This window comes from Lactuca serriola, chromosome 4, assembly GCF_051521515.1.
Source record: "Lactuca serriola cultivar US96UC23 chromosome 4, Lser_US96UC23_V15, whole genome shotgun sequence".
Lineage (NCBI taxonomy): Eukaryota > Viridiplantae > Streptophyta > Magnoliopsida > Asterales > Asteraceae > Lactuca > Lactuca serriola.
In genome coordinates this window covers 318,405,440-318,477,528 of record NC_136411.1, presented here as the reverse complement: position 1 = coordinate 318,477,528, position 72,089 = coordinate 318,405,440, and the positions used below count along the sequence as shown (strand labels likewise).

Sequence of the window (72,089 nt, the reverse complement as noted above, 5' to 3'; positions counted from 1 at the left end):
TGACGCTCCGGAGGTATTCCAGGAAGTTCCTCTGGGAACACATCAGCGTCATCTCGCACCACTGGAACCTTGCTCACCGTTGCCTTACCCGTCTCCCGTGTATCCATAACGTACGCGACATATCCCGCGCAATCCTGCTGAAGGTAGCGCCTAGCTCTCGCTGTTGCACATACTGTGGGTCCACGTTGTGGCCTCTCGCCGTGGATTACCAACTCTCCCTCACTTGGGGTCCTGATCCGCACCAGCTGCCGTGCGCAATCTATCACCGCCCCATTAGGGCTCAACCAATCCATGCCTATAATCACCTTGCTCCCACGCAATAGAATGGGAACCAAATCCACCAAATAGCGCTCCTCAAACAACCGCAACACGCAATTCCGAAACACCATCGACGCTCGCACCGATCGATCATCAGCAATCTCTACCTCCAAAGGGCAATCCAACATGCCCGAAGACTCATAAAACTTCTTGCTAAGCGCAAGGGAAACAAATGATCGAGTGGCACCCGAGTCGAACAACACCTGAACTGGGATACCGTTCACATGGAACGATCCTAATGCATACATATATACACAGAGCACATATCAATATCATAACATCATAAAATAAAGTAGAGGGAAAGAATCATACCCGTCACCACGTCGGGTGCGGCGCGTGCCTCCTCGGTAGTCAGCTGAAATGCCCGACTCCTCACCACTGGAGCCTCTGCCTTGCCCTACCGGACATCAGTGATCCGCAGGGTCGCTGGAGCCGGCGCCTTAACCGGCGCTGATGCTGTCAACTGGGGGTAATTGGCCTTCTTGTGACCCCTCTAGTTGCAGTGGAAACATAGCAACTCCGATGTCTGAATCACAGGTGCAGGGGCGGTACAATCCCTGCTGATATGCCCCGACTTGCCGCACTTATAGCAGCCTGACGATCCCAGCCTACATGCCCCCTCATGAGGCCTGCCGCATTTCCTGCAGCGGCTCGGTCCTGACTGGCCTTTCGGCCTACCATCCGATCCCTTGGCCTTCTTCCCCGAAGCCCCTCCTGTCTGTCCCTCCTATGACTTCCTCTTTCGTATGTGCTCCAAATCTATCTCCCTCTCCCTCGCCTTGGCAATCATAGAGTCCAGGTTAGGGCAAGCCGAAAAGCTGACATGCTCCCGAATATCAGCTCGTAGCATGTCGTGGTAGCGGGTCCTCCTCATGTCTTCATCACCCGCGTACTGGGGCACCAACAATGCCCTCTCCCGGAACTTGGCGGTGATCTCCGCCACAGTCTCCATCATCTGCCTCATGTCCAAGAACTCCTTGGCCAGCTGTTGAAGCTCAACAACTGGCACAAACTCTGCCCTGAACCTGGTCGCGAAGTCTGACCAGGTCATAGCCTCGATGGCCGAGGCTCCCAACAAGTCACCAACGGACTCCCACCAGTCCCTAGCCCGATCTCTCAAACATCCTGTTGCGAACCTCACCTTCGACCCCTCAGGGCAGAAGCTAGTCAACTGTACAGACTCAATGTCTGCAGTCCATCGTCTGGCAGCTATGGGGTCCTTCGCCCTGTGAAAATCCGGCGCACCACTGCCCCTGAAGTCCTTGAAGGACAGTGTGCGAGATCTCGACTGGCCAGATGCCATGTCGCTTCTGAATGCCCGGAGGCGATCTTCCATAAACTCAATTACCCCTTCCTTGATCGACCCGAAGATAATGGGGGTCGACTCCAGGATACCCCTGGTGATCTCTGACACGATGAACTCGCGTAGTCCCTCATCTACTGGCTCATAACCTGATCCTGAACCCGACCCCTCTCCTGAACCGCCATCTATCGGCCTCGATCGTAGTACCACCATTCTGCAATACATAAATAACAACCGTTAGTGATACTGATACTTCTTGAGGGATCACATGTATTACAAGTTCCATGGTCTTATCTTGGCCTCCCTTGGTTCGGGTACGGATCCTCTGCTTTCAGTAGTACGGGCCCTTACTACCTTCCACATCTATCCGTACCTTCTTCAAGGACTGCATCGACTCCACCAGATCCCTTTCACTACTGCTGATCACTGCTATACTCATCCTAGGCTTGCCCTAGGGAAATCTCAGACTCCACCCTACCCTGTCCTCAGCTGCTGAAGGCCCCCTTGCAATGCCAATTAGCCATTACCTGAATACCATCACATGTGATGAGGCTCGGATAATCCTTCGAGTAACAGACTCGTCCCTACAACGGTTAGACTCAGACAAGAGCTGCATAATAGGGCCAAATCCAACACTCTAAGATTATTCAACCCTGTCCACATGTGACGTGACATATTCACCTAATGGCCAGCTCCCATCACCCAGAGTCCCACAAAGCACAAAGCAAACAACATTCGAACTAAGGGAACAATCTCAAGCAACTCCGCTCCCATAGAGAGAACTGAACTAGCATATAATGCTAAACTCATACTATCAGGCATAACCCTAACAGGCTATCCTACTGCTGTCTACTCAATTCTAGCATGCAATTTTCATACGCTGAAACAAATAAAGCAGGCACATAAGGCATCACTCCTAGATCCTTAGTCCTATTCTAGCATGTTGTTTTACTGAAACTGGTAAACATAGCATAAACTTGTATGGGTACTTTGGGGAATACTTACTTGAGCTCGGCCGGTTGCGCACATCACACACTTCGTTCCTTCTTAAAACACTTTACTTAACCTTTTAGAAAACATTTTCTTTTTCAAAATCTTTTGACCCCTCGATTTGAGTTCAAACACCCCCGAAGGTGTGTCCGAATCCCTCAAACCAGGGCTCTGATACCAACTTGTAACGCCCCAAAAATACGAGGCAAAAATTTCATTTTTAAACATGCACTTGGCCAAACATTAGGAATAAAACGTTCAACGATAATATCATTTCACAAAAGATACTGCATGTATAAAGAACATTTTTTTATAAAACATTAAAGTGTCAGAGTACAATTTCCCAGGAGGATCTCGTGATGCGGAAAGCCCAGCATGTGTGTGATGCACCGCTACCGCGCCAGCTCCTTCCCCTTCGAAGAAAAGGTACCTGAAACCAAAACTGAAAACTGTAAGCACGAAGCTTAGTGAGTTTCCCCCAATATACCACATACCATACAATGAGATAGCATACATACTGTCGGTCAATTCTGGGGTGCCCGACCTACCCGTGTCAAGCTATTCTGGGGTGTTGACCTACCCGTGTCAAGCCATTCTGGGGTGCTGACCTACCCGTCGGTCCTAACAACCGACCCTCGGGGACTAGTCCCCTCCTACTACCTCTATCGCATATAACATAACAAGCCAGCATGCAAACATATCATCACATATTGTCAGACGTATCTGGGATGTCTGACTACCCTTCGGTCCTAACAACCAAACTCGACTACTATCACATACAACGTATCAGGCTAGCATATAACATATCAGGTAGTAGCAAACCTAGATGATATCACAAAGACAATCATCTACCATACGTCTCCTACTGGTGGGCCGGCATTGTGGCCTTAGACCCACCACTACTAGAAGGTAACTCACCTCGAAATAGCTGCTGATCGGTGTGGGAATTGACTGTCTGCTGCTGCTGCCGCTCCGGAAATCCTCTGGCTATAATTCCCACAAAATACTCAGTCGAACACCGCTAATTGTCCATTGGGTAAAATGACCATTTTACCCCTGATCAAGTCAAAAGTCAAAGTGAGAGTCAACTTCCAGTTGACCCGACTCGCCGAGTTGGCTCGCCAACTCATCGAGTCCTGTCCATTCGATTGTCCTTAATCCCGTCTTTACTCGTCGAGTTAGGCATTGACTCGACGAGTTCGCCTTCTAAATTGATGTCCAAGTCCTTCATCCTACTCGTCGAGTTGTATGAACAACTCGCCGAGTTCATCTTCATCCGATGAACACTTTATGCTGTGACTCGCCGAGTTGTATGAACAACTCGCCGAGTCTGTTCTTGATCTAAGAAGATTGCCTTGAACTCTCCGAGTCAGGGCATTGACTCGCCGAGTTCCTTCATGGATGAGTTCGGCTTCCAACTCACCGAGTCCACCCAGGACTCACTACTCTACTCGGTATAAACGAAAGGGGGAAAACTCGGGGACTCGCGACTCGACTCGCCGAGTCCGATGAGCGACTCGCCGAGTCTGCCACATGCAAATACTATACACTCGATCTTGTTCGAATCCAGTTAATGCCATTTACAAATCTGGGTTCTTAGGGCAGGATTTTCACGTAAAGTTTCCAACTTTACATGTAAAAATGCATAGAATGGGGATTAAAGGCGACATAAGGGCTAAGAAGGTAGATCTAGGACATTCAAGCAATTTACTCTCATAAAGGTTATAGATCTTAGCTTCTGGAGCTCAAACATGACTAGATTTAGTGGATAATCAACCTATTACGAATTCTACTTCATGCACAAGCTTGGAAAAGGTTCAAGAAGAGATCAAAAGGTGCTCTAATGGGGTTTTAAGCATACAAACAGAATGGAGCAGAGTTATACCTCAGTGAACTCTGAAATAACACCAAGATATCTGGTCTCCTTCTTCTCTTCTTGATCCACTCTCCTTCTTCTCCCAAAATCTTCAAGGAATCACTCTAATCACTTCAACCTCACAAGAAACGAGTTAGGGTTTGATGTAGGGTGCTCTGAGGGTGAAAGGGGGCGAGCTTGGGCCGCACAAGCAAGCTTAAATAGGGTGCAAACTCCTGAAGTTAGGGTTTCATCAGACAGTGGGGACTCGCCGAGTCTAGAATATGGACTCGCCGAGTCGCCAACTTAAACGCGTCCCAAGTCCCGTCTCTACTCGGTGATTCGGGCCTACAACTCGCCGAGTACAAAGCTAAAATTGCAAAACACTTAGATAAATTTACATACCAGGAACCAGGTGCTACAAAACCCTAAAATGTACCGCTCTAGAAAAAAGGTGTGTCACGCCTGTGCCTTATTCACACAGGGAAAAGACTTAATACATTAATTCAAAACCACAAACTTACAGGTCTGGTCCTTAACATTGGCTTGATGGATAAAGTTTTCAACATTACCCGTTAAGGAAATCCAACCAAGCAAGATCTAAAATTTAAGTCTCTTAAAGTCCAAGAATGCATATTTCTTAACTTAACCTAATAAGTCCAAGCCTTTTTACTTTTTAGATATTAATCAACATGATGTCTAAATGAATAAAGTTTCCAACTTTATCCATTATAAGGTCATAAAATTTTAAGATCTAAATCCCTAAGTTGAGAAATGACCAAAAATCAATCTTTCTTTGTGCATGGAGTAAAGAAGGCTCTTGCATACACTCTCTACTCCACCAAATGACCATATAACATCCCAAACATCATTCAATAGGTAAAGAGTTATTCCAACTCAATGAAATAGGCCACAAAGGGACCAAAACTTACTAAACTGGACCAAAAAACCAACACTTTCCAACCACAACACGAGCCATACAACTTAATAACACACAAACCATTCAACAGTACAAGCTGTTACCAACGCAACATCTGATGAAAACATGGTCGTACACAACAAGAAAGTAAGGTAGAAAGTTGAATGTTTGTTCCAACTTATACGTAATAAATCAAACAATAACCATGACATAAAGTCGGACTTATTCAGTTAACATTCACCCCTCACGACAATATTGTTGGATTTTGAGCATTCTAACACTTCCTAAGTGTACATGCAACCCTAAATACCTTGGATCTATGTTTTCTCTATTATACATGCAAATAAGAACATCCAAGGTATTATCCTAATCTAGCATACAAAAACTATGAATGTAACAAGATAGAATACATACCTCTTGATGTAGCTTGATGTCTTCAAGCTTTAAGAGCTTAGCCCTAATAGTGTGGAAGCCTCAAGTGGAATCACAAATCACCAAGACACCTTGGAATACTTTAGAGAATATGATTACTTGGTTCTCTCTAGTGAAATTGGCTAGCACTTTTTTTTTAGTGTATCCAAACTAGTGCCAATTTCACCAACCAAGGACATCTTTATATAGTATGGAGAATAGGGTTAAACCCATGACCTTTCATTTCATATGATCCATGGGTTAAACACTCCATGGACTATCCATGAAAGCTTAGCCCAACCTAAATGAACTTGGCCCATTCCATATATACAAGAGTCCATATTTAATTAGTTCATTTTGATCACTTAATTAATTCTAAATTAATTCTTGATCAATACTAATTAAATAATATGATTCCATATTAATATATTAGAACTTATAATATATTAATATTAATCATAAACATACTATTCTCAAAAGATTATCCATATAAATTGTGTCGGTGAAGTGCAACCCAAATGGACCATGCCGGGTCGGGTCAAGTACATACCAAATATAGTTATGGACTTAGACATTAATCCAACAGTCTCCCACTTGGATAAGTCTAAAACTATTATTGCGTATGACTTCAAACCTAACTGGCAATCGTAGCTCTTAAAGCCGCTGTCAAACTCTGACCTTGTAGATGAACTCTGACCTTTGTCAATGACTTGTCCATTAGATAAGGGATCATACATTCCTCCATTCTAGATATCATATGGACTGAGACATGGATTATAATCATTCTCTCTGTCCATTTGTTGTTTCCCGATTTGCGATTTATGACGACTGAATAATTGAACAAATCAAATTAGTCCTGGCCCGGCCGAGCACTTCCATTTGTCATCATCAAATCATCGAGGGGCCCACAAATATCGCTTTTATCCCGAAGGTAAAAGGAACGGATAAACTTCGACTCATATGGCTTGTTCTACTACTTGTTGAATCATACACAAAGGCACGTTTTATAACACCGAGTTACCGTATGCGTTTTCGTGCAATCAATGTACTATCAACTCATAATAACAACTCATATCTCTAGGTTTGAAGAATATAAGATATTATCGTCTCATGATCACTCGTGATAAAATCCATGAAGTGATTTCAATGAGCGCGGGTTGAATCCAATACTCAGAACTTATGAGCACTCATGAGTGTTGTAGCCCTTTGTCCAACACCTTAGACCTCTACAAGCCAACCCATGACAGTCTTAATTCATATCTACTTCCAACATATGACCGACTGTGGATGGTTTGAATAACTTAGTCATTCCAGAAGAATAACCCAGTTTATTCGGGAAGTCAAAACATGCAAAATGAAACACAATAATAATTGAATCCAATATGGTATCAACCCTTTGAACATAAAGAAAACACCTTTTATTTATCACCATATGATTACACATTATTCATTGTATACTGTTTCAGCTATCAACTTTATTCTTGAATTTAAAACAACAGTTGTCCCATGCTCCAAGCATGTACACTATGTTTTCTTAAACACTAGTCATGCCATACACCAAGTATGCATACTATGTTTGTCTATGATCTTTACTTTGTGAACTAGATCAATTGAACATAACTTCAATGATTCTCTTTTCACACTCCCAAATCCTTATTGCAAATGCAAGAATTCCAAATTCATGCCATTTACTGAAATCTGTTAGATTCTAAACTTATATGCATTGGTCCTCTTGTAATGATTATGTACAAAGTCATAAAGACTTGACAACAACCATTACAGAGTATTCCAAAGGAGATCAGCTCCTTGGAAACATCCTTCTTGCATTAAGTTTCCTAATCTTAAACAGATTGAAAATTCTAACTTTGAAACATTTCCATATTCCATTTTGACTATCACTTCTGAACAAGAGTTGCCTCCTTACAGATTATGTCAATATGGTCCTTCCAGAATTATCACTATACTTCCAACTGTCCTTGAGCAACCAATCTTTGGTAAACCCTAGATTGTCCTCGACAATTGTTTAATCCTTTTAGTCATATCCAGTTCTAAACCTTTTCCCTTCTTAATGCCCCAGGCATCTGGAAAATTTTAGAATGGATGAATATAGCACATGTAATCGATCCTATATCCGAAGCATATGGGACACGATTCATGATGTCTCACATAAAAACTAAACCAGTCTTGTGCTATAACATTTCCATTTCTATTTGTCAAGTTCTCATAATTCAGATTATGAAAAGGGATGCCGTAATCATAATCGAATTTTAGAACGCAAATAATGGACCCATATACAGAATTTCCTTATGTTGAGCCATTCCAACATGAAATTCATATATATATCCTTGACTAAATTATTAAAACCTCACGATTAAAACCTCACGATCTAGACCCATATACAGAATTTCCTTATGTTGAGCCATTCCAACATGAAATTCATATATATATCCTTGACTAAATGATTAAAACCTCACGATTAAAACCTCACGATCTAAGCTTATAGATTTGAGATTAAGTATAATTTCCTCTCCCTTAATTATAGCAAAACAACTTTTTCCCAATTGAAACTTTTGTTTTCTATAATTAACATTGCTAACTTGCAATACTTATCATAATTATCATACTCCCACTAACATGATGATTATTAGCATAACTCTTAGGCTCCCACTAGCTTTGACATGTACTCAGAAATCAGCTGGACTTCTAGAAATCAATACTTCATTGACTTTCTTACCAAAGTTCAGATTTCTGATACTAGATTGTTTTGATAAGACTTTATCAAAATCATACACCTTCCCTTAGATAGCACACTTGTGTATCTAAACAATTATGAAGAGGGATGCCGTAATCATAATGTTTAGACCTTTTTTGCCACTTCTCACAAGTCCAGGTTAGTGTGCCGGTAAACCACACACGCTCCACTAACGACTTTGAGAATGCAAATATCACAATTGCTATCTAGATAAAATCTACTTAGTGAAAGTGTTTCCTCACCATCATTTTCATGAATCGGAGAGAAACCTTATGACACTTAGATTTATATGGTGTATGAGTTCCTACCCATATGAATTTGTCAAAACCATAATCACAAGACAAAGATAATGACAAATCCAAAAACATATGGATTGAACTCAATCTTAATATCTTGCCACCTGGCAGATCAAGGGCCTACCATTGCTTCCTAGTTGTTGTGCAACCAATTGAGAACTCTAAGAACTCATATGCACTGGAATGGGCACAAAATAAGTCAACACGATAGGTTATAAACCTCAAGTCGTGTGCTAGTGAAGAACTTCAGGTTTTATTCTTGATTAGTTCTTGAGACTTTCAAGACCTTTAAGACTCCCACTGTCCTCTTGACCTATAAGACTCCCTTGTCAAATATCCAAGAGATAGTGTGGATTCTAATCAAGACAAACCCTTCACACAATTGGCCTAAGTTGGTCTTTGTTTTATCCAAAACATCACAACTTACCAATTTCAAATGTACAAGAGTAGAAAACTTTTACTCTTACATTTAACAAGTGTTTTAAACCTTCTTTAAGACATGTCACTCAAGTTACAATCTTGGAGTATGACTCTAAGACTTGTATTGGAACGAAGTATGACTCATCTTCTTGATTTAACCATTTCAACAATTCAAGTTCCTCTTCTTAGTCATAAGCATGCACTAAGATTCCCTTAGAGAAATAATTGTGATATGGTTTCTTAATCATTAAGATGATCACAAAACTGATACTAAAGTACTCTCCCATCTTTTCAGATTTGAGAAACTTTTATCCTTCTGCCTAATTTGATTCTTCTTATTCGCTCTGCCATACATTGGAACCTTATCCAATGTCTCAGAGTTACACTTAAGCTTGTAAGTATAATCATATTTACTGAACTTAAGTAAATCATGACGAATAGTCTTATCAGTTTTTTGTGGTGGACTTAATTAGTGCACAAGAATGTGTACTCGATCCCTTAGTCCTTTACTTGACTCACACATCCATGTGAACAAGTAATTAGTCTTAATTTTCCAAAACTTGAAAGTTGTCATCCATCATGCTTTACAACTTGCATGATTCCAAGTTCCGGTCCAATTGAAACTTAGGTGATGAGAATCTTTCCTTATTTGGTAAATCTAGACATTACCACAAATGAAAGAATCAATTTCATATTTCCACTCTTGCTCTTAATGGAATCATATAAGCAACAATTTTTCCTCAAATGCCATTGTAAGGATATTTTAAAATAAATAAAATAAAAATTTTCCCTTTTATTTTAAAACTTTGCGGAAAAACTTATCCTTACAACCCATATGAAAACTTGTTGTTATCTATTCCTAAGCAATATCTCATAACTCCTAAGAAGTAGCTCAGGAATCCGATCTTCAAACTACGCGATAGAAATCCATCTACGCGATCAGATTCAGCATATTCTTTCTTTAAGTTTCTTCACTTTTCTTTGATTCTTAAAACATCACCATGTGACCCAGTCACATCATGTATCAAGAATCTCAGAATAGAAACTTCACAGAGTTAGATAGTGGACTTTACCTGAAGTAGAGTCAAACTTATTGACTTTAACATCCTTAGGTAAATTTGGCAGCTTCGCAACCAATGCCCCTTCCTTTGGCAATATAAACATATGGACCCTTTGATAATGGTACACGAGACTATCATAGACTTAGCTTTTCTCTTTACCATTTGGTCAACCGAGTTGACTATGGCCGATCCCTTTCCACTGGGAAGAGAGAGCTTTACTAGATATCATTGTCAATGTCCATGAAGTTTAGGAAGTTGATCTTAGCAAATAGATAAGATCATTAAGGGTCTTGTCATAGTCTGTTTCATAGGTGTCCCAAAGGAACTCACTATGTGACTTAGAAAGTGATTGAACCACCACCTTTCTCAAGACTTTGACACCCAACTCTCCCGGCTTGTCAATATGTGACTACATCTCCAAGATGTGTTCACACCTAGACCTTTCCTTGCCAATAGGGCTTGAGTGACCTTAAACTTTTCAAGAACTTGTGGGTTAGGGAGAATAGTTGGAGGAGGAGAAAGAAGTATGATATCCATGGGACATCATCTTCATTAGGAAACCTTGTTTCAAGAGATTTGGGAAGATCATAGGTGTCTAAACCAGACATCTTTTGGGAGATATTCAAGATAGTTGATTTAAAGTCCTTAATATGACACCCAATATGAAATATTAAGGCTAGGACCCAACAAACTATTTTATAACTTAGAAGAGGTATGCCGTAATCCAAGCTATAAAATATTTGAAGGTAGGTGAATGACGATTCACCAATTTCCACCAAGATAAACGAAATGTATTATTAGGTTTTAATTGGTTTTGAAACTCCTAGATCTTTGAGATTCATTGAATTGTTCAAAGGCATGTTTCAATCTCGAGTGTGCCCTTCAGGTTTTGTGACTGGGATGCCGAGGATCACAAAACAAGGTGTGAAGTAACCATGCAAATCACTTGGTACCCTTAATAAATTACCCCTCAATCGATGTGCCGGTTAACCACACACGCTCCATCGATACTATGATAAATATTAAGTCACCCTTTACCTACCTTGTTAAGTCCAAGTTAGTGTGTCGGTTAACCACACACGCTCCACTAACGACTTAGACAAAGTGTAAAGTGTAATTTCATGGGTTAGCACCTTATTCACATTTTTCCTAAGTAACTAAGATTGGGTATTATTAAGACTTTAGTTACTTAGTATTATCATTAATACTTTTAATGAAGGGAGAATTATAGTCTTGTCAAACCCGTTCGGCTAACGACCCTCCACCAGTCAAGCAAGCGGTGGGTGAGAGTGGACACCCATTAAGTTGCCATTTTATAGGCAACAACCTTATACCCACCTTATAGACCGGCTTCGTGAATGAGGCGTACTAGCGGTAAGACTGACTTTACTCTTATACATATATATTATTAACTTATAATATTATAAAGTATAAGGGTTGAATTTTAACTTTTAAAATTCTAAGGGCTAACTTGGAATTAAAGTATTCATAAGTGAAAACTTTTCAAATTCCAAAACTTGAGGGCAAGTTTTGAAACTATTCAAAACTAATTAATTTCATAACTTATGTGTTTAAAGTAGTTTTAATCCAAAAACTCTTCAAGTTCCATAACTTGAGGACAAGTTATGGAAGACTTTAAACTAATAAAAGAACTAACTTTTCTTTATTTTATAACTTATGGATTTAATTATGGTTACATATTTATTCTTTAATGAAGTGACTCTTGAACTTACATAACTTGAGGACAAGTTATGGAGTCATAAAAAATTATTCAATGACACAAGACTCTTCATTTTGTAACCATTGCCAACTTTTATGAGTTTTATGAGTCTTTAATGTGACTCTTCATGTAACTTGAGGACAAGTTACACAAACACATTTTATACTCAACTCTTAGATTAATTTGGATTGAAAACACATAATCAATTAACTTTTCTATTAATCTAAGCAACTCATAAGAACAAGATAATCCAAATCAAACTTTTTCATGTAATTAGTCTAATCATTAAACTAATTCAAAACATGAATCTATTGATAATTATCTTTGAAATTGGATTAGCATGAACATTACCACATCAAAAACAAGTTTATAAGTTCAAAAACAACTTAGGGTAATGTTCCTAGTCCATTTCTAGCCAAAAAACTCGAAAATATGCTGTCTGGGGGTCCAACTCGTCGAGTGCATGAACCAACTCGGCGAGTTGGATCGAATTGATCACATTTTAGGCATGGACTCGCCGAGTCCTCTGATGGACTCGTCGAGTCAGATGATCAGACAGCACCAAATTCGTTTTTTCAGCTTCTATTGCCGGTATAACAAGAAAACAAGCCTAGGCTCTGATACCAGTGTTGGATTTTGAGCATTCTAACACTTCCTAAGTGTACATGCAACCCTAAATACCTTGGATCTATGTTTTCTCTATTATACATGCAAATAAGAACATCCAAGGTATTATCCTAATCTAGCATACAAAAACTATGAATGTAACAAGATAGAATACATACCTCTTGATGTAGCTTGATGTCTTCAAGCTTTAAGAGCTTAGCCCCAATAGTGTGGAAGCCTCAAGTGGAATCACAAATCACCAAGACACCTTGGAATACTTTAGAGAATATGATTACTTGGTTCTCTCTAGTGAAATTGGCTAGCCCTTTTTTTTAGTGTATCCACACTAGTGCCAATTTCACCAACCAAGGACATCTTTATATAGTATGGAGAATAGGGTTAAATCCATGACCTTTCATTTCATATGATCCATGGGTTAAACACTCCATGGACTATCCATGAAAGCTTAGCCCAACCTAAATGAACTTGGCCCATTCCATATATACAAGAGTCCATATTTAATTAGTTCATTTTGATCACTTAATTAATTCTAAATTAATTCTTGATCAATACTAATTAAATAATATGATTCCATATTAATATATTAGAACTTATAATATATTAATATTAATCATAAACATACTATTCTCAAAAGATTATCCATATAAATTGTGTCGGTGAAGTGCAACCCAAATGGACCATGCCGGGTCGGGTCAAGTACATACCAAATATAATTATGGACTTAGACATTAATCCAACAAATATTTGATGAATCGTCGATATCACACACTCCCCAGGAGAACACACAATGTACCTCAGGTCAAATGTGTTCCTTCTTCACCACAACCTTACCCAAGGGGTAAGATACAATCGAACCCAACTAATTGACAAACCTCAACTGCTACCAAAAACGTTCTCCTAAACATCTGAAACAATATCTCAAGCTTGAAGTAAAATTGAACAAATCTTCATTAATACACAACTAACCCGGTAAAATTCTCAAGTTCAGAAGGAAAAATCTAAAATCACCCAAAATGCTGTCAGAACCCTGATCGGATCAATCCAAATAACGACCCTACCGACGCGACATGCCAAAACTGGACTTTGCGTAGACCCACAGTCACACTTGAAAATTTGAACAACGTCACAGCAACATCCAAACTTTCACTATCCAAAGAAAACCACCAAACCGGAGCTTGCTAGAAACAAAAATCCCATAACCAAACAACCAAGGGTACATACATCCAAAAACCAAATATATAAATGACAAAACTCTGATGAAGGGTCGACGCACCAACTGCACCTTCAACTATTACTGCTCGAATCCTTCAAACGAGGAACAAAATGACCAATCGGTCAAAAATGAACCGACAAACTAAACCCAATGATCTAATATACTGTTGAACAAATCCCATAAAGAAATGCACATATCGAGCTCTGAAACTGATCAACAAACCAACCACTGCCCATCTTGATGAAACCTGTTGGTTTGCATTTTGCGAGGACATACATTGATAGTCATGAAATTGTTTAAGGTTTATGAAAGAGATAATTTTTTCAAAAGTTGTAAATGTTTTGGGTCTAGACCTATATGACTCATGAGATATTATTATCTTATGTATCTTTTTGTTTAAATGTCATATATTTTAGGTTCATATATGAAGTGTTTGAAGACTTTGATTATATTGATAGTAATGAACTTTTGAATGATAGAAATTGATCATAGTTTATGTATTGGATATATGTATATTCACTTTTTACTATGGTTTTGTTTGTATCGTTTCTAAGGTCCAGTTTATGACTTTTGTAAACAAATACAAATTGTTTTGTAATAGGAGTTTTTGAGAATATATTTTGATAAATGTGGCTTAACGCCAGAAAACATTTTAAAACCATAATATTTGTTTTATAAAAAGTCATGCTGAATTAACAAGATCATCCGCCATGCCGGGCTATAAGTAAACAAAAAAGAAATATTGTTCGTGTTCGTTCATTTATTAAACAAATAAACTTCTCATAAAGCGATTCACCAATGATTAGTTGTACATTCAGTTTATTTATAACGTTAAATGTGGCAATGAGGTGAGATCGTCGTAACAATATTTTTCATATGGTGGTGCAGTGGATATACCCATACCCATAATCTAATAAAAGTTTTAATGTCTTTCAAAAATAAAAAAATCTCCATACATCTAATAAGATAATGTCACCATGGAACTTTTAACGTAGTTGAGGTGCTTTTAAGGCTGGAGGGAGTGGTGACACCGGAACCGCACTCCCTCCTTTTACATATAGGAGCTACATCATTTTTACCATACAAAGTGTGGTTCTTTATCATATCCAAGGAGTGAAAACCATGGTAGAGAAAGAGAGAGGTGAGAAAAAGAAGAAGAGAGAGAAAAATACATAAATAAAGAGAGAGAAGAAAGAGAGTGCGGCCATTTCTAGCCGCATTGTGGTCAAAATCGCAGGAAACCGCACCCAAAAGGGGGCGGTGTTTGTGGTCCAAGTGACAAGGGTGCGCCTTGAAACCGCGGTTCACTCCTTCAAGCCTAAGAAAAAAACAAATAATAATAGGTGTTTTTGGATATTGAACAAGTTTCGTATGTGCACTCTAAACGAAATCTGAGTAGGTGCGGTTTATTTTTATCGGGTCGGGTTGGTTGAATAGTAGACTTGTCAAAGTCGGTTAGAAGTTTCTATTTACCTGGCAAGAAACGAAAATTGCAAGTTTCTCGTGCGACCGCCTTTATCGGAAATAACTATGCCCACACGTCACGACTTCGTTTTCCACCGTTGGATCATTATCCCATCCATCGATCTCATCCGTCCATTAACACCATCGCTTCTATAAAACGCAGATTACGAGACGGTATAATTTGCATACCCCAACGAATATATATCTCGTCATCGTTCTGCTAGAAAATTTAGATCTGCAATCTTTCGTTTCTCGTTTTGTTCAATCGACTTGCTATGGCGATAGATCTGTCGACGATCTACGGTTTAGTGCGATTTTTCTTGTGTTCTTATGGATCGAGTATGTTTTCCATGAAACCGATGGAATCGATACGAGTTGCTGATTTATGTCTTTGATGTACTTTGATCGACAGAGTTTGATTTGTTCAACCGATGGAATCGATACTAGTTGTTGATTTATGCCGTTGATTTACCTTTGATCACCAGAGGTTGATTTTTGGTCAACATGGATCTGTTGATCAACGTCTCAGATCTACAGTTTATGCTTTTGCTAGAGCTAATTAGAAGGTAAATTTATATTTCTCTTTCACATCTACCGGAGTCTGATTATTATTGTTTTAAATCCGTTGAAAAATCTTGTTTTTACTTTGTTTGATTCACCCTCTGGTAGAATTATACTGCGCTTTTGGTGTTCTGTTCATATAAATTGAGTTTTTGATTCTAATCATATTGTTCTATTGTTGCAGGTTCATTGGCGATTGGTGGTCCACGATGCTTCTCATGATTCGGTTGGATGATTTTTAATCCCTTGATTTCGGATCATCTGAATCCTTGATACTTGTTATTCTATTGATCAAGTTCGATTTGTATCGCGGAACTTGAATTTGATCCAGTGATCGGAACTTGAAGTATGGAGATTGACATCCAGGTTGGTATGTAGAGGTAGTAATATGTCTTGTTTTGATTAGGGGATCATGTATGTCCTAATTATATCCTGTTATTCGGCCTTTGCCATGATGGGTGCGCTCGCATGGCAGGCAACTATCCTAATAAAAATGAGTTTTTGTTTTTGAGGGGAGGTCGCACGGGGGTTTGCCCGGGATCTCTCCTCTGGTGTGCGTCTCTCTTCTCTTTCTCTCTCTCTCTCTCTCTTGGTGTGTGTATGTTTATGTTTACCTCGATACCGGTGCTCAGTTCCTCCCACTACAATTCGAATTCAAACAGCGCAACAACAATTATCCAGTGAACAACATTTATATAATGTTTAGCAGATGATTATCACCAAAGGTACTTCCAATTTAATTGCTTTTCATTTTTTCAGAAATCAATAGTCGTTAATTCCGTCTCTATTGCAAAAAAGTTTAAGCATATTAATAATATAATTTGGGTTTATTTATATATTTATAGATAGCTCATGACCTATTGCTTAAAATATAGTTCCACCTTATAATTGGGTTTTGGTTCAAATGATTTCAATGATTTTAGGCTACACATCATTTTCACAATTGATTTGCGTTATTTGGAGGCTATTTTCTTCAATCGACGTCATGCCCCCGCATTAATCCAATAGTCGCATTAATCCATTAGTCGCATGTCGGGAACATTAGATATCGAAAAAAAAATTATGAGCACGACTGAGATTTTATCCTAAAAAATCCATCCGATACAGGCAAAGTAGTCTTAAAAGAGCTTTCGTACAAATCTTTGGGATGTCGCCAATGCATTTTAATTTGTTAATAACCAAAAAAAATGTCAACATTTGTTATAAGTATGTTTGATCCTTAGTGAAATCATATTATTATTCGTTATTAAATTTGGTTATTTATTCATAATTTGAGTTGTGTATGGCTTTGACTTGTGGATTTATCATCTTTTTAACATTTTAATGTAATCATATACTGGATGCTGAAAATTTGTTTGTAGCAGTGCCATCTGTGGGCTGAACTTGTATCGTTTGTTGAATTGAATCAATGTACGTTTTGTTCTACTATTCCTCTTTTGTGAGGCTTTTGGTTAGAACACAATGTAAAAAATTCAGATGATGTCGTTGTGGATTCTACTTGTGGATGTTTGAAGACTGTGATTAAAGCTCTCTGGATTTCCAAGTTATGCGCTGTTGTTATTTGTAACTCACTTTTTGATGCTTTGCTGGGTTCATTTCTACAATTTGTTTCCTGGTATGTTTTCGCCACAGCTGTGCTGTCATTTTTTCATCAGAATTTTGTCATCATGTTGGTGATAACTGGCAGGTTCTTACATGTCTATCTTTTCATGGTTCGAAGGAAGCAAAGTGCGTTAATAAAAAAGTGCAACAAAGACTTGATTGGAGATCAACTGGGCTGATATCAGTTTGATGCTTTTCCAGTGTTGAAATTGTTGACCAAATCTTTGTGATTCAGTTGTTGCTAAGTAAAACATTGAACGTTTTGTTGATCCGTCCTTTGCAACAGACAATTTTCATCGGAGTTACTAAATTTTATTAAGCCTGTGTGTAAGAGAAGCTAATTTGGTCATATGATTCTTGGATGTTTGCATTAAGTTTTTAAACAGTCTGTTAGGTGTAAGTTCCTAAAACTAATGAAGCAAGGTAAGGTTGCTTTCTATTTGAGGTGCCATGCAGTAATTTTCTTTAAAAAGTTTAAAATATAAAAGTTTTCACATGGCTGTTACTAGAAACCCAACGCACGTTAATAAATGTTTTTTGTATTTTAGTATTGTTGGATGTAGACACAGTTAATGTAGAAAAGAATGTTTTACGAACGGACTTCAAACTGTTCAGCTATACCCATTTAAAGAATGCTACAACATCTTTTGAGACAAGTTTCATAGACAATATTGCGAAATTTATTAGCTTAATAAGTTGGGAGTTACTCTGTTAGATCTGTAAGCTCTGAAATGGTAAAGAGCGCTCGGGAACAATTCCCTGAGAGGTTGGTGGTTCGAATCCATCCAGATCTGTTTTGACTTTAGGGGAAAATCTATAGAAATTTTAATGATTATAAAAAATGAAACTGAAATGATTTTGTACGAAATATATGTAGAATAATAATGTAATGTCACAGATGATATTGCATATATGCCTAGGAAAAGTTGACACATATTCTTGAACATTCATCACTACTTGTTTTGCTTGTACCCGATATACTGCCTTCTGTGTTGTGTCCAAGCAATTAGGTAGATTGAAGTTGTTGCAGGTTGATCCTCTTCCATTTTTATGAAACACTAAATATAATATATCCAATTATTCTATATGACAATTCTTTTTCGGTTGGTAGACAGTGAATTAGGCTTGTGGTTGAGCTGGAGGAAGTTGAGGGTGGCTGGAATGTCAAAGAGAGATGAAGAAACTCGCATATCTGATGGTGAATTTTCATGTCCAGAATATGTTGAAGAATTCTGGGATTGAAGAGAGTGTTGGTGAAAGGATATTTGTTTTTTAAAGATGAAAGAAAGTTTGAAAATGGTCTCTGATGGATCCAAAATGCTCCAATTTTCGTGCATAGATGGAAGCTTGGTCTGTGTCTAAAGCAAACCACAACACGAGATATCAGAAACATGAGATATTCAATAGGAATTCCAAGAGCAAGAATCCAATGTTGAACTAAACAAAAGCATGGAGATGTCTAAAGAGAATTCCAGAAGCAATAACATCAAGGTAGGGTTGGCTAATCTTCATCAATCATCTATATCATAGCTTAGTTACCAAACAATCAAATGATACGAAAGTAAAATGTGCATTCCATAAGTAGGATTAGAAGTTATATAAATGGTTTCTTTGGTTCTACAGCTTTAAACCTTTAGTCTAAGTATAGACCAACTGTTTTCCTTGATGATTTGTGGTTTGGAAACGGGAAACTCAAACGCTTGAAATTGTTGAATGCTTTGTTACTTCTGACAGCTTGAAATCCCTTGTAGACCATTGATAATGTTGTAGAGTTACTGATTAATGGAAAATGGAAATTTTTTTAAGCTTACTGTTAAAAATGGAAGTTTTGATGCTGATTACTCTTAATTATGTGAAACAAGGGGATTTAAGCAAAGCTAAAAGGGTAGGTCAATGCAACAAGGCAGAAGAAATACAAGAAGGATGCAATCTTCGGTAAAATGTATCACTTTATAATTGCTTGCTGAAAACCGATTTTCATACTTGCTGTGCTCCATTGAAATTACATTTACTTGCTGAAAATTAGACTTGCATGCTATGCAATGATTTTAAGTTAATGTGTATTGAAAGATTGTTATGGTTTTTTGGTAAGTAATGATGTTTATAACATGATATATTGATATGAAATAAAATAAAATTTATTATTTTTATAATTTATATAATCTATCTTTATATATATACTTATATAAGTTATGGTGGGTGGTGGTAGTAGTGGTGGTGATGTTGGTGGCAATGTGGCAGTGGTGTTGATGATGATAGAGGATAATATTGTAATCTTGCACTAGAATTAATTTATTTCTATCTTTTGATGGAAGGAACTTTCTTCTTAGAAAGTTTTTTTCATTTAGAAATCCAATTCTATGGCAAAAGTTAAACCAAAATAGAAAAGATAAAATTGGATTCAAATTTCAGATTTCTTAAAAGGAAAAATGTCATTGTAGCACGTTAAAGTTAGGTTTTTGGTTCGATTTGGTCACTAAAGTTTTATTTATTTATTTATTTGATTTTTTTATAAGCAATAGGGCATTAAACTTACAACTTACCTGACTATTAAGCCATTTTTCGTGAGATCTTAAATCCTCATTTTAACACGTTATACTAAGTTACATAAATGGTCTCCATGGTTTAAATCTTTTTCGTGGTTGGTCCCTTACCAACACTGTTCATCATCGACACCACTACCATTCACTTCCGACAACCACCACCGTTTATCTCAGGCAAGTCTTAATCTTTTGATTCTTTCTATCTCTTTCTCGTTTTCTATTTCTCTTTACAAACTACTTTTGGAAGTTAATGTTGATCGGAAAGATTGAACCAGTGCCAATGACATCCTCTTACCCTCTGATTGACAACCCTCTACCGGTGATAGATAAAAATTTTCCTTAACAGGTTTACAACAAGTTACATAACTGCAACCATGCAGTTGGATTCCCATCATCTCCCCGGATTCCTCCCTTTTAGTTATACACAAAAACCACCACCATTACCGTCATAAATCATTTATTGCAAATACACATACTATAGATGAACGATGACAGATTTGAGACTTTCTGGATGCAGGGGCGGAGGAAGAGGTGATGGATGGGCTATAATCATACAAGAGATCATCGTCATCTTCATTATCATTAGGTTGTTGATGAGACATCATTCAAGCAAGCCTCTTTGCCGCCCCTTGGTGTTTTATGTCCTCTTCACAATCGATCAATGAATGTCGGTGAATCATCGGAGATGTTGCACCACGAGACGAAGCCATCGGTGGCGATAATTGGTCGTCAATACCACCACCAGGTGTTATGCTCTTTGAATTTATTCTACTGCGTGATAGAAAAATGCATGGTGGAGAGTGGAGACACAAAATATGAGATCTTAATTATATACATATATTAAAACCCATCGTGCCTAAGAACAATGCACTTTGTCCGTTTCAGATTTTAACCACATTAATTTGTACCCATCGACTCTTTTCGTCCTTCTAGATTTCGAACATCCGTCTTCCCCAATCGTATATTCCCACCGCCAACGGTTTTCATATGTCTCACTAATATCTTCGAACTTCTTTTCTTCGCATTACCAAGATGTTGCAACCAAACACCTTCTCACCACCGCCATCATCGATCGTCACTCATACCATCATCGTCGCCGACCTATCTCCAGTGCGTCAATTGAAAACCCTTGTCGGCTTCCAATTTCCTAATGCGCAGTGCTGACAAATGAAGTTTTTTTTTTTCTGCTTATATAACCCTCGATTTTTTATTTCCCACATATTCAACCACATCGCAGAAGCACAATCGATGAAGAGTTTCTAAAGACTTTCTGGTATCTCATTTCCCGTTCATCTGTCTTGCATCGTATGTGACTTTCAGTTTGATTTTAGAATTCCTCTCTATTTTTTATCCCCTTCAGGTTTATGTCGATTAATTTATCCTAATTTTATCCACATATGTTTGATTCATTTGTTCACAAATACAAAGGATTAGAAGGTAGTATTGGCGCTCATGTTTATTTAGTTTCTAATGAAATTTGAATGCATCATGATTTATTCAATTTGTATTGGCAGATCAGTTCTATTAGTCAAATAATTGGGATTCATTCAATTATGCGTTCATCATATCATGTAATCAAGTAAATTTATCATCTCTACATACATTCTTAGTTTTCTCTCTTCAGTTGTGTTTTTATACTATTAAACCAATTTATGTATCTATTTATAATGGATTTATAATTCGAAGTTATATAATGGTTTGGAGTTGATTTTCCCAGAAATCACATACGTTTCCTATTTTTATATGTTTATCACAAAACAATCTCCATTTAATGGTAATATATTACCTCAAGCAATAATAAATTAAATTTGAACTTGAGTCTTTAAACTATTTTAAATATTTTTTTCACTGAATTTGCTTTATTATGTATTCAGTCGTACCATGAGAAAGCCAACTTATGCCTTTTGTTTTTGTATAAAGTTAAAAAATGGTGTTTTAAGTGTTTGTAATCTATGCTTTCGATTAGCAAACATTTAGGATTTGGAATCCCTATTTTGTTGATGATTTTATAAAGGAATTTTTAAATTTCGTTTGAATATGAACAAAAGTAGGAACGGAACTCAAACCAGTGGATAAAACCGTAAATGAAGGAATGAAATTGAACAATCGAGGGTGAAATTGTTTGGTGGATCATGGATTTTAGAATTTAGAATTTGAAGAACCTACCTTAATGATAATCTAAGTTCAAGATGCAGGTCTGCCCAAGTTCAAACACTATAGACTTGAAAATGATTGTTGTTTGTTTAAGAGATTACAACTCTCGCATTCATGGAAGCACATATGCTTTGTATGAGATTGTGTGATGTCATTGTGGACCCTCTCTATATGGTATACCAATGAAATGGATAGAAAAAGGTTTTCTTTATGGGTATGTTTTATAATTCTTTTTTTTACTTTGGATATGATGATGCTATCACTAATTAATTTTGTTTTTATTAATGTATTTAAAATTCATCATTTGGTGGTTGTTGGGAACTTTCTACATATGTTCATTGGAAGTTACTACAAAGGGAAAGGTAATTCTTCCGTTTCTACATGCTTAATGACTTGGTAAGGCTTCAACACATGAACATGTGTTAAATTTTTGTTGGTTTTGAGTTATAAATGGCCTGATTATTGTTGGTGACATGTGCAGGGTGGTGCCAAAAAGATGCTAATTTCAACTTCATTAGTTGGTACCCATATGTTTTTGTAGGGGTAAATGAGACTACATACAAGCTAAAAAGATGGTAACTAAGTATTTTGTAAACTCAGCTCCCTACCTTAAAATAAGAACACTAGGCTGAATGTAAAATTGATGGTAATTACATCAATACCCTCCTACAAAGTGATTTCTATTACAACAAAACCAATTATGAAACAACTAATGTAATTCACATATCCATGATCGTAATTTTTTGTTGGTCACTATTATCTATTTATTTTCCAGATTAGCAACTTATTGCTACCCCATTACCTATCTTTAATGGTTTTCTCAACACTTGATAGGGCTTACACACACGAGCAGGTAAAGTTTCAAATTATGTTGATTTTTAGGTGTAAATGTCGTTTGTACCCTTTTATCACTTTTTGTTGTTGGCAATGTGCAGGTTGTGTAAACATTTTTATTCTTTCAATTTTTTGTTTTATGGAAACATTTAAAAAAGAAAAAAAGTTAAAGCTGCCAATTGAAACAACAATAGTATTGAGGTAAAAGGCATGGCTAATAGTTCTACTCTTATGTTCTATTGTAACTTTTGTTTGTAGGATCGAGTTGAGCCTGGGTAAACTCCACAATTTGAAAAGGGTATTAAGTCATATGCAATTCTTGCCCGACCTGTTAATGGAATTGTTATAGAACATGTTCTTACTTCTACCCAGTTATACACGAATAATTGCTTTTAAAATCTACCCAATTATAACATTATACTTTTACATTTTCCATTAATGCTGCACTTTGCTTTGGAAAATCTCCCAAATTATAGCACTGGATGTAACGCCCGTAGATCAGGGCTAGTCAATTTAGAGACGATAAGCGTCAAAAATGACTTTTTGATAGAAGATTATTTAGAATGAATAATCTTAACTAAGTTATAGTATATGTTATAAGGTTTCCGTGCATATAAAGATCGCCGAAATCCGAGTTATAACGAAGAAGTTATGACCTGTCGAAGTTTTGCGACAGAACCGGCACGACGCTGAATGACGTAAAAAATGAATTTACGTTAGAGTGGTATTTAGCCTTAGAGATCTAAACGAAAGTCGTAGAGTTCGTTAAACCATGAGCATGCATAAAAAGAACGCCCAAATCTGACTTCGTATGAGGAAGTTATGATTTTTCGAAGTTTCGACTTAGCGGTATGCAGCCCGAATACTCGATTTGAGACCGAGTGGTTTTTAGCCGAAACAATCTAAATGAGAATCGAAGATCTCATTAATTGTAGTAAAACGATAAAAAGATAGGCGAAAACGGACGTCGGATGAAGAAGTTATGATTTTATAACGGAGTTTTCCTGTCCCGGCCTACTAAAAATAAATAATAAAAATAAATTCAAAATTAGCCAATGGAGTCTAAACGAAAGTTGTAGATCGTAGTCTCACCTACGCGTGGATATAAAGAACGTCGAAAATGGAGTTCGTATGAGGAAGATATGAATTTTTGAAGTTTATTAAATATTTTCGATATTTTATTTAAATAAAAATTCCGATATTATCCGAAGGGGGGGGGGGAGTCCGCGATCTTATCGTCATTACGCCCAGCGTAATCTCAAGTTACGCCCAACATAATTCGACCTTCCAGCCCCTATAAAAGGAGGTCGAAGGCAACCGAGTTCATTGCTCATTTCTTCCCTTTTTCTCGCGTTTTTGCATCGTTTTTCGTGCAAGAATTATCCCGAAGCCCCGGTATCATTCCCGAGCCCCGAAGCAAGTCCCGAGACCCCGAAGATCCCGAGAAGTGAAATTCCCGAGCCGAAGCTCTGCCCGCGAGGAGTCTGGTTTTTGTGAAGATCTTCCAGATCTGCCGAAGAATACTACTTCTACAAGCCGTAGTGCTGTCCGATCATCTTCTGATCAAGTGAGTGTATAGTTATTTTCTTCTAACACATAAATATTAAGTATTTACTATGAAATACGTGTTATGTGTTTGTATATAAAGTTGTTTATATGTGTGGGTGTATAGTCCATTTCATAAACACGATAATAATACAAGTATTATTTGAATGTATTAAATATATCGTTGTTTATATGTGTGAGTGTGTAGTTACTTTCTTCTAACGCATAAATATTAAGTATTTGCTATGAAATACGAGCTATGTGTATAATATAAAGTTGTTTATATGTGTGGGTGTATAGTCCTTTTCATAAACACGATAATAATACAAGTATTATTTGAATGTATTAAGTATATCGTTGTTTATATGTGTGAGTGTGTAGTTAATTTCTTCTAACGCATAAATATTAAGTATTTGCTATAAAATACGTGCTATGTGTATAATATAAAGTTGTTTATATGTGTGGGTGTATAGTCCCTTTCATAAACACGAGTATAATACAAGTATGGTTTGAATGTATTAAGTATATGTTTGGGTGAGTGTGTGGTTACTTTCTTCTAACACATAAACATGAAGTATTTGTTATAAAATACGTGCTATGTGTTTATATATTGTTGTTTATTTGAGATGAGTGTGGAATAGATGTTTTATATAGTTTTTAAATGAGTTAAACTGTATATGTGTTTTATATCTACAAATATGTTGGGTAGAACATGGGTAGATGAGATAGTTGGTATGTGATAAAATGATGAGGTATGAAAGATGATTAAGAATGATATTGGCAGATGCACCAATTAGAGAATATCATAATACTAGCAGATGCGCTTAAGAATAATATCGGTAGATGCACCAAGTAGTGAATGTCGTAATCCTGGCATATGCGCTTATAGGATAATCCTGGCAGATGCGCTTATAGGATAATGTCGGCAGATGCGCCTAAAAGAGAATGTCATAAACCTGACAGTCGCGCCTCATAGTGTATGACGTAATCCTGACAGAGGCGCTTAAAGGATAATGTTGGCAGATGCGCCTTATGTAGCAATGAAAGTTTGTGCTAATTCCTTAGGTCAATCCTTAGGAATGAATGAATGGCGGGTAGTTGAATTCTTAGGGTAAAATCCTAAGAAAGATAATAGGGATGGGTAATTGAGTTGATTGTTTGATGGTTGAATATAATAATTATATTATTGTGGGTTGAAAACCCTATATGCTCACCAGGCTCCCAAGCCTGACCCACTCAGTTTTCTTTGCATTACAGGTAATGGCATAAGATTATAAGTTGGTGGACTTGATGAAAGATTTTGGATTATAGGCCAGTAGTTATGAATAACTGTTGTAAGGTCTATTTTGTTCTGTGTATGCTTTTGGTCTGTATTGAACATGACATCCCGAGATTTTGTTACATAATGAAAATACATTTCTTTAAAGAAATGCTTTGATAATTTTTATCATATTTTGTTTTGGGAACAAATTCCGCAACTGTTTTCTTTAAAAGATTACTCTGATTTTATAAAACAAAACATAAACAAATCGGTCTTTTCTGGCCGTGAAAATGGGGATGTCACACTGGACTTTCTATTTTTTGTTTTTTTTTTTGTATTATAAACACATTGGACTTTGGAAACCCGATTATAGTATTATGCTTTCCGTTTTTATTTCCCCTTATCATTGGGTCATTGGGCTTTGGAAAAGCTACCCAATGGTAACATCGTAGTATTATTTTTATATTATGAAAGACATTCTGCTTTGAAAAATCTACCCAACCATAGAAACGTACTTCTATTTTTTACAAGTTAAGTCATTTTTTTTTTGAAATTTTTTATCTAATTATAACATTTTACTTCCAACTTTTTTCTTATTAGCTCATTGTACTTCAAAAATCTACGAAATTGTCGATGAAAATTCTTTTGTTTTTATATAACATTGACATAATTAGACATATTTATTTGATGTACAATCCTTTAATAAAAATTGAAAGTAGGTTGCTATGATAAACAAATCAATATAACAAATTCTCTTTCTTGCATTTAACATTTAAACCAATTTTAGCATTGTTGGAGATTTTTTAAAGAAACAATTTTTTAAAAATTTTTGTATATTAACATACCTTTACAATTTCATGTTTACCAGATAATCAAGTTGAGTCTCAGGCAGTTGGCGATGTTGAGAAGCCAACATCTAATAAGCTTTTGCTTCAACAAAAGCAATATGTAATTTATAGAACCTTTTATTAGCATAAAAAAGTTAACATGAATTTGATTTTATAGAAAGCAGAGGTTGGGGAATCTCATCTATTTTTGATAGGTTGGTCCTTCAATTCAATTGAATTTTGTGGTTTTGGATTCAAAAAGAGTTAGCGTTGCAATTTTACTCATTGTTTTAAAGCTTATTAAAATTTTTGAACCCTGTTACGAATAAAACAAATGTGTTTGGGGGGTGTGGGTTATGTAGTCATTAAGACCAAAAGTGTTAGGAAACTTCAAAAGAACTAAAGTGCATCACAAAACTTTTTCGGACCAAAACCCCTTCGGACTAAAACGAATGTCTTCTAAAGAAATTTGACCTTAAACTTATAGATAAAAAAAGAAAAAAAACCTCTGTACATAAATAAAAAAAACGTCGTTATCCAATACCTTTGCCCCATGCGTAGCATGGGTTCAACTACTAGTTCAAATTAAAATTACCCCCATTGAAAACACAGTTTTCCATATCATATTGCCAATTCTTCCATTGCAGCGCGATAGATGGCAATTCACTTTAGTGATATCTTCAATATCGATTCCATGCCATGGTCAGAGCTAATTCCGGAATACACAAGTGGTATCTCCAATCCTTCCTCTCTCATTTTTGCCTAAAAACACCGCTAGAATCACGGGGTTGTCGGAGATGGATAGTGGTGGCTGCCGGAAATGAACAATGGTGGTGCCAACAATGAACAATGTTGGTAAGGGACAAATCACAAAAAAAAATTAAACCATAGGGACCATTCGTGTAATTTAATATAGCTGGTTAAATGATCTGCTAAAAAATCAACGACTTAATAAACATGTAACTTGTAAGTTTAATAATATATATATATATAAAAAGACTTTAATAACTAAATCGAACCAAAGACCTAGATTTAAGTACATTTTCTTCATAAAATTCCTATGAACAATTCAAAATCCTAGCGTTTTTGGATACTTGAACAAGCTTAATGTATAAAGTATAAACTCTAACAAAATCCTAGGTGGTACGGTTGTTTTTTTCCGAGTCGGGTGGGTTGAACCGTAGACTTCTAAAAGTCGGTTAAGAGGGTGTTTGGCTTAGCTTTTGTGGGGCAAAAGTCATTTTTTGTAAAACAACTTTTTGTAAAAGTTGTTTTTTAAAATGTGTTTGGATTAACTTTTGAAGGGTAAAAATCAAAAATTAAAATGTTTGGTTTAACTTTTACATGTAAAATGACTAAAAAGGACATGGTTTAACTTTTAGATGAGATTATAAATGTAATTTAATGTTTTAGCCGGCGAAAAGTTAGGACCATGACTTTTCAAAAGACTTGAATTTACTCTATAGCAAAAATTGATTAAAAATTTATTTTCATTTTACCCGAACAACTTTTTGGATTTTTTTAAAAGATAAATTCAAAATAAGCCGATACAAACAGAGTTTTGTACCGAGGTGTTGTATTTTTGAAAAATATTTACTACATCATGGTACTTTAAAAATAAATTACCAAAAGATAGTGAATTAGTATATTATGGGTTTGTTATTTCTTTTTAGAGATTTCTAATTATTTTTAAATTTTATCACCATCACTGCATCACATCAATGTTTCCGGCCATCACCGTTCTCCCCTACCTACCAATTCGTTTTACTGCCACAATTCTTCTACAAATTAAAACATACGACTTTAGGAAAACCAAAAATTAAAACTAAAACTGTAAACAAAAATCAAGACAAAAGAGAAGTATGATAAAGCAAATCTAATATGGAAATCCTAAAAACAAATTTTAGTTAAAGTTATTTTTAGGGTGTCCGATGTATGCTTATATAGGTAAGCTCTTCGTTGTTTTTATTGGGGTTCAAACTACAAAATATAAATACATATGCCCTTGTAACACAGAAAAGAACAACACGAAATGTAAACTCGACAACAAACATTAGCATGACTTACATCTATAACACAGAGGAAAAAAAGGATAAAAAATAAGATGAAAGAAAAGCATCTATTCCAACCGGCCGTGAAGCAAAAGTCGGGATGAAACTTTCGAAGTTGTTCAATTTTTCCGGTGAAAAAAATGTTGTTACCCTTTCCAACGAATACGCTGAAATTAATTTGTGCCACATAAATCCATTGAAGCTCCCTAATACCTCGTTTGTTTCAAGCCATTGAATTTTTTCGGAGTGTTCATCATTTCCGGCGAATAAGAACTGAGGAAGAGGGGAAAAAATACCCAGCGTGTGGTGGATCAAATTATTTCAATCATTTTATTTAATATGAAAATACGGGACCCACAATCTTTTTAGTTTTTACCATTATTTAGTAAATAAATTTGAAACTATCATTGTTTGGTAAAAAAAAAATTCGAATTGCCATGTTTTAGTTAAAAACTCGATACAAACACCCTCTAAAAGTTTCTACTTACCGAGAATGGCAAGTTTCTCGTGCAACCTCGTTTATCGGAAATAACTATGCACACACGTCACGACTTAATTTATCATCGTTCGATCACTATCCCATCGTTCGATCTCATCCGTTCCTCATCACCATCGCTTCTATAAAATGCAGATTACGAGAAGATATAATTTCCATACAGCAGACGAATATATATCTCGTCTAGAAATTTCCGATCTGTTTTCTATCTATCGTTTGGCGTGATGGATCTGTCGACGATCTACAATTTGATCCGATTTTTCTTGTGTTTCTATAAATCGATGATGTTTTACGGAAAACCGATGATTTCGATACGAGTTGTTGATTTATGACCTCGATGTACCTTTGTTCGGCAGAGATTGATTTGTTCAGCATGGGTCTGTCGATTAACGTATCAGATCTACAGTTTACGCTTGCTAAAACGAATCGGAACGTAAGGTTATATTTCTGTATCTGTCTGATTATTATTGTTTTAAGTCCCTTGAAGATTCACTCTAATTAGTCCATGTCCATCCGTTAATTGGTAGAAGTATATTGCTGTTTGGGTGTTCTATTCATATAGAGTGGGGTTTTAATTTTGTAGGTTTTCTGGCAATTCGTAGCATTCCATGATGATTCTGTTGGATGAGTTTGAATCCCTTGATTCCGTTAGTCGGATTGGTCTCTCAAGATTGATTTGTAATGCGAAACTTGAATTTGATCTATTGATCGGAACTTGAAGTATCGATATTGACATCGAGGTTTGTATGTAGAGGTAGCAATCAGTCTTGTTTTGATTAGGGGATCATGTATGTCCCGATTATATCCTGTTATTCGGCCTTTGCCATGATGGGTGCGCTCGCATGGCAGGCTACCAATCCTAATAAAAGATCACTTTTTGTTTTCGAGGGGAGGTCGCACGGGGTTTCCCGGGATCTCTCCTCTGGTGTGCCCTGTTTGTGCATGGTGTTTGTGTGGTTTCTTCAAATCCAATTCACTTCATTTCAAATTCGAACAGCTGCATCAACAACAATTATCCACTGAACAACATCATCTAGATAAAGTTTAGCTGACTATCACAATAAGGTACTTCTCGTTTAAATGCTTTTCATCGTTTCTGACATTGTTCGACTTTAAATCCATCCAAATTATGTCTCTCAGATTATGACAACCTTTTTGATAAGGCATCCTATTCCTATAATAATTCCGTAAGTGTATATTTTGGCCTTATAATTTTATGCTGGTTCAAAATCGTTGTACTTTTACTAAACAAGTTCACAGATCATTTGCGAACTTTACGATTTTCGTTTAATGGTTGCACCAAATTAATTTGATCGTCTACTACGTGGCAAAATCATGTCAACTCTACACATTTACAACCAAAAAAACCCACTTTTGGAAAGTTTTTATATTTTATTACTACGTTTCGAAAGTTTTTAATTTACAAAGAACCAAAACCAAATGGCAGTCTGCATTTATAGTTCAAATTCGTGGAAATTATAGGGAACTCATATAAATACTGGCTGTTAGCTGCCTATGGCTTTTGATTTTGTGGATGTGATGTTATATTTTTGAGGTTTTATTGTATAATATTGTTATACTGGGCGCTGAACTCTTGTATCATTGTTGATTTGAATATGTATACATTATATTCTGCAATTCCCCTCTTGTGAGGTTTTTGGTTGGAGGACACAATGTAAAAATGTCGGATGCTGTCATTGTGGAAGCTTCTGGTGGATTGTGGTTTTTAGCCTTTGAAGGCTGTGATTGTTACCTGATTTCTGCTGGATTAAAGACATGTCGTTTTTTGAGTTTTAATGGTGTGTTGGAATCATCTCTACTGCGACTTGCTGTTTGTAGGCGTTCTTCTTGATGCTGCTGTTTCCATTTCTAAAATTGGATTCTGGTAAACAGTTATGGTCTTCACTTGGGTTTATGTTGGAAAATCGTAAAATTAATGGGAACCAAGTTCTGTTTTTATGCGGGGCTCTTTATATAATCAGTCATCTAAAAACTTTTTTATTAAAAAATGTAAAACAACAATTTTTAATCGATGGTAGTGGGCGATTATTGGGAATTTTTTTTTTTTTGATATTTGTTGAATGTCGAAATTGAAGTAAAAAAAGGCACTGCGAACTTATTTGAAACCAAATTTTAAGTGACTATTTTAATTGTCAGGTGTTTAGACGTTGGTTGCTTTGCAATTTGCATTGTGAAAGATCTGTAAGCTCTGAAATGGTAAGAGCACTTGGGATCATTTTCTGAGAGGTTGGTGGTTCGAATCCATCCAGATCTGTCTTTCTTCAAGTTTTTTGAAAAAAAGTTCGAGACTTAAATAGGAAGACATTTTTACGTGTAATTATTGTTATTTTTGTGCCAAGTTCTAATTTTAGAAATAATTGTTGTAGATAACTGACTAGTGAAAAATAGTACTTATATTCATCAGTTACTCGACAAAGATCATAAATAGTACTTTTAATAATCTTTACCTCCTAAACATACATATTGACCATGTGCATTATTTTGTGAATCATTAATAGATTCAGAACCTAAAAAATAGACAAATATTGTACACTCATTAATCATAATGAGTTCTTTTATCAGATTTATGAAAACTTTATTATAAAATATAAAAGGGAAGGAAACTAATAACAATTTAATCACTTACTCTCCACATTTTCGTCGAGATCTACATTAAAAAAAACATTTCAAATAAATATTAGTATAAAATGGTTGATGTGTTTATTATGATTAGGATTATATAAAGATTTAATATAAAAATAAAAGTAAAACTTACCTTGATCCTTGACTTCATCATCTAAATTTTCACCAATACTACGAAACTCATCATTATCATCAATGTATTCACCATTTACAGAAAAAGCATGACCATTTGATGAGTATTCTGTAATCATTGGATCGTTATTGTGACGATTGGAAGATCGAGTATTATTGTAATGATTGCACGACTAAGTGTTAATTTGGAGAATGAAACGAATAACATGGGATAATATGGAATCGATTACTATATGTGATGATGGAGTATGTGATATGGTTGATGAGGATATGAGTATGAAACGTTCAAAAAAATGATGCATGATTTTAGGAACGTAAATTGACTGGTGATATTAATATTATTGGGTAATGTCTAAAATGCCCCGTATATAATTATTAATTAATTAAAATTGATTATCTGGATAATAATAAAATGATAGGCTATAAATTATGCTCACATCCTCACTTTAATTATTGTCCTCAAAATAACTTATTATATATATATATATATATATATATATATATATATATATATATATATATATGCACATACATCGAAATCCAAAGCAAAATGGGCGAAACAGCAGCCGATCTTAAAGGGTTACACTTTTAAGGGCTATTTTGGGATAATTGTAATTTTGGCTAAAAATAAAAAAAAATAATAATAAAAATTAAAAAAAAAAAAAAAAAAAAACTTTTAAGAGATTAAGCTAGTTGTGTAACTATCCCTAAAAATTAATGACTAATCATATGATTAGATTATGTTTATAGAAACCGGTTACAACCTAACTTTTTATTAAAATATTATTTTATCCCCCATCAACATAAGTAATTAAGTATGATGGTATACATACTTATTACTTATATAAATCGTCAAATAATACTATCTACCAATCTTAATTCTTATATAAAAACTAATACACTCATATTCACACATGTACATAAAACAATTTGAGAAGGAATATATAGAATTCCCATAATTAATACTATTTACCGATCTTAATTCTTTTTACCATTAATGACTAATCAGTAATCATATGATTAGATTATGTTTATAGAAACCGGTTACAACCTAACTTTTTATTAAAATATTATTTTATCCCCCATCAACGTAATTAAGTATGATGGTATACATACTTATTACTTATATAAATCTTCAAATAATACTATCTACCAATCTTAATTCTTATATAAAAACTAATACACTCATACTCACACATGTACATAAAACAATTGAGAAGGAATATATAGAATTCCCATAATTAATACTATTTACCAATCTTAATTCTCCCATAATTAATTGTGAGACCTATATAATACATAAGTTAATTTATTTATTTTTTTAATATAAATGTCAAAATATTTGAGAGTTTTGAATTGATAGTTAAATAAGCAAAATAATGAATTATTATAATTGAAATGTTTTTTAACTTTTAAATTTAAATAAATAAACAAAAGAAAATAATAAATATATATTTTATATATAATTTCATCAATTTTTTAAATTTCACATTATAAATGAAATAAAATACATCTTTAATTAAAAAAACAAGCTAAATTACAATTGACGCACAGATTGAAAAATTACAAATACAAAAGATACAAATCACATCTTTTTATTCTTCCTTTCTTCCAGATTGTGCTGCCTCTATTCCCTTTTGAGCTCCTTTGTTTAATCTAAATCGAGCCTTTAAGTTATGACTTCAACTTAACTTCTCTAGAGATCCTCATTGCAGAAAGCACACCATCGCATTGCATACATAAATTTCATGAGCAAGAAGAAGACACTCCGTCTACAAACAACTCAATGTTCTTGTCCGACGAGCCACCATCTGCCACCGCCTCACACGCCGCCCTTTTCAATTCCGCCGCGTTCTTTCTGAATTCCTCCGATCCAGACCCAGTCAGAACCTCTTCCACGCATCTTTCTAATTCTTCCCCATCAAAAAGTCCTTCTACATTCTTCTTTAGTTTCACACCGATTCTCCAAACATCGGTAACAAGCTTTGCATTCGTTGGCTGATCAGTCCACTGTGGACAAGCAATCATCGGAACACCGGCCGTTATAGTTTCAATCAATGAGTTCCACCCACAGTGACTTATAAAACACCCAACTGATGGATGTGACAACACTGCTGTTTGTGGGCTCCAGCTCATGATCAATCCCTGTTCCTTAATCTCTTCCAAGATCTCAACTTTTTGAGTTTCTTGATTTTCCGGCAGCTTCACCACCCAGAGAAATGGTCGCTTCGAACTTTTCAGACCAGTTGCTATGCTTTCTATTTGTTTCCGGGATAAAAACAGGAGTGTTCCGAATGAGATATAAACAACTGACGCCGGCGGGTGTTTGTCTAACCATTCCACACAATTACTCTCGCCGGGGGATTTAAACGGAGTTAAACCCTTGAGATCGCCGTCGATCGTCTCTTCCTCCCCTAAACAGATCGCCGGAACAATCGGTCCTACAGGCCAAAACGGAAGTCCGGCGTCATTCACTGCTTTTATCACATCTTTCTCAAGCTCCATGAACGAATTCCCCAACACCCATTTGTACTTGTGAATGTTACAAAAGACTTCCTTCAATATGCTATCGAACGTTGACATCGTATTCGCCGGAAGAACGAAAGACGGGAGATCCTCCGCTCGTAGCGATGGAACCCCAGGCAAATTCACGACCATACTTTCAAGGTTATTTTCAGTTGGGAATTCGTTGATTCGATTGTAAAAACAGTTAAATATCTGGTAAACTGTACACGCTTGGATCCAAACCATGGCGCAGGGTAGCCCAAGCTCCGCCGCGACGTCAGCCGCCCAAGGAAGAAAAGGCATGGTTATAACACATGAGAATTTTCGACCACATGATCCGATTAAGGCGGAGAGGTTTCCGGGTCCAAACCTACGCAGTGAGCTCATGAAGATATCTATGTCTCCGTTAAGTCGATCGTGATCTTCAGGTAGGCCGTCGGAAAAATACTCGAGGTGTACGCCACCGACGATGGAGGAGTGGTTTTTTAGGGCAAGGTCATTGATGGCGAGGGTGACATGGAGGCCTTTCAAAACAAGACGTCTGGCCAGCCTTGTCATGGGGTTTCGTGAACCAATAGCGTGCACTGAAACAAGCATCACACTTTTTTGTTGATTGTGTTCGTAAATGGAAGCCATTGTTACTCTGTTTGTGTGTTTTGTGGTGTGAATACTGAATAGACGATGATGGGAAGAAGACGGAAACCTTTAAGTTTTCAAATGAGTATATACTAGGAATGGAATGATCTGCAGGAAATGTGTGAATTGTGATGTGTCTCCTTTTACTTTTCACAAATGGGTTTATCTGATAAGATTCGACAGCATAACAGAGGAGAAGGTGTTGAATACTTTTCGTCTTTTATGATATTTCAAATAATTTATTTGGTTGTTCAAATACATGCAAAACACGTGCCCGGGTCTTTGACATTTCAGAGTTCAAACGATGTTTCGTAAGTCGTAACTCTATTATTTTTGAAAAAAGATTTGGAAAGGTAATTAATTATTTGTTTTTGTTCATATTTAAATAATTTTTTAGATAATTGACGAAATTGGTAAAAATGTTTAAATATATCACTATATCAGGTTATCTTAAGTTATAAATTATTTGAGATATATGTGACATCATAACAAACAAATACATGACAACGATTTAAGAAGGTAATTGAGGATAATTTATTTGTTTGTTCAAAACTAGTTGTGAGAGTGATATATTATATGAGTTTATTGAAAAAATAAAAAAAACATAAATATCTAACGATTTAGAAATTTTTAATTTATATAAAAAAAAGTAAAATATTTAATTATTAAAATTGAAATGATTATTTATCTTTTAAATTTAAACTAATTATTTAAATAATAAGCAACTAAAATAATTGGATTCAATTTAAAGTTTTACAAATTATAAAGAAATTTGTATTAATGAATTGTATATACATTTATTATATTTAAGTATTTTATGGAATTTAATAAAATAAAAAAAACCACAAAATGACACATGAATATAATTTAATCTGAATTTACCACAAAATGACATGTGTCATAATATATAAGAGGATGACAAGTGACAAAATTATTTTCATTTATTAGGGAGCATACACACAATATACGCCATGTGTCCAAGTTTATTCACAGATGGGTTTGTATTTGATTTTCAAATTTGTTAAAAGGATCTGGATCAGTACCGATTCATTCCAAACCAACTCTGCTTCCAAATCAAATTCAGAGCCATAAACATTTGAAATGGTATACATTGCCACACATTGTGGTTATTGAATGTATTCATCATCATAAGCATTTGAAATGAAAGAAGATGAGTATCAAAATAAGAAAATAGATAAATGATTATTTTGCTATTATTAGATATTTTATAATCAATAATAATTGGTTTAGCAAAATAAATATATAAATAAATAACTTGTTGTATAAATGACATTGAACACTTCTAACAATTTCGATGGTCAATCTATATAAAAACAAAATTGTAAAAAATATGAACAAAACAAATAAATAATTACTCTTGTATGTCATTTTTTCGGTTTAATTTGTCACGCATATGTCAAGTAAGTTGTAACCTAAGATAGTTTGTTGGTTAATCATGTACAAAAAATATTTTCTAATATAAACAAAAATGATAGATAATTATCCTCTTAAGTCATTTTTCTTTTCTTTTTTCTTTTATCACCTTTTAATTTCAATCCATTAACCGCATATAAAATAGCCATCAATATTACTTTTATAAGTAAATTAAATTAAAGTTATCATATATTGGTATGTTTTTCAGGTTAATTTCCATGAATTATTTTGATCTAATTAAACCAGCTTACTTTAAAGGTTTTTTTTTCTTTTTTATACGATAATACTGTAAAAATTGTCCATGTGGTATGCATTTTTTTGGGATTTTATTGCAAACCCTGATTTTTTTGGCTTCGTGGTCCTTTTGGCTATGTTTGTACTTAGATTTAGTCTCTCGTAAAATTGAAATGACTGTAATGCCCTTCTGATATATTTTTTTTATGTTTTTTCTATTTAATTCAAATAAAAAGAAAATAAATAATTAATTTGGGCCCACATCTCTCTCTCTCTCTCTAGGAAACCTGCACTTTTGAAGGAAACACACACTCACACAGAGAATTAAACAATGCTCTTCAATTTATCCATCCCATATCGATCAACCACAAACAATATCTTATAAGCATCTAATTCCATGATTTTTGAAGATTTCATCCAAATTCATAAATGATCAACATAAACCTAGATCACAAAATCCCACAACTTCAAAACCCCTTAAGAAGGGATAATGTCATAAAAAACCTTAAGTTTGGCAGAAAATGTCAGTTTTACCCTTCGGCAGATTTTTGGTTCGTTTATACCACAAATTTGTCATTTTTTTTGTCGGTTTTGCCCTTATTACCTGCAATAGCAGGTTTCCAGGTTACTATGAATTTATTTTTGCGAAAAAACCCTTAAGTTTACAAATATTTTGCAAAAAAAAAAAACCCTTAAGATTATAAACATATAAAATATAAATATATATATATATATATATATATATATATATATATATATATATATATTCAAAATTTTATAAAACTAAATAGTTTTCTACTGAAACATATTTTTAGCTTTATGTACGGTAAATTTTATATTTGTTCAATATAAAGTTTTTATATTTAAATTCTAAAAAAGTTACCTAGTTTTATCAAAATTTAAATATATCTATTAATTAATACTTAAACTTTTCAAAACAACATTAAAAAAACGTCTGTTAGCTAATAATAATATGACATTAGTTACATTTAATTAATTTTTTTAAAAGAAAAATGAAAATATTTTATATGTTTAAAAGGTTTGTATTTCAGAAATAATAAACTATCATATTTTTTTATAAAAATAAATACGTTTATATAATAAATTAGACAAATATATTTATATTTTATATGTTTAAAATGTTTATATTAATTTTTGATGTTTAAAATGTTTATGATATTTTTGTAAAAAAAATATGATAATATTATTATGTATTTAAACATATAAAAAATATGATATGTTAGTATTTCTGAAACCTTTTAAACATATAAAATATTTTTATTTACCTTTTAAAAAAAATAATTGAATGTACTTGATACCATATTATTCATATTAACTATTTTAGCATAATTAATTATTAACTAACAAATGTTTTTTAATTTTGTTTTGAAAAGTTGAAGTATTAATTAAGAAATATATTCAAATTTTGTTAAAACTAGGTAACTTTTTTAAAATTTAAATATAAAATGTTTATATCAAACAAATATAAAAGTTACCATATGTAAAGCTAAAAATATGTTTTAGTAGAAAACTATTTAGTTTTATCAAATTTTGAATATATATTTATATTTTATATGTTTATAATCTTAAGGTTTTTTTTGCAAAATATTTGTAAACTTAAGGGTTTTTTCGCAAAAAAAAAATTCATAATAACCTGGAAACCTGCTATTGCAGGTAATAAGGGCAAAACCAACAAAAAAATGACAAATTTGCGGTATAAACGAACCAAAAATCTGCCGAAGGGTAAAACCGACATTTTCTGCCAAACTTAAGGCTTTTTATGACATTATCCCCCTTAAGAATTCCCCTTTGTTGTTCTTGTATGGGTCCAATTTTATCGCTAAAACAGTCCACTTCACTTCTCTATTTCGACTGGAGAATCCATTGTGTCGATCTAATGTTTGAAACCTCTTTAATCGATCTAAAGAACCCATAACACTCTAAAATAGTGAAATAGTTGTGATGGTTGTTGATCGAGATGGGTAAAGAAGGTGGAGAATACGATGAACAATAGCATTAGTGAGTTTGCTCACTTGAAAAGGTTGGTTTTGTCTGGGGAAGACGATGAAGAAGGGTTCCGCCACCCCTCACCACCGATCCTCCATTAGTGACCCATAAGAGATGAATAACTTAGGGAAACCCTTTAGCTTTGAATCTACACAGTGGTGTTGTGCTAGAGTGTAAATCTGATCGAGAATATGGCGATGAGGTTGTTAAATTGACGACATCGCTAAGGTTGTAAGTTCTTTCTATAGAGTTGCAGGTTTTAGAAGAGATGAATGAGAGGTGGATGAGTTTAAATCGATGCATTCTCTCTTGATGAACTAAGCAAAGGAGGCGATGAGTTTATTAGAAGGGAAGGGATGATAGTGGACTTTCATGTATGTGTGTAAGAATATGAATGTCTGTTAATCATAAATCTCTCCTTCTTCCTCCGGTCAATCAATCTGTCCCTCCCTCTTTCTAAATTTTTCTTTAATGGATTCACTAGATTTGATTTCCTGCATCTTGTTTTTTCTAGACTGTATTGAATCTATATTGAGCCATGAAAAGTTGTTGATCTTGATTATCATCCAGATGGCCTCAAAAACTTGTGCTTGCTACCATCGTTGGATCAAATCACCCCAAAGCATATACTTGGAGATGATTTGGAAGCTAAACTAGCTTCCAAACTATTGATTACTCAATCAGAAACTGCTAAGGTTTCGTATGTTACCAAGGATTAAGAAAATAAAGTTTTGTGTGGGTTTTCTTGAGGAAGAAAATAAAGATCAGACCTGAGTTTTGATGAAGATCAAATTTAGATTTGTTCTTCAAATGGAGGTTGAAATGTTTTTAATTACAATGTGTATCTATGTATGGATTTGATATATATATATATATATATATATATATATATATATATATATATATATATATATATATATATATATAGAGAGAGAGAGAGAGAGAGAGAATGTGGGCCCCTTCTTATTTTTTAATTATTAAAATAAATAAATTATTATTATATATAAAAAGAAATGAAAGAAAATTGGAAAATAAATACCTCAAGGGTATTACAGTCATTTCATTATTCAAAAAGATAAAAAACGCAACGAAACTAACTCAAAAAGACCATGAAGCCAAAAAAACTAAGTTTTGAATTAAAACCCCAAAAAAATGCATACCACAGGAATCATTTTTGAAATTTTGTGTTTTTATAAATCAATCATTTCTACATTTTAAATATATTTAGTAATAAGTTTTAAGAGTATTAGCTTTTAAACAAAAAAATTCTAATTAACGAAAAACTTTCTTCAATAGCACAAAGTTAAAACTTTTATTTTAAATAAAAGGTTGTGAATCTAAAAACTATTTCGCATGATATATAACAAAAAAAACTCACATTTTAACAAATTTACTAGGGAAATCTTCAGAAAAGTCCCAATATTTACGGAAAAGTTACACTTTAGTCTCAAGATTTTTTTTTTTGAACAAAAAAGTCCCGAAAACCGGCAAAAATTTGCAGTTTGACCCTTTTTGACCGGTTGAAACCGGTACCAAATTAATTTGGGACTATTTCGTAAACTAATTCAAAATATTGGGAGTTTTTTGTAAACAAAAAATATTAGGATTTTTTTGTAAACAAAAATATTAGGACTTTTCTACAAACAAAACTCTTATTATTATTATTATTATTATTATTATTATTATTATTATTATTATTATTATAAATAAGAATACTTTTTTTTGAACTTGTTATTATTAATATTGTTACTAATACATATAAATGCATTTAAATGAAAATAATAATAATAATGACATTGTTTTAGGGTGGAGGTGGAGGAGATGTTGATCCTTTTAGCATTGAAATCATGAATGTTTGTTTGTATATTTTTACTTTGTATATGGTCATTTCAGATTTGTTGCTATTGTTTTCAATTCAAAATAATAATACTTAACAGTTTAAAAGAAGTTGCATATATGTAAAATTGTTTATAAATAGTTTAAGCTAGAAGGATTTCTCACTTTGTATATAAAAATAGTTAAGGTAGAAGGATTATTTTCCAAATCCAACAGATCCACTTCAAATATCTACATAGGTAGCTCATATCAAAATTCAAAAAATATTAATTACAATATCTTGTTTAATAAAAAAGTAATAGGACATGTTTTTTGGATTAATACTTTTGAATTATTCCTATTACTTTTTATTAAACATAATATTGTAATTAATAGTTTTGAATTTTGATATGAGTTAGCTATGCAGATGTTTGTAGTGAATTTGTTGGATTTGGAAAGTAATTATTCTACCTTAAACAATTTTATATATATAAAGTGAGAAACCCTACTACCTTAAACTATTAATATGCAACTTCTTTTAAATTGTTAAGTATTAATATTCTGAATTGAAAACAATAATAACAAATATAAAATGACCATATACAAAGTAAAAATATACAAGTAGACATTCACGATTTCAATGCTAAAAGCATCACTATCTCCTCCACCTTCACCCTTAAACAATGTCATTAATTTTATTTTTTTCATTTAATGCATTTATATGTATTAGTAACAATATTAATAATAACAAGTTCAAAAAAATATTATTCTTATTTATATTTTTAATAATAATAATAATAATAATAATAATAATAATAATAATAATAATAATAATAATAAGGGTTCTGTTTGTAGAAAAATCCTAATATTTTTGCTTACAGAAAAGTTCTAATATTTTTTGTTTACAGAAAAGTCTCAATATTTTGGATTAGTTTACGAAATAGTCCCAAATTAATTTGGTACCGGTTTCAACCGGTCAAAAAGGGTCAAACTGTAAATTTTTGCCGGTTTTCAGGACTTTTTTGTTCAAAAAAAAATCTTGAAACTAAAGTGTAACTTTTCCGTAAATATTGGGACTTTTCTGAAGATTTCTCAATTTACTAAAATATCTTTCAAAAAAACAAGTTGACGTGTATTTAAAATATCCTTTTAACCAACCCCATATTTAAAAGGTTTCACAGACTTTAACATTATTACAGACAAGTTATTGATTTCATATTGTCTTGTCATACACCAAATTTGTCTTTTGACTTTTGCGTTTTTATATTGATTGATATTTGCTTTTTTATTTTTATTTTTTTATTTTTTTTACATATAAGAATATCGAAAGAAAAATTATAACTTTGATTTCATGTCTATTGCTCAATTTTAATTTAGGTATATATATGGGCCATGGCCTTGGACAACGATAACATGGGAAAAATGTATGATTGGCCTCATATAATTATACCCTCAAATAATTATACGAAGAATAATATAAAGAGTAATTATATAATTATTTTAATATGAACTTTCAGGGTTTAAATACAGATAGAGTATGATTAATGATGTTTTTTAATATATTTAAACGTGTGGAGATTTTCGTCAAGAAAAAGTATTTGTGAATTTCTTAACCGACTTGACCGAAGGAAGGTCAACCCTTAAATCGGCTGACGTTTTGATTTTTAGATGGATTGGAGGGAAACATGTTTGTGGATCTTACAGAGGTATCTCATCTTGAGGGCTTGAGGGCTAGGGGTTTCAAGGTGGGACAAACTGATTTAAAAGCTGTTATATGCAATGTCACAAAACATGAGAAATCGTGCATGGAAAACCGTATATTTTGTGTTCATACTAGTAAGGTCACATGTTCATACCATTTGTGTTTGATACCTTTGGTCTCATCGCGTCGGATGCGGTGAAGCTTCTTAATTGAGTATGACGGATCATGCATAACAATGTTATATCTCAGAGATCTATGGATGTAGTATTCAAAAGAATTGATTTTACCATACAAAAAGATTTGGCGACGCACCTTGTTGCTCGTGTGCCTTCTCACTCATTACATTGTGATAACTAAGTTCTAATATATTGTTTATACGAAATGCTCGATGTCGTTGATATTTGTTACCAGACTTTTTACATTCTCACATAACTAAGAGTGGAACATATTATAGAAGATTTCCAAATTTTGATAATTAGAGTATAAAAAATAATTATTTTTGTAATTATGTTTTAGCTTTAGCTTTTATATATATATATATATATATATATATATATATATATATATATATATATATATATATATATATATATATATATATATATATATATATATTCTTTTACCGTTAAGACCGAATAATGTATCCATCTTTCACCACTCACTTTTTGAATGTCATGTCAGTTTTCCACTCATTCACCTTTCACTCACCGAAATATAGAAAATTATCACATTTCACTATATTTGACTTTTATTTTTTTTAAATAAAATAATTTAATTTTAAGCTTTATAATTCAAAAAATAAATATAATTTCTCCTAGTGGTGTCAAAAAAATTCAAGGGACCTCAATAGTTGTTTATCATTTTATCCGTTTTAACAATTTCCGATTAAAATTTAGAATTACGATTCTTTGATCTATAAACAGTAATTTTTTACTTTTGGGGTTTTTTTCTTTTCACGAGACAATGTGGAATACATTGTTTCTTTAATAATAAAAATAATAAATAAATATAAATAAAAAGACGAAACAAAGTCTTTGTTATTGATAAAAAAATCGGTATGAGTACACATCAGATATCATTTCCAAAAAAAAAAATAATCCGACAAATCAGAAGAAGAGAAAGGGGGCGGGGTAGCCTCCCCTCACTCTGAAACTACAGCCGACAAACCACATTGACGGTATTGTGTGTCGGCGTACTGTTCCCTTCCCCGCTTTGCTCCCACCAACCTAATGTAACTTCCTTGTTTTGATGGTGAAGCATGCCCAAAATTTTCATTTTGATTTGAAACATTCCTTACACAAAATATATTTTTATTATCATTTATAAAAGAGACGTACTTTATTTTTTGGTACATGACTTCATATGAAAAAACTATGGGGTTAATCTAAAAAAAAGCTTATATTTTATGTTTTTTTCGGATTAAACCTAAAAAAATTGTTTGATAAAACCTTTTATATTTTCTTATTTTTCCTAATTTCGCACTTTTAGTCTTTTTTGCCAAAAAAATTGTAAAATTTGAGTGTTTTTTCGATAAAAACTAAAAAAGTTGAGTGTTTATTTGAAACCATTTAGAAGGTTGGTGGTTTTTTTGGAAAGAAATACAAAGTTGAGGAATTCTTTCAGGAAAATGAAAAAATACAAGGTTTTTTTTAGACAAAATTTTATTTGAGGTTTAATCCGGAAAAAACATAAAATATAAGATTTTTTTATTAATCCAAAACTATACTTCACAATTATACAACAAAAAGGTTTAAAGGATTCACAAAAGATGTTTCTTTTTAGATTCATAATTCATATGAAAGATTCATAATTCATATGAAAGCCTTATGATAAACATCTTCATTTTCCACTTGTACACTAGTTCATGAAAAACTAGTTCATGAAAAGGGTATCAATAAACAAATTCTAAGCTATGAAATTTTCAATTATAAACTTCTTGATAGAAGGGATAGACCTATGGTGACATCTCTAATTTTTTTACAATCAAATAAAACTTTTTTTTATACTTATTTAAAACAGAGTATTCTTTAAAAGAATATTTTAGTGTGGAATTGTCTCAAAACATTTTTCTTTAAGATAAAATCAATACTCAATCATGTCTAATGAAACATTTTGTTTTCATTAATATTAAAAACCCTTGTATGTCATAACCAATCCACGATACATAAGCATAAACAAGTTATTACATGCCTTACACATGTTTATTACACTATCAGCCTAAATCTCCTTAATTCACTCAGTAGATAACAATCATTATCCAAATGTTTTCGTACAGCTACCTGTGATACAAATAAACTGAATGGGTCAGACATGAGAACTTGGTGAGTACATAGGGTTTTCAGCCATAATAATATAATTAAATCTTTTTAATATATATATTTCACACTAAATAAATAACCCACTTATCCATTCTCGTTATTCTTACACAGTGATCCTAAAATGATGATCTCAAGGGACATATCCTAGTGGATCACTATAAGCAACGAGTAGACTATACCGCTTCGGTGATTCCTTGGCAATATAAGTCAATAAAGGCAACCATGAGGGGGATAGAGTACATGAATGAACACACGGTTCATAACATTTATAGATTTTTGTTAGTGTTCCACAATATAACAATGTTGGTTATGGCCTCACACCACTATATTATCTTTCATTACCCAAAATAATTTAAGTATGATAAAATAAAATAGATCAGTACTTCAACAATATACGATTTAATCAAGCATAATCATGTCATACTACTTTATCTAGCACAAGTATCATAAGTATATATATAATAAGTACATACTCATCCATCCCATATTCATTGTCCACTTTTAACATTTGAAGTATTTATTTTTCAACTTTGATTTTATATATTTTTGTTTTTGATGTATAATACTTGATGCAAGATATATGAATGAATTGTGTTTTAAATGTTTTTTCATTATTATAAGTTTCATCAAGTTATTTATAACACAAATAAAAATATTTACGGTCAAAGTTGAAGAATACACTTCACAAAGTTAAAAGTGGACAATAAATTTGGGACAGAAGGAGTATAACATTTAAGCATTTAAATACTTTTGTATCTATGTGTAAGATGAAAGTAACTATGCACTCACTTTGTTAAAGGTAGATGATTTGCAGGAAAGTTAGTTCTTCTCCTAACACTTTAGCTTTCTCTTTTAAATAACCGACATACAATTATTACTAAGTCTTAGTAATTGTTTATATTATTCGAGACTATAATCAAAATATCTTGGATTCCTCAGTAATTCCAAAGAATAACAAGTTCTATCAAATAAGGAATGACCATGTATAAGATCATATTGGAGGTAGAATTTGTTTGGTATATAAATATATTGTTTGGAAAATCCACTTGAAACACCTCACTAAGATCTTGCCTAGACATCACTCCCGGAAGTAGATTAATTAGTACTATGTAACGACCCAAAAATCATGACTAAGAATTTCTTTTGAAAAAACATTACTTAAACCATGATTGTCAATCCATAACATGAATTATAGCATCAAATCAGAGTGTTAATTCAAAACATATTCTTATCATCAGAGTAAAACATCCCAGTCTGACTAACTATGGTGTGTGTCATGCGATCATCTCGAGCTCTTCCCTCCGCTACCGGAAGTACCTGAAACCAAAACTGAAAACTGTAAGCACGAAGCTTAGTGAGCTCCCCCAAACTACCACATACCATACAATAACATATAAAGCACATATTGGGCCTTGCCCACTGCATCGGACTGAAGTCCGGACTAACTGGGGCCTTGCCCCCTGCATCGGACTGAAATCCGGACTAACTGGGGCCTTGCCCCCTGCATCGGACCGAAGTCCGGACTAACTGGGGCCTTGCCCCCTACATCGGACCGAAGTCTGGACTAACTGAACATAGCATAACATGATCATAACATATAACATAAGCACATATACTACATACTGCATCGGACCGAGGTCCGGACTAACTAACACATAAACATGCCTGAATCACAAAGACATCAAGCATACTGAACTACTACATCGGACCAAAGTCCGGAACTACTACTATCTAAACGGGTTGGCATTGTGGTCGTAGACCCGTTCCTACTGGAAGGAAAACTCACCTATACTGCTGAACTCTGCTGATAATCCTCTGGCTGCTAATCGACTATTCTCTGAAGCGCTGCTCTCCTAGCTCACCGAGCTACCAACACCAAATAATCGAACTTAGCCTAAACTGTCCTCCAGAGGTCAACTAAGTCAACTCTGGTCAAGGTCCTGGTCAAAGTCAACCTTCCAGTTGACTCGACTCGCCGAGTTGTTCTACCAACTCGCCGAGTCCATGCTCCTCAAATCCTAAACAACCCCAACTCCACTCGTCGAGACTAGCGAGAACTCGACAAGTTCTTCTTCATCTAACACTTCGGGACTATCTTCAACCGACTCGCCGAGTTGTTCTACAACTCGCCGAGTCCATCTCCATCGACTAAGGAGATTGCCTTAGACTCGTCGAGTTCCTCCTTGAACTCGTCGAGTACCATGATCTTCATGTCCATCACGGGCACAGACTGGCTGAGTCCTTCTCTAACCCCACTCACTTATGTGACTCATAAATAGAAGGGTTTGGGTTTTGCGACCCGACTCGCCGAGTCCATGAGCTGACTCGCTGAATCCTCCTTGTGACAACTCTATGTTGTCGATTTCAGTCTATTCCAACACTTCCAACTCATAGATCTGGACTCCTTATGCTAGCATTGCACGTAAAGTTGCTAACTTTACATGCATGCAAGGTGTTATGAGGCTAGAACACCCTAATCTAAACTACAATGGAGGTCTAAGTCATGAAAGGAAGCCATAGCTGAGTAAAGCTTCTCACTCAGAGCTTCTAGAGTTCAGAAATGCTTAGATCTAATCTCTATTCGTCCTCAAAGGATTAATACTCGGGTTGGCCTTGGAAATGGTCCCAAAAGTGACAAGATACTAGCAAAGAAAGGGATCTAGATGATTAATAGCCAAGGTATGAGCTTCATACCTTCAAATGATCTGAGATGACACCCAAACTCTGGATCTATACTCCTTTCCTTGCGCCTTTCTCCTTCAACCTTCAAGATGCACTCAAAAGGGACCTTAATCTTCTCACATAAGCTAAAGAATGAAGTTGGGTGGCTAGGGTTTTGTCTCTGGACAATGGAGGCTGCAAATGAAACCCTAAAAATGAGAATGAGATGCTTAAATAGGGTGCCAAGTCCTGAAATTAGGGTTTCCCAACTCAGACCAGACTCGCCGAGTCGGTCACTTAATTCGCGACACGGGTTGTCACACCCCGAAAACCGAAGGCGGAAACATTTCCGGGGTTGACTCCACGTTGAGTATCAAATCCAATGCACATAGTAAGTAAAGTAGAACAACCATTACATTACATATAGAAAAGTTTTACATTTGTTTCAAAAGTAAAGTTATACAGTTGTGATACATAGTATATAATAACAAAACGAACGGGTCTTCTGCGCACTCCAACCTGGAACAAAATGATCTTCGGGTACCTGTTCTAATGCTGACCTGAGAACACAAGCGGTTTGAAAATCAGCATAACGCTGGTGAGTTCATAAGCGGTTTTTGTTTGTGAAAATGTTCGAGTTTCCTTTCTGTTTCTGAAAATGTTACACACACCAAGAAAATCCCATATTTTCTTAAAAAGGTTGGTTTTTGTTCTCAACATGTAAAGTATAGTTGTACATTGAAAACACGTTTACTCTTGTGAAAATGTACAGTTATGTTATCTGGTTTGTTATACTGTTCTGGTTACGTACCAATGTATCCCCAGGAAAGTCCTATACTTTCCTGATTGTGTTTTACCAATTGTAAAAGATGTAAAGTTATCCGGTTTGTTACACTTTTCTAGTTATGTAAACGTTCCCCAGGAAAGCCCCATGCTTTCCTGAATGTTGGTTATCAATGTAAAAGATGTATTCTGAAACCTGGTTATCTTGTAAAATGTGTTAATTTATTCATTATTACTATTAAGTAAATCACTGTTATCCTAATTGCGAGTTCCATAACCATACGATAGACTAGATATGGCAATAAGTAGTCCACATCACCTTATGACTTTCGTCACCCTTGAACCATTTCGGTTCGGCTGTAGCTAGCAGCCAGGTGTGGGGTAGTCAGCCCCGTATAGATCTATACACTCAAGTCACGCTCTCTAATCCCAAAGATTCTGGTTACGGGTGCAGTCCTCCACTCGCGTATCTCTATGGAGTGTTCACCGAGGACGTGTCTCCAATCATACAGGACTAACAATTTACTAGTAATAATATGATAATCCTCCACTCGCGTATCAATCAGTGTTAAAAGCATATAAAATGTGAAACACACACATGAAAACAAGTTTTGAGTACAAGTAATCCCTTGTACTTTGCTTGTGTTCCCCCCTGAAAACAGTGAAAAACAGCGAAAAAGGGTAGGGGTATGAACTCACCAGACGAGGAAATGCGACTGTTTCGGATACTAAACGTTGGTTCGGGGCTTGATTACTCGTGAGGTTCCTATGTATTATGAAATAATATCCAAATATATCTAATTAGATTTACAAATACTAATTAGATGGAATATTACACTCCAATGAGCTAAAACACTTCAAAACAAGTGTTTGGAGTGACCCGGGTGACATCTACGGACTTGAAATGAAGCGAGGGACTTGGGATTTGAGTTTACTCCTCAAGAGTAAACTCCCTAATGGAGTTTGCGGCCATATATACCCTACATACATGAGTTCACGGCCGTGAACTCATGTTTGGGTGGTTTTGAGTGCTAAAATGGCTTAAATTGACAAGGGAATGTTGGAATGGATTTTTCTAATGCCATGGATTTAATTGAATCAACATATACATCACATTTGAGAGTTAACGGCTATAAACTTGGAGTTTATGGCCATAAACTCTCCCATGCTCAAACCATATTTAATTTGTGATGCTTAGTACAATCACATGTGATTCTAGTTAATTTTTCCAAGCCTTGTATGACTTTAGGGCATCAAATGACACACAATTAGGAGTTTACGGCCCTGGAGCATGTTCTATGGCCGTAAACTCTCATATGTAAGGTTTTGTTATGTTTAAGGTCTCCAAACTATTTTTAGATGGTTCTAGGATTTACCACAAGGCTATTGGTTAAGTTACAAGGCATTCTAACATGTAAAAGTGAGTTTACTCCCCATGTTTGAGGGGTTTACGGCCCAAGAACATACCTTGGCCATAAACTCATGTTAATCCTTCAAAATTCAAGTTTAAGGTGTTCCAAGTCCGGGTTTGCAAGCCTTAAGGTCATATCTAAGTCCCAACAATGATTTGGAAGGGTTAAATTGCTCAAAAACCCCAATATTATGTGTTTACGGCCCAAGCTTGCTCCTTGGACGTAAACACATGTTCCAGGTCCTAATTCACACTTTAAACATAGATTTGAAGGCTTAAGAGGTTGAATAACAAGCTAGGAAGGTTACCTCTATGATTTGGAGCCTTAAATCTTTGATTTTGGACCTTGATCTAGTATGAGGAGAGAGGTTAGAGAGAGAGTAGTGTGAGAGTCAAAAGCTTCAAATGGAAGCTTAGAACACTTTAAATAGTGGTCGGGAATTGGACACGGTGAAATTCTACCCGATACTGGCTTTAGACGGGGCTTTTGGTCGCACCCGGCCAAGATGCCGTAACCCGATATGGTTGATTCTAGAAATGTTTCGATCACTAGAATGGGATGTTAGAATGATTTCTAAATGCATTAGGACACCCATTAATTCATTTTAGATAAATACAAATTAATGACTTAATTAAATGCTTAAATCGGAAATGAATTTGGAAACGACGATTGGTTGATCGAAATGGATTACGAAAAGGATTACAAGTAATGATATGAAATTTCGGGTTGTTACACGGGTCACACTCCGACTCGTCGAGTTCCTCCTTGGACTCGACGAGTTGACTCCTTTGACTTAGGGCTTTTCTTTCCTTTCCTGGTCTTCCTGATTCTGGGTGTTACATACTATATCTGAAATTATTGATAAATCTTATTTATAGGTCTATAGTAACGAGAATGAACATAATTATAAGTTACACTTAAAATCATAGTAAGTGCAACTCAACTTACAGGGTATTCTAGAGAAACTCGGAAATTTTATGGGCAGAACTGCATCGTTGAATAATTCTTTTGTCGGGCCTTCTGTTGTTGCAACGCTTCGCTAAGATGATCAGAAACTTAGAAAGTCGGGTCTCAGGGTGCGGGAAAAAGTTTGAGAGAGAATGGAGTTAAAACGAGTGAGAAATGAAGGAAATTTTTAGGGTTTTTCAAAAGACGCGCCATGTCTTACTCACGTGGCAGCTTCTGGTTGGGCTACATCATCAGCAGGTTGTTAGGAGGGGAGGAGTCTGATGGTGCCACGTGGTGCTTTCATATGGTACTAGGTCATCCTCTACAGGTAATTTTTTACCTTCTTCGATAAATCGTATCTCTCGCATACGAGCTCCGTTTTCGACGTTCTTTATATCTATGGATTCATATTACGTGTACTACAACTTCCATAATTTAATGATATATATATATATATATATATATATATATATATATATATATATATATATATATATATATACATCTATATATATATATACATCTATATATATATATATATATATATATATATATATATACACCTAATTACTGATGTACCTTCCTCCGAACTGATATTTATATTTTTGTACCGAGGATCGAAGCTTCACCCGAACAGGCAAGGTTGGTTACCGACCGAACGTCAAGCCCAAGCAAAGGATAGCACAGGCAACGATCTTGTCACTATATAGGTTGTATTGTACTTAAACATTATGAAAGTTCACAAATAACTACTTGATAAGACTAATGACCACTCCTTAGTACCACTTTCTTACCTTCGACTACGAGGGCATTAATGGTGATTAGACAGTCATCTGAGAAACACGTACCACATCGCTATTTCCCAAGGAAGACTGATTTAAAGGTAGCCCCGACGGATCACCTAAGGTACACAATAACGCAACCATCATTCTATTACGATTAAGAACTTCCTACACTGTCTTCTAATTTTATCATCAGAGCGTTCTCCCGAAACCTCCCGGTGAACGAATTACTTGTATGTGTTACTACTCAGGTTCGGCGGTCTCACATCTTGATTACCCAAAGGATTATTGGAGCCAAAATCTGAGGTACATCACGTGGCGCCATCCATGGGACCACACAACAAATGGTCACTACCGATAATCCTATCAACGACTTAAATCCAAGTTTGATCACAAGAATGAAACCTTTAAAATTACAGGCGAAAACACCCCAAATAGCCACGGTAGTAAGAGAACCAAATGTCACTCCCCAGAAAGTTGGTGCGAAGGAGAAAGCGCATGATGAGCGGGAAATGAGAGACTTCTAAGCTTTCCATAAATTCAAGATTATGAGAAGGTTACAAGAAGAAAAAGGAAAAAGTAAGGTGTGCGAAGAATACGACCGGGACTGGGCATACGTGAATACTTGACGTTCTAACACAACTACGGGTAAAGAAATGAGAGGAGACTGCAAGCAGAAAAAGGCACAGGAAGATCGAAGGCCGAAGGATCCACGGGAGGTAATCGGGGTGAAGGAATATAACAGGGCGTTTGGAAATCTGAACTTCAGGATCCCCTTCACTGACGATATTAACAATATGCCTATCCTGTTGGGCTTAAAAGGTCCCAGGGTAAAACTTATGATGGCACGGGGGATCCGGACGACTACATATCCAACTTTCAGTGGGCAATCAAAACGATCCCTGTGGATCCTAAGTTGTGGAGTCTTTTTTTGAGAGAAGAACTTTAATATTGATTTGCGGAAAGGTAAGTTAATCTCAATGGATCTTTTGATAAGCTCAACAATAAAGAAATATGCATAATGATAAAGATATATATATATATATATATATATATATATATATATATATATATAGCAACAAAATTAATTAGTAAACATAAGAAAGCAATAATACTTAGTTGAATTGTAACAAGGTTTGCATTCACACACAAGTTAGTAAATGATGAGCAACATAATCCAAATATAATGAAGATAATGAAGACTTGTATTCAATAAATAGTAATACAATGGAAGTCTGGAAGTGGTGCATCCAGATCCATCAACATGATCATCTATTTATAGAAAAAACTAGTACGTGATAAACAATAAAATATTCCAAAATCAGGCAGCCATGCTTGCCACACTTGGAGTGACAGAAGTCATCTAACACTCAATGTCAGAAAAGGTGAACATTACTTTTCTGACACTCTGTTATACAAAAGAAAAAACATTCTCTTCCTCAGGTCAACATCCTTCACTCCGATATCCCAAGTCTTCAGTGTTGATATTCAAAAGACTTCACATCTGATCCTCAACCAAAGTTATACCACAACAAACACAACAGGTCTTTGGTATTTCAATACATCTTTTATTTGTCGAGGGTCACTTGATGTTTCAACAATTTCCCCCTAAGTGACCTCGCAGTTATCTCTTTAACTTATCAAGTTTGAGAAACTTGATGATGAGCCACCAGCACTTCCTAACTTTAATAATCCATTTTATTCTTTGGGAGATTTCAGATTTTACCTCTTCAGTGGTGTACTTCGACATTTAAGCCATTGAAAGAGTTCCTTCCAACTGTTTAGGAGAGCAACAATGAAAAGTAGTGGCTGGCAGGAAGAACTTTTCACCATCTCTGAAGAGTCTGAAAACAATGCCAAGTGGGGGAAAGTTTGTTGCTTTGAGGCGTAAGTCTTGAATCCCTTCGGTAATGTATACATGGTGTTCAAATGGAGCGAAGTTCATATTATCTCCAAGGACTGAATAGATTTCGGCATCAATTTTTACAAAGTCACATACAAGGGCTTTGAGAAATTCAGCAACCCTGATATATGCATCTTCTATCTTGGGGTATTTTTGAGATTTGAGTTGGACGAACCTTGCAATCAAAAAGATTTATTCGGGATTCATGTAGATGAAGTTTGCTTGATGTAACATACACGTTCAGTTATCGTGTTTTGTTAGTTTAAAAATGAATATTATTAAATAATATATGGTTTTGAGCAATGAGTTCTAACAAGATAGTATTATGAGAATTGAAGTAAAACTATGTTTAGAATCATTCAGAAAAGTATTGGAGGTATTATGAGATTCCAATCAAAAGTTAAATAATGAAATTAACGAAAATGTAAAATTTAAGTTGGAAATAAGTAAAAAAAATAATGTTATTGAAAGTTGTAAATTATCTCGTTAGAAACGTTTAGGCGAAAACCTCATCGAAATCCAAGTTATAACGAAGAAATTATGGCTTATTGAAGTTTTGCGAAAGAACCGGCATGACACCTTATGACATAAAAAGTGAGTTTACAATAAACTACTTTTTAGCTTTAGTGATCTAAATGAAAGTGGTAGAATTTGTTAAACCGAGAATTTTCATAAAAAGAACGTCCAAATATGACTTCGTATGAGGAAGTTATGATTTTTCCAAGATTCGGCATAGTAGTACATAGCCCGAAGCTTGAAATAAAGATCGAGTGATTTATAGCCGACACAACCTAAACGAGAATCGAATATCTCATCAATAGTAGTACAACGGTAAAAAGACAGACGAAAATGGACGTCGGATAAATAAGATATGAATTTTTAAAGGACTTTTCCTGTCCCGGCCTGTTAAAAATATAAGAAGTCAAAATTAGCCGACGGAGTCTAAACGAAAGTTATAGAACATAATTTCGCCTACGCGTGCATATAAAGAACGTCAAAAACAGAGTTCGTATGCGAAAGTTACAAATTTTTGAAGTTTTATGGCACAAATTACGAGGCTGGTCGGAGAAGTACGCCTAGTGTACTTCGTACGTACGCCCAGCGTACTACGAAGACACGTATCAGCCACCAAGAACCTTCACGTGATGGATGCGTGTCTTAGTTCATCCGTTCGAGGCCCGAGTTCCGATCAGAAGACATGTCTCGTATGCCCAACGTACTGAAGTTACGCTCAGCGTAGAACACCCCCACGCAGTACGCCCAACGTACCGGAGATTTATGCCCAGCGTAAGGCGAAATCTCGGTCCCTTATAAATAGCAATCGAAGGCAGCCGATTTTTGTTTACAATTTTCACTTCTCTTACCCTATGCTTTCCTTTAAGTTGCAATAAATACCCCTAACCCTAAAATACTATCCTAGCATCATAAGCAAGTCCCGAAGAGCCTGAAGATCCCGAGAAAATGATATTTTCAAGTTGAAACTTCGCCCATGCAAGGCCCGTTTTTCAACTAAAATCCCTGGTTTTGTCAAAGAAAGTCATTTTTAGGGGCGAAGTGCTGCCCAAATTATCATTTTATCATTCGGTTATTTCACGGTGAGTTCAATATAGAGACAATTGTATGTTATATGTTATATGCGCAATGTGTTTTCCCGTGTTATTATGATAATGGAGCTATACCTTTGGCCAGACGTGAATGAGTAAGCATCACTTTGGTACTAGTATGTAGCCTTTGACCATGAAGTGAATGAGTAAGCATTCACTTTGGCATTGGCAGAAGGCTAAGTAGGGCTGAAGCCTGATAGCCAAAATGTTTATTCAGAAATCGTTTATTTTTCCATGCCACATGGTCTAAAGTCTTATTGATGTATATCATGTTGAAATTGTCGTATTTCATTGATTGTAAATCTTTGAATCAGATTATTCGTTGATATGGAAAGCATGTCATATGGTACTCATCTGCCTTTGTTGTTCCTTGTTCCTCTTTGCTTCGGTCATATATATATATATATATATATATATATATATATATATATATATATATATATATATATATATATATATATAGATATATGGCATAACGTTATATTGTAACTGTTATTGAACTCACTAAGCGTCACTGCTTACCCCTCTCAGTGTTTAATTATTGCAGGTGATAAGCATCTAGTATAGTTAAGTACTGTTAGAAGATGTAGAATGGATAATATTATAGCTTTTGTATTTTGTGTATAAATTCCTGGGAAATTATGTAATTATATAAAACTTTGTAAAAACCTTATTAGTCGGTTTGTAAAAGACTTTGCAAAATTCATAAATTCTTCATACGAGTTCCGTTTTCGACGTTCTTTATGTCTACGGTTTCGTATTTATGAGTACATTGACTCTTCTTTACATTACTTTGGCTAAAAAGTAACATATCTTTGTTTCGTATTTTATGACACATATTGATGTACTGTGTCAAACGCGATCCTTCGAAAAATCATAAATTCTTCATACGATGTCATATTTTGGCGTTCTTTATATTCACAGGTTCGTAATCATAACTACTACAACTTTCGTCAAGGTTATTTATCCTAAAGAATCTTTTATTTTTAAATATTTATTTAACACAAATTGTTAAGATTAAAATAAGCTTTTATACAAAATATTATATACTTATAACATCTGCCCAAAATTTATGCACATAATATATAAATATATATATATATATATATATATATATATATATATATATATATATATATATATCACAATTATATAAACACATATCATGTTTGAAGAACTCTTATTCATTTATTCATAAAAAATTTCATTATCAACTAACATAAGTAAAAATTCTTTTACAAGATGCCTAATGAAAAACGCGGGCGTTACACCTATAATCTCCATTTTTAGTACATTAATTAGAGAATATCTCATGGAGAAGATATGTATAGTGCACAAGGTAACTAACAAGAGAATTGGTATTCTTACCCCAACTATATAATGTTTGATGTAAATAAATAAGGATAAATCTTGTAATTGTATTTGCATCTACAATGGCGATTTCAAGTACCGTGTTACTGGGAAATATCTTGAATAATATATTGTTAACACAAAGGAGAGGATGTGTACTTGTAGAAAGTGGGGCTTAATTGGTATCCTCTACATACATGTTTTTACTACCCTTTATGGTATGACAGAGCATGGGGAGGAGGTTGTGAAACCAAAAGATTGGGTGATGTTATAGATTAAGAACATGGAAGGAAATGTAAAGCTTTAAACTTGATTCAAATAATGGGAAGGAAAAGTGGCCAACGCCTGAAACACCAACCATACTAAACCCTCCTACACACCACAAATATGTACAAGTTATTTGACATTATGTTGGCATTATAACATTATATGTTTTATATATTAATTTGTGTGTATGTGTAGGTTAGTAGACCTAATAAAAAGAAGAAGATTGTGTTTATGAGCTACCAACACAAGGAAGTCAGTCTGAAAATCAACCTACCAAGCTTTCAAGGAGGTAACTTAGGTTGTGTTTGGCGCACCACAGCAAGCTAATAAGCTAGCCTATTTTTCGAGCTTTTTTATGTTGTCGTGTTTGTTAAACCAAAAAGTGGCTTATAAGCTAGCTTTATGAAAAGCTACTTAGACTAGCGTTTTATGAGTTTTTTTTTTAAAATGTTCCAAATACACCCCTTAATTAATTATAGAAATACATACTCTTATATGTCCTTTTATGTAATTTTATATATTTCAGCTAACTTTTCAGCTAGTTTTACCAAACATTATTTTTTATCAGCTAGTCTTTCAGCTTTCAACTAGCTTTTTATTTAACAGTTAGCTTTTCAGCTATCAGCTAGCTTTTCAGCTAACAGCTAGTTTTTCAGCTTGTGCGCCAAACATAGCCTTAGTGTGACTTATAAGAGATGAAATAACACGAGTTATAATTCAAGGACTTATAAAGGGTAAGGAGGTTATATTGATCATATAGGGAGATATGGAGTATGAGGGAGTAGATCAGGGATTCAACAGGCCAACATGAAAAGGAAAGCAACTATTTATGGAGGTGGAAGTAGATTATGGATGCAACATGTACTGGAGGAGGAGGGCATGTTTGTTGTTTCTTAATTACACTTGATGTTTATCTATTATCTTTTGGGAGTTATGCCATAACTCTAGTTTTTTGGTTTGGTAGGGTAGTTAAGTTATGGATTCCTTTGTTAAATGGGTTAGAACTATCTCTTTTTGGTTGAATGTTTAACTTAAATATCTTTATATGATATTTTTTTGTCTTTTGTTACAAGATTGTTGTAACTTACATTGTTAATGTTTTTGTTGTTTAGATTGGTAAAATGCTCAAAAGTATAATGTTTTGTCTTTCCCTATCAATATGGTCACAAACCCTTCAATATTGTCAAGTTTTTGACTCATTTATTTCATATGGCTTAATCTCTTGCCTAATGGATACACTATTGATAAAATGCTCAAAATTATAATGTTTTGGTTCATAATAAAGTATTTGTAAGGACTTATCTCGTTACTATGTATTAACATCACAACAACATATTACACATATGAATCCAATAATTCTAAACACAAACACCTTCACAATCAAGTCAACATTTTTCATTGCATCATGATTTCCATTTGCAATTCAGCAAGTAACAATAAGCCAATTACATACACTTTAAACTTGATAAACATCCCATACAACTAAACACATTTTTTACAACAAAACCCCATTCTTCCTCTAAGAACCTACAACACCCCATATATACCTAATCCTTTATTAGATGCCAAAAAACCAAGCAACAAGGAACAAACCCCACAAAAAAAACAATTACTTATATTTCTTAGCATCTTACAACTCATTCATGGACCTAAGTAACTTAGGAATAACTTCAACTACTCTTTGACACATTGGGGGATCCAAGCAACCACAAAACCATAATTGTAAAATGATATGAATAATTCGATGATTCTCATTAAACACAATAAAAGAATATATATATATATATATATACACACACACACACATTGAGGCTAACTTCCTAAAATGCAAAGATATACAATACAATATCTTCTAATATACCCCCGCAGTTTGAGCGGGAGGAAACCGAACACTCAAACTGGATTTGAAGCACTGAAATAATTGTTTTGGAAACCCTTCAGTGAAGATATCCGCATATTGGTGGTCTGTTGGAACGTGAAGCCCACAAATTCTTCCAATCTGAACAAGTTCTCGAATAAAATGAATGTCAATTTCGACATGTTTGGTATGTTGCATAGGGTTATCAAAAAGGTAAACAACTGGAATTTTATCACTACAAAACGATCATTGATTTAGTAATCAAAACATGCAACTCGGGTAATAGGTTTTGGAGCCAACTAGTTTTGACAGTAACATTGGCAACGCCGTAATTTCCTGCTTTAACGCTCAAGCGTGATACGAGAATCGGGACACCCCACAATCAGCGCCAGAGTAAGCTTTGATGTGAAGGTTTAGGGACACATAAATTTGAAGCCTTTGATCAATTGTTCCTTTGACATATCGAAGAATGCGTTTAAGGAAGTTAAAATGTGATTCCCGGTGTACATGCATAAATAAACACACTTGTTGAACAATATACGTAATATCAGCTCTCATGAATGTTAAGTATTGTAGGGTCCAACTAGACTCCAGTAAAGAGTACCATCATGTAGAGGTTGATCGGATGTAACACTAAGCTTTGATGAAGTGTTAGATGGAGTAACATTGGGATTGCGATCCGTCATTATTGCCATATCAAGAATATATCTTGCATATGTAGATTGAGACAAAACTAGGCCCTACGAGTTTCAAGTGACTTGAATATTGAGAAAATGATGAAGTGTGCCCAAATTGGTCATTGCAAATTCTCGAGATAACAAGTTGATGCCATTTCGTAAAAATGAATCAGAGAACGTAGTTAGGATAATGTCATCTACGTACAATAAGAGGTATGTTGTATCTTACCCTTTGATATTATCCAATGTGATCTATGGACCTCCCCCTACAAAGCAAAACAAGTTATAAATATTATGGTCCTTATTGATAACTTTACTCAATATGTGTAGGTATACCCTCTCAAATTTAAAGCTGAAACCCTCACACGTTTCTCCCAATTTCATTCAATTATTCAAACCCAATTCCACACTAAAATTAGAAGTTTTCAATATGATATGGGTGGTGAGTTTGATAACCACAACTTTACAATTTTTGCATTCCCATGGCTTTACATTTTGATTTGCTTGCCCTCAAACTTCCTCTCAGAACAGGAAAGCCGAAAGAATGATCCGCCACCTAAATGAAATCGTTCTTGTTTTACTTGCTCATGCATCCTTACCACCATCTCTATGAGTTGATGCTCTTCATGCAGTTGCCTACTTACATAACATCACACACACCAAAATCCTCCACAACCAAACAACCACATCCATGTTATACCGCCGAAACCCATCATATAGCCATCTTCATGTTTTTGGTTGTGCATGTCAAAGGAGGAATTATGGTTTTGGGTTGAGAGGTTCTAATACCATAAAGTGGTATGAATAATTTGATGATTCTCATTAAACACAATAAACGAATATATAGATACATCTAGGCTAACTTCCTGAAATATAAAGATATACAACAATAATACAATATCTTCTAATAACATCTTCTAATAAATTGTTCCCCTTTCGTGAACAACACCATAACCTCCGACCTAGATTAAGATTTGTCTAAGATGTCACGATTACTGCTTCGGTACCACATACACTAATTACCATATTCAGAATATCTTCGTGAACCAAATGCAGAAAGAGAAGGAAGAAATAGATGAAGAAGGATGTAATAAAACTTATCTTCTAACCTTTTACTTATGCATGATAAGGCCCCCTCAAGGAAGTGATAGGTTTTTTGTCATGTAAGGCCGGACATTATCGTATGCGGGGAAGGCTGCGGGAAGAGTCCCGCAGTGTGGAACACCGCACCGTGGGTGCGGGGAGGAGGGTGGGGGTGGGTATGTCGCGTTCTCACTCCTCTTCCTATTGGCTGTTTAATTTTTTTATTCAAACGACTATATAACCGTTATATATATATATATATATATATATATATATATATATATATATATATATTCTTTTATCACACTATAAATACCACAACATCCAACCATTTTTTTAACTCATACCTTCTTATTCTCTCCAAAAAATATTAATCAAAAGGTCATCATCTTCATCATCCGATTCGATGGCTCTAGAGGAGACTAAGTTTATTGGTTTCATCATGGCGAAAACGGTTGCATACTTTCAAAACCGACTAGGCGAAACATCACGTGCACGATCTAAACCAAGAAAGTCGCGGTTGCGTAGAAATCGCGAAGCCGGACATGATCATCTTATAGAAGATTACTTTGTAAATGACGCCATCTATGTTGTAAAGTTTTGACGTCGGTTCCGGATGAGGAAGGAACTATTCTTACGTATTGTTGGCGATTTGGAAGGCCGCTTTCCATATTTCCAATGGAAAATTGATGTGAGACGGATAAAAGGTTTCTCTCCAATTCAAAAATGCATGACTGCAATTCGTCAGTTAGCATACAGCATGGGTACAGACAAATGTGACGAGTATTTTAGGATGTTAGAGTGTATCGTGCGGGAGTGTGTGTACAAGTTCTGCAAAGCGATCTGTTTGGTTTATGGGCAACGATATTTGCGTAAACCAACTATGAATGATATCCACCAATTGTACACGTTTCATGAAGGAAAACATATTCCTTGGAATGCTTGGTGGTATCGATTGCATGCATTGGAGTTGGTCATTATGCCCCAACGCATGGCGTGGTCAGTACATGAAAGACGACCACAAAGAGCCGACGATCGTTCTAGAGGCTATCGCATCACATGATCTTTGGATATGACATGCATTCTTTAGTCCAGCTGGTGCAAACAAAGACATCAATGTGTTAGACCAGTCACCGGTATTCAACAATATCTACTTTGGAGAGTCACACGATGTACCTTTTCAAGCAAATGGGGTAGCATATAAGCGTTGATACTATCTTACTGACGGTATATATCCTCCCTTGTCTATTTTTGTGAAATCCTTTACATGTCCTAACGACCTGAAAAGGAAAAAGTTTAAAGAGGCGCAAGTATCAGCTAGGAAGGACGTGGAGTGAACATTTGGTGTACTTAAGAGATGTTGGCAAGTACTAGAAGCCGGGGTAAGGTCATATGAAGTGAAAAGGCTACAACACGTAATGTATGCATGTATCATATTGCATAATATGATTCTTGAAGACGAAGGAAGAGCGATATGTCGGTACAACGAAAATGAAGTTTTGTCAAATGTCGAAGGAGTAGTCGTTGGTACACAAGAGTATAGGGCAAATAGAAGAGAAGTACACAATCGCGACATTCATCATGCCCTTCGTGCTGATTTGGTGGAGCACGTTTATAGGACTCATATTCAGTCGCCGATAGAGTTTTCTCACGATGATTTGTTTGAAAAATCAGACGAGGATTCTGATATGTTTGTCGAGAGCGAAGATTCTGATGATGAGAGTGACGTTCAAGAGAATGATGAAGACGATGAGGTCAATGGCGAGGACGATTATTCCGAATGACGTATTTTGGTTTTTTTTTTAAATTAGGATATTAGTTATGTTTTCTATGTTGTGGTTTGTTTGATTTTTTGTTTATGCGTTTTTTTAAAAATTTTCTACTTATTTAAATATGAGGTTTAATGTAATTTTATTTTAGTTAATGAAATGCTTTTTATTTTTAATTAAATTTTATGTTTATTATTAATTAAAAATTATAAATCATAAAAAAAATTAATTTTATTTAAAAAAATAATAAAAAAACAAAATAGTAAGGGAAACTTCCCACCCATTCCTTGGGTTTAGGTGAGGGAAAAAAGTGAGAGAAAGGGTGATGTAGCCCACAAAAAGTGAGAGAAGTTTCCCTCCCATTCCCTCCGGTCTAAGGCTATGGGGAGTGGTCACCACCAACCCACCGGAAAAGTGGTGCCACCTCTGCACCACGTCACTTTCACCACCAACCCACTCCATATAGGAAATGTCACCACTAACAACATTCACTTTTTTATTTTTTATTTTTGAAACATTATATTAAATAAATAACATAATTTATAAAATACATAACTTTTTTTTTAATTTTTTGTAACACTATATGAAATAAAAAAATATAATTTATAACATAAATAAATTTTTTGAAAACACACAAAAAAAACATTTCATTAATTAAAAACATAGAAATTTAAAACCTAAATTACTAAAATACACATAAAACCTAACAATCAAATATTACACTACTTAATTAAAAAACAAAAAAAAAAGTAAAACATAAAAACCGTAGACAAATACTACTCGTCGTCATCGTCCTCATCATCCTCATCCGCCTCGTCGTCACCGTCTACATTCTCGTCGTAATCATCACCCTCATCCTCTTTGTCTCCATCGTCATTTCCCCTTTGGAGTTGTCTCCTAATATGTGTTGAAATAGTGTCTAAGGCTGCAACTATATTAGGCAAGTATTTGACCCGGTTGTGCATGGTCCTTTTGGGTTGCCTTCACCATAGCAACTTGATAGGATGATTTATTAAGAGAGAATAAATATTATTAATATATTATGGGAATAATATAAAGAATAATAATATTGTTATTTGATTAATATAAGTCATAGAATTAATTAGAGTTAATTTGGTGACTTAAAGAGATTAATTAAATAAGAGGGTATAAACTGTCAATTGTTAGATAGTTAAACTTTAGACTGTAAATCCATATTGGATAGATAGTGGACGGATTCTAGAAGCTATGGATAGCTTCAAATCGTCCAAGGTTATCTAAGGAATAGATTTGGATTGCTTTAAGAGAAGATTATCCAATTAGGGTTTAAGCTGTAACCCTTAAGGAGTCTACAAGTATAAATAGATCCTATGGCAAAGGGAAATCGGTACTTGATCTAAAGTAGAGAATCCCTGGCCGATTTCCTTCCCTCTCCTCTCTCTTAAATCATCCTCCTTGCTATTTGGTGTTTGTAAGCCGTTAGAGGAGTGACAATTGTGACTCTAGAGCTCCAAGACAACAAGGTCAAACAAGAGATTCAAAGGTATGATTCTAGATCTGGTTTAGTATTGTTCTTATTCCTAATTAGTCATTAGAAGTCTTGGATTCAAAGCATGTTTAATTAGAAAGCCTAGATCCAAGCATTAGGGTTTTGCATGCGCACATAGGAAAGTTCTTATGGCTAAAACCCATCAATATGTGCTCGGTCAAATCGTGCCGTAAATTGTCATGTGTTTCATGATTTTGTATTTCCAAAACCCTAGAGAAGTATGCCAGGCAATGTTGACTGGAGTCTCAACAACGGATTATTGATTTTGATATCGACGATTTTTTCAAAAAGCGAGGTCATGATTTACAGTCGAAATCAAAGAATTAATCGGAAGTATTTGGAGTCAATGGTTTGATACCGAATTCGATTTTGGGTTTGATATTCGATGTGTTAAACTGGGTTTGAATCAAAAGATTGATAAATGAATGGATGTCGATTGTTGATGTTTGCGATAGGCTTCACATGGTTGAAGGATTGAACAATTGTGTTCGCATCTGGTTAATTGATTTTGATTTCGCAAGCTTGGAGTCGAAGATCTGGATTGTGTTTGCATTTATGGATTGGTTTCGCATTTGTGTGAATAAAAATTGGGTTCGCATATATAGATGTGATATGGAGGTCAAAAATGTTCGCATCTGTGATATGGGATAAAGCTGCGAAGTTTTCTTAAACATGGTTCGCATACATGTTTCAGTCACATGCGAAGAAAGAATATGCGAAGCACCCTTTCAATGAAGAAGAAAGCTAATAGTTTCGCATTTAACCCCTGATCTTTTCACGAAATGACAGTTTATACCCAACTTTGCAAAATGAGCAATTAAAGTTGAGAAATTGCAGAATTTTCAGTTCTGGTCCTTGCAGTTTGTGCGAATTTACGCTTTATGCCCGGTTTCGCAAATGGGCTAGAGTTTCGCATATTTGACTGTTTTAGGCGCAACGGGTCCCTGCAAGTTTCAGAAAGTGACAATTTCTACCCGGATTTTGAAAAATCTTGCAACTTTCACCCAAAAAGTCAAAAATTTTCATAAATTGGAATTTTTTTGTGGCTTTTTCGTGATTGTTTTTCTGTGCAAGATTTTTGGTGATTCATTTTTGGTACACATCAAGGGGGAGTATCGTGAAGACTATTCCTCGGGCGCTTCTCATCCTTAGTGGGTTTTATAATCATTTTTTGATTATAAAAAGGGGGAGAATGATGGGTATTCAAAGCTTCTCGGGTTTATCAAATATTCATTTGCGGATTTGAAGACCGGTGTTACTTCGAGGGGGAGTTTGGTCTTGATCGCGCTAGCTCGTTGGAGATTAAAGCCGGACATCCAATCCTAACTTTGAGGGGGAGAATGTTAGGGTGCAAAGTCATGCTTGGATGTAGTGTTTAGGCTTTCCTCTTTGTATGTGTAAATGGGTTGAGTCTTTCCTGTACATAGGAAGTGAGTGACTCCCATTATGTAAGAAGAGTTCATTTGGAGTGTTAGACTAGAGAGAGAAACTTTGTACAAACCCATTTGTATATTCTTTCTAGATCTAATAAAAGCTTATAAAGATTTATTTACTCCTTGTGTTCTTGAATTTGTATGATGAATCACTAGATCTTTCCTAATTCCGCACATGCCATCATAATCAACACAACTACAGTATTACTGCAGGTGGGTTAAGTACATCGTTCCCGGTATATGAACAAATAGCTCTGCCCTCTTCTTCTATTATCATGTTATGTAAAATCACACAAGCAGTCCACCGTCGTTAGTTTTACCCTATCACATGTTCGTACCGGATGCTTGATTATGTGCCACCATTGTTTTAGGACTCCAAACGCTCGTTCGACGTCCTTCCGTGTAGATTCCTGTGCTAACTTGAACAATTTTCGTTTCTCACCGGCTGGAAATGAATAAGACTTAACAAATGTAGCAAACTCTAGATATATCCCATCACCTAGGTAATATCCATACTTGTATTCATTTTCATTCAAAATGTATGACATATCTGGTGCTTTACCCTGCAAAATATCGTTAAATAATGGAGACGCGTGAAGCACATTCAGGTCATTGTTTGACCCCGCCATACCAAAGAATGCATGCCAAAACTATAGGTCGTTTGAAACAACCGCCTCCAGTATAACAGTCGGGACCCCATGATCTCCTCGCGTGAATGGAACGCGCCATGCATTGGGACAATTTTCTCACTCCCAATGTGTACAATCAATACTACCAAGCATCCCTAGAAAACCATGTTTAGCTTGATGCGCGACATACAACTGTTCGACATCACTTTTAGTCGGATGTCGCAAGTATATGTCACTGTAAAGCTCTATAACATACTTACAGAAAAGATATGTACAATCTCGACCCGTCCTCTCAGACATTTTCAGATACTCATCTGATGCGTCTACGGTTATACCATATCTCAATTGTCTAAGAGCGGTCGTACATTTTAGTATTGTGGTAAAACCACGTTTACCTCTAGCATCCCATCGTAATTGGAAAAACTCATAATTACGTTCCAAATTTGAAGTTATATGTATAAATAAATTTCTACTAATACGAAAACGTTCTTCGAATTTTGATAGGTCATAAAGACTATCAGAGACAAAATAATCACGTACCAAAAGTTCATGTGCCGCCTCTCGATCCTGATTGATATATTTTCTATGTTTCTTCTCGCAGTGTGAAGTTTCGTCTCTCTCATGAATCACGTCTTGTGCCGCAGACAATAGTGTGTGCAACACCAAATCGTCATCAGAATCGCTATCCATTTTTTGTTGAATTTGTATGTTTGATTTGAGAGAATTTGTATGTTTGTTTTGAAAAAATTGTGTAAAAGTGGATGTATATATATACAAAGAGAAATGAAATGAAAGAAAAAAAGTTTTTTTTTTAATTTAATTGTGACAACCCGAAATTTCCATTCTGAACAAACCATATCAAGCCAATAGAGGTTAGAACAGTTTCAGTGAAATTCCAGACTTCGGGTATAAGTTTGGCAGTTTTTCAGGATTTACACTTAAGGAGATATCAGGAGAGTGGATGCACTAGGGTTTCGTGCAACACTGTTATTCCAACACCCTATTATATTAGAATTCATTTCGGGAATAAAAATATTTTCTGCCAAAAATATCTCAGGGCTATAAATAGAATTCAGAACCAATTTCATTCATTATTCGCATTTTCAACTAGAGAAAAGTCATTTTCTCTCTCACGGATCTTCGGGTTTTTATCCCAAAACGTGAGTACCTCTTTCTAGTAGTGTTAGATAGCTTATTATATGTTTATAACATGATTTAGATAGCTAAATAACTAGATTTAGGAGTTTACTCCCCAAGGTGTTCTTGGGCGGTAAACTCCCGAAACGAAGCCTAGTCTTTCCCCCGTGATATGCTACTACCTTGGACTCATATATGGGTGTATTTGGGACATGAAAACAACAAAGAATCACCAAGTTTTGGGTGTTCACGGCCCAAGAAGATCTTGGACCGTGAACTCCAAAATCATGGACCAAAGAGTGCTTTTAGCACTCCTAAAGTCTTGGACAATTACCAAGGATTACTCCTACATAAATCAAGGACATTAAACCATCAAAAACACCTTCCAAAGTGAGTTTACGGCCATGACATGGTTCTCGGGCCGTAAACATGATTAAAGGGCACCAAAGTGTGTCAAAGGCCTTCATATGCTTGGGATAAAAGTCTAAGACCTATACCACATGTGCAAGAGACTTGAAAGCATCAAAAACACCTTTCCTTAAGAGTTTACGGCCGCAAACTCTAAGGGAAATGGCCTTAGGGCCGTAAACTCCTCAAAGGAGTGTTTCTATGCCTTAAACCCTTCCAAGAATTAAACCACCAAGTTGGAATACTTCTAGGGATCATTTAGAACTTCAAAACACAAACTGCCACAAGTTTGGGAGTTCACGGCTGTAAACTCAAGAGTTTACAACCGTAAACTCCATGTGTGAGGATATATGGAGAGTAAACTCATGTATAGGGTCCTTTGGAACCCTAAACCCAAGTGCCTTGTCCCACAATAGCTTAGATGCAATCCTTAGGGCTTATAACACTTATATAAAGTGTTTATTTTGTTCTAGGATGTCTTAACATTATCAATTAGTAATTTAAGACTAATTGAGTGCATATATGTGTGATTATATGTTCATTAGGATCGTAGTGCGTATACAAGTCCTCACTTGACACCTAACAATCCTACATCGTTCAGTTCATCCAAATCACCATCTACAGGTGAGTTCATACCCCTAATCAACATTTTAAATGATTTTAAATGCTTTAATGGGGGGGGGGGGAATACAAGTAGAAAACAACATGTTATTAAATCATTTATATGTATTTTATAACTGTGTTTTAAATCAGCAGATTTCACATACTACAAAATGTGATGCATGAAATGGTTTTAAATCTTAAAAATACTTTGTTATCAAATGTATTACTTTTGAAATGTTTATTAAAGTGACACCAAGTCATTGTTAATTATTGTTCAAAACTCTTAGATGTCATACAAAACCATTTTTACCTTCTTGAACCAAACTATACTTATACGCATATGTTCATATATATATGTTAGAGATTATAGTTTTCACCCTTCATTTAGTTTCCAACACTCTTGGGTAGCAAGAGTGTATAAACCTACTTGAACAACCAATTACCTTTCAGTTAACTATCATAGGGATAGTTAGAAGATATCAAACATTATTCCTATTACAAGGAATCACACAAGAGTCAGTTCATTCATGAGTCTATACCAATACACTTACATATGCTTACATGATATATGAGTACGTTTACCTAGGATTACATGATACATGAGTACGTTTACATAGATACATTTATCTGAATACGTTTGCATGAATACCATACCTGAGTACTGTTACATAGATACATTATCCTGTATTCACTTACCTGGATACTGGTACCTAGAGTTATTAGGAAGATTTATTTGTACCTTATGTGTAAATTTTCCTGCCTATCCCTGTTCGATGGGATGTCTAGACGAGACTAACCATTCCGGAATGCAGTTGTTAGCAACACTGGGTGATGAACATCTACAAATGTCTAAGGTTATCACTTATGTTAGGAAGATTTATTCGTACCTTCTGTGTAAATTTTCCTGCTTATCCCTATTCGATGGGATGTCTAGACGGGACTAACCATTCCGGAACCCAACTGTTAGCAACACCGGGTGATGAACATCTACGGATGTCTAAGGTTATTACTTATAATAGGTGGATTGATATCGGAACTAACCATTCCTCCATCCTGCTGTTGCAACAGAGGATGAGATGAAAATCTTTGGATGATCATTAGGTTAACGCTTGTATTAGGAGTCGGGTACGGGACTAACCCTTCCTCCAACCTGCTGCTGCTACAGAGGACAATTGGACCATCTTCGGAGGTTCATTAGGTTATACATGTCGCGTACTGCGATGGCGTGTTAGTCCTGGTAACCAGGGATAACACTTACATGGTTATATTTTTCATATTTACTTTATTTTGTGATATATTCACATAAACGATGAGTTAGACTAATTACTGTTTGTAGTAGTAAAAAAGAAGGAAAAACTATCATTATCATAACAAAACATTCGGGTCTTGTTAGAAGACTACATTGTCATAACAAAACATTCGGGTCTTGGTAGAAGACTACATTATCATAACAAAACATTCGGGTCTTGGTAGAAGACTACATTATCATAACAAAACATTCGGGTCTTGGTAGAAGACTACATTGTCATAACAAAACATTCGAGTCTTGGTAGAAGACTACATTGTCATAACAAAACATTCGGGTCTTGGTAGAAGACTACATTGTCATAACAAAACATTCGGGTCTTGGTAGAAGACTACATTGTCATAACAAAACATTCGGGTCTTGGAGGAAGACTACATTTCATACTAGTAGGAAATAAGGGATTTCTTAGGGTTTTTCATACTTATATCAACTGTCTTACTTAAAGGTTTTACATGACATTCATAACAGCTTTACAAAGCAAGACAATGACACTTAAATACTTATGAATTCACCAGCTTTAAAGCTGATACTCTCTTTCAAAATAACTTGTATTCTCAGGTCATTAGTTAAACAGGTGCGATGGCCAGGTTTTTGAGAAGATGGAGCACAGACAAGACTCGCCTTATTTTGATTATTCATTTTATTGTTGTACATTATGAAAGAACACACATGTATTAAAACTTTACTTTTAATGTAATGGATGATGTTGTTGCTTGTTTACTATTTTACACTGTTGTGATACTGTACATGACGTCCTCCACCCCGGAACGTTTCTGCCGTTCTTGGTTTTGGGGTGTGACATTAATGCCCAATGGTCGAAATTAAAGGGGCCAATCAATTTACGCGTCTTCGTCCGTCATGGGAGCCACGCCACCACCAACCCACTGAAGCCAGGGGCGGAGTTCACGCGTGGAGCTCCCTCCACTCCAGACACATGACTCTCTTTACCGGAGGGGACATAAACATGATTTACGTTGAGGGACCATTCGTGTACTAACATGAAACCATAAGGACCATTCATTTTACAAAATTCAAAATAGGACGAATAATGTGAATTGGGGTATACCGTAGGGATGAGATTTAGAACCGGAAAACCGGACCGGAACCGGAATCGGACCGGAACCGGAACCGTTAGAATCAGAATACATAGAACCGATTCCAGTTCCGGGTTTAAAAATTGGCTTTATCCGGGTTCTGGGTAATCCGGGTTTGGGTCCATCGGGTCCGGGTAAACCGGGTCTAAAAACCGGAACCGGTTTTTGGAACTGGAACCACTTTTAAGGCCGGAACCGGTTTTTTGTGAAACGTTTAAAAGATGCATATCTCATTCGTTTCAACTCCGATTGACATACAGTTTTTTCCAACATGTAGTTTAGAGTTTGTACATGATTTTAGAGTATAAATTTGCCATTTTTAGTTTTATATTCATTGACTTACAACCGCTCAAAGTCGATATATCAAAGCTGGAGGTTTTTAATTTTTCAATTTTTTTGTATTCGGTGAAAGTTTTAAAACATTCATATCTAATTCGTTTGAAGTCAGATTGACATGTGGTTTTTTCCAACTTGTAGTTTACAAGTTGTATGTGATTTTAGACTATAATTTTGTCATTTTTGGTTTACCATTCAATGATTTATAGTCCTCCGAAATAGGGATATCAAAACTGAAAATTTTCAACTTTCAGCTATTTGTTTTTGTACTTTGTATTATGTGAAAATGTTAACACATGCATAGGGGTGAGCATTTGGACCGGTGGACCGGACCGGACCGGACCGTTTTTTTGGACCCCCGGGCCGGTTCTCGGTTCTAAGATTTCTCGCCGGTCCGGTCCGGTTTTTTTCCCGGTCCGGTCCGGTTTTTACCGGGTTTAGAACCGGTTGGACATGATTAAGATTTTTGTGACGTTTTTTAAACGCACATAACTCATTCGTTTTAAGTCGGATTGACCTGCGGTTTTTTCCAACATTTAGTTTACACTTTGTAGATGAATTTAGACTATAATTTTGTTTATTTTGGTATTATATTCACCATGTTACAATCCTTCAAAGAAGAGCTATCAAAGCTGAAAAAATTCAGCTTTTCAGCAACATTGTAAGCTGTGACGTTTTTTAAACATCCATAACTCATTCGTTTTAAGTCGGATTGACCTCCGCTTTTTTCCAACATTTAGTTTACAGTTTGTAGATGAGTTTAGACTATAATTTTGTTTATTTTGGTATTATATTCACTGAACTACAATCCTTTAAAGTAGAGCTATCAAAGTTGAAAAAATTCAGCTTTTTAGCAAAATTTTATAATCTGTGACGTTTTTTAAACACCCATAACTCATTCGTTTTAAGTCGGATTGACCTACGTTTTTTTTCCAACATTTAGTTTACAATTTGTAGATGAATTTAGACTATAATTTTGTTTATTTTGGTATTATATTCATTGAGTTACAATCCTTCAAAGTAGAGCTATCAAAGCTGAAATATTTCAGCTTTTTAGTATTATTTTATACTATAATTCCGAGTCCGCGTCTAGCACTTGTGGTAGAGTTGTAAGTGAGTATCAAACTAGTTTATCGACATTGATAGTTGAAGCTTTGTTATGCACCCAAGATTGGGTGATAAAGTTTACAAATCTGATAGTTGACAACGTTGGTGACATCTTGAACGATGATGATATAGCTTTGGTTAAAAAAATTACAATCTTTATTCTTTTTTTATACAATTATTACTTTTTATTAAATACTAACAACATTTTCATTTGTGTTTATGTAGAGATTGCACAAGCTTTAAATATGTTACATTGGATGACAATGATATGGGAAAGAGGTGAATGGGAGATTAGATTATGAGTTTATGAAATTTGTTAGTTTGATTGATTTTAAAGTTTAAACTATGATTTTTGTTGTTACGGTAATACTTTTGTATATTTGTCTTAAAATTGTTTAACTTTTGTTGGTGAACTTGATTTATATGTTAGTTGCTTTTATTTGGAAAATTAATTTTTGCAAATTGCAAATTATAATATTATACATCAATGTAGATTAGTTAGGCATGAAACGGAAACATATTAATTTTGCAAGTTATAATATTATACATCAATGTAGATTACTTATTATACTCTATGCAATTAAAGTTGTACCGGTCCAAACGAGTCCAAAAACCGGAAAACCCGGACCTGGACCCGGACACGGACACGGACACGACTCATCCGGTCCGGTCCATGGTCCACAAAATTCTCCATAACCGGTCCGGTCCGGGCCGGTCAAAATGCTCACCCCTACACATGCATATCACATTCGTTTAAAGTCG

General features: G+C 34.9%; 3 long non-coding RNA genes and 1 pseudogene across 3 annotated transcripts; 3 read left to right on the top strand and 1 right to left on the bottom strand.

Annotated features, from left to right (window-relative positions):
• Positions 1-15,532: 15,532 nt before the first annotated feature.
• Positions 15,533-16,746, top strand: LOC145097335 (uncharacterized). The gene is made up of 2 exons (XR_013704318.1): positions 15,533-15,915; positions 16,095-16,746. It is a non-coding gene; the product is annotated as an uncharacterized LOC145097335 (long non-coding RNA).
• A 190-nt stretch (positions 16,747-16,936) lies between these two features.
• Positions 16,937-17,951, top strand: LOC145097333 (uncharacterized). The gene is made up of 2 exons (XR_013704317.1): positions 16,937-17,525; positions 17,598-17,951. It is a non-coding gene; the product is annotated as an uncharacterized LOC145097333 (long non-coding RNA).
• Positions 17,952-29,220: 11,269 nt separating this feature from the next.
• On the top strand, positions 29,221-31,279 carry LOC145097332 (uncharacterized). The gene is made up of 2 exons (XR_013704316.1): positions 29,221-29,661; positions 29,807-31,279. It is a non-coding gene; the product is annotated as an uncharacterized LOC145097332 (long non-coding RNA).
• A 2,217-nt stretch (positions 31,280-33,496) lies between these two features.
• Positions 33,497-35,313, bottom strand: LOC145097331 (UDP-glycosyltransferase 84B1 pseudogene; annotated as a pseudogene).
• Between the last annotated feature and the right edge of the window lie 36,776 nt (positions 35,314-72,089).